The sequence below is a fragment of the Pongo pygmaeus genome, chromosome 6 (genome assembly GCF_028885625.2).
Source record: "Pongo pygmaeus isolate AG05252 chromosome 6, NHGRI_mPonPyg2-v2.0_pri, whole genome shotgun sequence".
NCBI lineage: Eukaryota > Metazoa > Chordata > Mammalia > Primates > Hominidae > Pongo > Pongo pygmaeus.
In genome coordinates, this window is record NC_072379.2 from 64,126,844 (window position 1) to 64,198,932 (window position 72,089).

At 42.9% G+C, this 72,089-nt stretch overlaps 1 long non-coding RNA gene across 1 annotated transcript; it reads right to left on the minus strand.

The window, feature by feature from the left end:
• Positions 1-33,030: 33,030 nt before the first annotated feature.
• Positions 33,031-43,730, minus strand: LOC129040399 (uncharacterized). The gene is made up of 4 exons (XR_008503611.1): positions 43,566-43,730; positions 41,851-42,037; positions 35,023-35,261; positions 33,031-34,951 (listed from the first exon to the last, which is right to left on the minus strand). It is a non-coding gene; the product is annotated as an uncharacterized LOC129040399 (long non-coding RNA).
• Between the last annotated feature and the right edge of the window lie 28,359 nt (positions 43,731-72,089).

Below are 72,089 nucleotides of genomic sequence, written 5' to 3' on the forward strand. Positions count from 1 at the left end.
AACACTTAGAAGTGTAAAAACATTATTCTAAATAATTCTTGGGTCAAAAGGAACTCAGAACTGAAATTAAGATTTATTTAGGTAAATTGATGGTAAGACTACTATATATTTAAAAGGGGGTACAGACAAAGGCATGTTAAAATAGTTCCCTCAGATGACTTTAAAATACCTTTTTAGAAAACAGGAGAATAAAATAAACATAATTACACATTTAACTCTAGAAGCTAGAAGAAGAGGATCAAAATTAGGCTGGGTGTGGTGGCTCATGCCTGTAATCCCAGCACTTTGGGAGGCTGAGGCAGGCAGATCACTTGAAGTCAGGAGTTCAAGACCAGCCGGGCCAACATAGTGAAACCCTGTCTCAACTAAAAATACAAAAATTAGTCAGGCATGATGGCACATGCCTGTAATCCCAGCTACTTGGGAGGCTGAGGCAGGAGAATCACTTGAACCTGGGAGGTTGAGGTTGCAGTGAGCCGAGATTGTGCCACTGCACTCCAGTCTGGGTGACAGAGCAAGACTCTGTCTCCAAAAAAACAAACAAAAAGATAAAATTAACTCAAAGAAATAGAACATGGTAATAAAGACAGAAAGAAAACTAAAGTGTAGAATTGATAAATAAAAGCTAGAGTAAAAGCTAGTGTTTATCCTTTATAAAATACACATGTCTGGGAATTTGTACATTAAAAAAAGTATAATACATTTTAGGAGTGAGGAAGTATAAATAAGGAAATATAAAAATATTTCTATGATTATACATAAGAGCCAGTATTTATTGAGAGCTTTCTATGTTTTGGGTACTACTGTTAGATGAATGTGTGGTTAAATAAACTATCCATGCAGTAGAACACTGTGCAAACATCAAATGGAAAGAGGTAAATCTACACAAACAACACTGAAAGTTGTCCATGACATATGAGCAAGTGAGACAGGCAGGTTACAAAATTGAATGCACATATGATCTCATTTAAAAAAATATCTATTTGTATTTCTATTAATATCTACATTTTAAAAATCTAGAATAGTCTAGGGATTGGGACTGAGTCAGAGAAGAGAACTTTTTTACTTTATCCATTTCTGCATTGTTTAATCTTTTTTTACAATGTGCATGAATTACTTTTAATAAGTGCATGATATTTCAAAGTAGCTACGACTTGAAATGTTCCCAACACAGAGATGATAAATACTCAAGGGATGGACACCCCCAAAACTCTGATTTGATCCATGTAACAAAATATCACATGTACCCCATAAATATGTAAAATATTATATGTCGGTTTTTTAAAAGGCAAAAAATATGTACATGGATGATAGTTTTAATGCCACTAAGTATGTTAAACATAGTTATCAGTTTCCAGGAGACTGCTGTTTGGAGAACATTATTTCACTTAGGGAGTGGTCAAAGCAAGGCCACTCTGACAGTTTTGATTCTGTTCCACACACTTCTCACTCATTCTTAAAGAGGACATGCTTTGTCGTGTGCATGGCATATTTTGTGGTGTGCTCTTCAAGCACGGTCATGACTAATGAATCTTGATAATGGTGCATGTCACAAGGAATGGAAACTTGAGGTGAATTTCAGAGTGCTTGAAGGGGTAAAGTTGAGATATGCAAGGACTGCAGGCTCTTGAGGGCTGTATCGGTGAAGTCCCAGTTGATCAAGACCTTTTGGTATCTGTACCAAAAGAGGGACTGAGGCTGTGGCTGTCTTTGTCCAGTAGGGTACAGGCAGTGGAAGAGGCAGCTTCAGAGCTACTCCATTGCAAAGCATCAGCCAGCCTGGCTTGGCACCCAGACCAGTTTTATAACTTAGCATGTTTTTATTTTTCTTTATACTTTCTTCATGTCTGAATATCTCTTGCTTCTGGCACAGCCATTATATTCATACATTTCTATTGAGAATTTTTAAAGGTGTTCTGATAATGACTTGCAATTCTCCCTGGCTGGTAGTGGCAACTTTTGAAGTTACCAGCGAGCTCTTCTTCCAAGGTTGGGAACGAAGTTTGTTGTTTACTTTCTCTCTCACTGACTGACTGATGGACAGAATAATTTTGAGCTTAAGAGGAACCATCAAGATTAAATCATTTAACAAAACTTATTGAGATCCCGTTATGCTCTGGATCTTATTTTCAGTGCTTTAGAGCTTACCTTCTTGGTGGAGAGCTTAATGTCAGTGTGAGCCAGGACTAGCTGGAGAACTTGTTAGCCACAGATTGCTGGGCCCTACTGGAGTTTCTGACTCAGTAGGTCTGAGCTGGGGTGCGAGGGTTTGCATTTCTAACAAATGCTCTAGAGAGCTGTTCTAGAGCAGCACTGTGCAATAGAAATGTAAGGTGTGCCACAAATGCAAACCGTGTATGTAATTTTAAGTTTTCTAGAAACCATACTAAGAAAGTAAGAAGAGGTGAAATCCATTTTAATGGCATGTTATTTGACCTAATACAAAGTATTATTTCAACATGTAGTCAACGTTACAAAAGTTAATGACTTATTTTACACCCTTTTTTGGAGGAGTAAGTCTTTGAAACCTGATATGAATTTTATACTCATAACACCTCTCAGTTGGGACTAGCTAAATTTCAAGTGCTCTATAGCCTCATGTGGCCAGTAGCCACTGTATTGAACAGTGCAGTTCTGGAGTATCATAGAATCTAGTATGTCTTAACCACTTTTCTTCCCCAGCATACCTGAGGGATAGGATATATTTCCAACCATAACAGTGACTCACTAAGACTACATTTTCTAGAAAATATATAGGCAGTCCAGCCCCTCATTTACTTGTATTAGGGGGCTGACGAAGGCCATGTGTGAAGACAGAGCAGGTATAACATACTTGACTCAGTAAGAATGCTGCATTTTGGGCAGAAGGGTCAATTCCAAGTAAAGCACAATGCTCTGTTCACATTTACCTAACATTGGAATCCTGTGGCTCCATAGGAGATGGGGCTTGGAGGAATAAGCAGAAAGAACTGTTTTACAGTACCTCAAAGACCATTAGAGCATCAACAGCATTCTTTTGAGACCTCCCTGATAGAGTGGACTCTGACTCCTCAGTAAGGAGGAGTTGCAGGTTCATTCTGCAACTTACTCCAGAACACTGTAAACCTTGACGTGGTAGGAGCTCCCTAGCTGTGTCAGGAGCAATGGTGCCCAGCAGATGCTTGGGGGAAGATGGCAGAGCACTGGCAAGACCTGAAAGAAGTGTCCTTATTCAGGGAGTACATGTGAGGCACCCTGGGAACTTCTAGAGACACTTCTACAATGGAACTTAGACAGGGGCTGAAGGTCATATTGATGTGTGGGACAGAGCTGGCAGCACCTGGTTGATTGTTGTTAGAGTGACCTCATTATGGGAATAAGTTCTATAGGGGTTCAGAAGAAGGATTAGGTAGAGATATCAGGAAAGGCTGCATAGAACAGGCTAAGCTTGAGGTAGCCCTAGCGGTTTTAGATGTGCAGAGATGGAGGAATTGGGGTGAGGGAACTTTAGGCAGAGGAAACAGCTGGAGAAGAGACCCAGGTGGATAAGAGGCATTTTGACAGGAACAGTGCATGTCTAAAGAAAACCAGAGCATGCCCAGGCTGCAAAAGATGAATAGAACCATACTGTCTTGGCTGTGGAACATTAGGCTTATGACTTGGTTTTTACTCCATAGGAAATGTAAACCCTTAAAAGTTTTTGAGCAGGGCTGTGTTATGAATAGATTGCTGTTGTAGGGGAAATAACTTGGCAGCTGCATGTAGGATAAAATATTTTGAAAAGAGATTACAGCCCAGAAGCAGCCTTGTCCAGAGGGTGGGGTAAGGAACTACCTGGACCTGGAACTAGGGTTGAGGGCAGAGGTAGAGGGAAGAATGGAGTAGAACTGATAGCACTTTACACAGGATGGTGGCAGGGATAGGAATAAAGAAGGGAAAGGGAAAGGTCAAAAGACAGATGTTGAAAAGGTAGTGGTCAGGGAAGCAAGGAAGGAAAGGAGTTGAGAGATTGGGGAGACAGAAGAGAAAAGGGTGAATGAGAGAGGAAAAGAAGAGAGGGAAGGAAGACACAAATGATACCAAAGATTTGAAGCCAGTGGAACTGTTACCTCTTTAGGACAATGCATTGATACTGAAGGTGAATGGCTAAATTCATTCTGACTGTGACCCTTTCCTGGTAGTTACTGGGAAAAGTGTGGGCAGCAGAATGAGTATCCCTCATAGCAGGGGTCCCCAACCCCCAGGCTACGGATTGGTACTTCCGCACGGTACTGGTCTGTGGCCTGTTTTGAGTGGCGGGCAAGTGAGTGAAGCTTCATCTGTATTTACAGCCACTCCCCATTGCTCACGTTACTGCCTGAGCTCCACCTCCACCTTCCACCTCCACCTCCACCTTCCACCTCAGCAGCAGCATAAGATTCTCAAAAGAGCGTGAACCCTACTGTAAACTGCACATGTGAGGGATCTAGGTTGTACACTTCTTATGAGAATCTAATGCCTGATCATCTGTCAGTATCTCCTATCACCCCCCAGATAGAACCATCTAGTTGCAGGAAAACAAGCTCAGGGGTTCCACTGATTCTACATTATGGTGAGTTGTATAATTATTTCATTATATATTACAATGTAATAATAATAGAAATAAAGTACACAATAAACGTAATGCACATGAGTCATCTTGAAACCATCCCCCCACTTCCCTGTCTGTGGAGAAATCATCTTCCATGAAACTGGTCTCTGGTGCCAAAAAGGCTGGAGACTGCTGCTTTATACAACAGTCCTACCATAAGAGAGTAACACATCTCTGTTGCTAGGAGACACATTCCACAGTCTTCTGCTGAGAAGGGGAGAGACAACTAGTTTCTAATCAAGTCAGCTAATATTCAGAAAAGATTTTAAATTTGATCCAAGGCAGATTCTGCCCAAATTTTAGGTTAAGACAGTAGTTCTCTAACTCTCTTCCCAGCCCCCCAGGGCAGTGACTCCACCTTTTCTTGCCAACAGCCGTCCCAGGGGGTCTTTGCAGTGTTGCTCGGGCACCACTGGAACGTGTCAAGGATGCAACTGTGGCAGGAGCTGGGCCATTTGTTTGATGCTGTCAGCCTCACTTAATACCACCATGGGACAGGCAACTGTATCACTCTCAAGTGACAGATTTGAAGCCCAGACTTAGAGAAATGGCTAGAAATGATTGCAAAACCATCTGCAGGACAAAATCCAAGCCCTTACTTCACATTGTTCAACCAAGAAAGAGGAGAAAATGTACCCTGGAGTAAAATTTAGGGGGGGAAACCATTTGTCCTTCATTTTGTCTACAGATCACGTTTTGACTATATTGTAATTTTTTTTTTGGTATGCTTTGTGGAAGGGAGACATTAAGGAGTTTGAAAAACTTATTAAAACCCTTGTGTTTGGTAAGAAATTTACCCTTTCATTTCCCCTGGAAGAAATCTAACAACTCTGGACTGTTGACAAACATTCCCTTTTGGTGTCCCAACTCTGCCTGAAGTCAAAATGAGGTCATCAAAATTTTCTAAGCAAATATGTAATCACTATAATTTGCATATTATTTGCATAACCAGAGATGCAGGGATTTTCTCCTCCTTCTGTGGGAGAAATCCAATCACAGAACTTTCTTAGATTTCATCTTATATCTAATTTCCTGCCTTAGACATATGAACATATTATAATCTGACCCATCCTCCCTCCCCATCTTCCAGCGTTTTTTAAATAAGTAAATTAAATTACTGTACTCAAACCTTCATCCTGCACAACAGCAGGAAATCCATTCTCTTCCAGACTCTTCCAGAGGACTCTAGAGAAAGTGATTTCCTACTACCTAGTAACAGCTCCTGAAGGCTTCTGCCTCTCTCCAGGCTACGCCCCAAGAATAACTACAGTTCCTCCTTCATTCTCTAAGGCGTTGCTAATATGACCTAAATTATAGTGGTTAATCAGTTTCCTAAAAGATGAGGATGGCAAAGGGAAATTACAAAGCACAAAGTAAAGCCCTCAGATATAAAGGTCCTCTTCAGCAATTCCATTTCATTGAGTCCTTTCTTCTTTTCTCCTCATGTTCTAGCTACTGGCTGGGACCCTGTGCCTCACTCAACCCCAGGCATTCTTTGCTTTTCTCCCAAACTCCCAGGTCCCAAATTCTGTGGAGAAAAATGAAAATACATAAGTTGAAGCAAACTAGCAAAAACTTCTCTTCCTCAGAAACCCAATCCATGACTCTCTGCTTAAGGAAGACCCCATTTTACTTTATTAAGATGACATTTACCTCCTTTTCTAACAACTTTCCCCATTTCAATGTAGCCTAGGCCTTATCTCAGACAGTCAAAAAGGCTTTTAAAGCCTTTCTAACAAAAGAGATGTTTTCCTCTAAAGACTGATCCACCATCCACCTAGCAAACCACAATCTGTAAGTAGATTTTTGTTCCCACAACAATATCATTCTGAAATATTTACTTTTCTGCTGCTTTGTCCTTACTTATATCCAATGGTACAGTTAAAAATAAAAATGTTTTCTGGGATTAAAGAATCTATGAAGAAGACAAGAGCCAACAAGGGAATTCCCTATAAATATTTAGCAAGCCTGAAGATATTCAAACTCTTTAAAACCATGTGAAGAAAAATGGTGTCATAGAAAATCCACATTTGGAGTTCAGGAAGTTGACAGACCTGCATTCAAATCGAAGTCCATCTAACCATTTTATTCTGTGTTATTGGGCAAGTCACTAATTTCTATAGAGCAGGAATAAACATACCTGCCTCACAGATTGTTGTAAAAAATGAGCAAACTTATATAATGCCCTTGGTATCTAGCAGGTGGCTCAATAAATATTTCTTCTCTTCCCACTCCTCAGGCTAGTGAACTGCTATTGTTAGCCCATATAAACTGGTGCCTTAATACTTTAGGGTAACCAAAGGAATAAGAAAATTGTTCATTAGGTGGGTTAGAAGCCACACCCATTGAATCACCTTTTCTTTTGTATTCTTGTCCCCATTAGTATCTCCCCACCCTACGTCTGTCTTTTCTACTCCCCACTCCCTCTCTCCTCACTGTCATTTATTCCTTGCTATAAAATGGGAAACTGGCCATTGGATGGAGCCAAAATGTAACTAGTGCTTGTTCTAATTAATGAATAATATTTTATCTTCCTTCTTTTTCTTCATCCAAATAATAATTTAAAAGTTGTCTTTCTACGAAACAAAGAAAATGAATAAGCAGGCTTCAAGTATATTGATCTCAGTTGATTTGGGGAGGCGGGGATGGAGGTCTGTTGGTTCTTGATAAGAAAGAGATTCCTTGGTTTAAGTCACTTTGTGTCTTCTTTTGATTTATTATTATTTACTATTTATTATTATTACATCCACACATCTTCAGACTGCAGAATGAACAAACAAGCAGAGAAAACCACAAGCATTCTGCAATTATCACCCCAGGTGTCCCAAACCTAGGAGTCATCCTTGATGCCTCTTCTTTCTTCCTATCCCACAGCAGTCCTTCAGCAAGTACTTTTGGGACTCCCTCCAAAATATATTCTGCATCTAGCCACTTTCCAGATCTCCACAGTAATCAGAATAGTGTTGCTAGACTTAGCAAATAAAAATACAGGACACCTAGTTAATACTGAATTTTGGATAAACAATGGGTAATGTTTGGTATATAAAATATTATTAAAAATATTTTTTATTCTCCTTATATTATTCATTGTTTATCTGACAAATTTAACTGGACATCCTGTATTTTATCTGGCAAGTCTAAACTAGAATAATCTCTTTAAAAATATAGATCAGGGCTGAGGTGGGATAATCACTTGAGCCCGGGAAGTTGAGGCTGCAGTGAGCCATGATTGTGGCACTGCACTCCAGCCTGGGCAACAGAGCCAGACCCTATCTCAAAAAAATGTATATCAGATCCCATCAATCCACCAATGACTTTCGATTGCCTTCTAAATAAAAGCCAAACTCCCTGCTCTGGCCTTTCAAGTCTTCCATGGACTGACCCTCATCTTCCTGTCTGGCCTGAGCCATACCACTCTCTTTTTCCTTGCCTCCCTCTTCACATTAGCCATCTTTTTGTTTGTAGGCCAGTCAAGTCTGTTGGATGTGCCTTTTTTTCAGCCTGCAATTTTCTTCCCCAGAGCTTTACCTGGCTGGCTGTGTAACCAAACTCAGGTCCAGGCCACTCGTCACTTGAAAGCCAAAAACTTAAGAGAAGAGCTTCGATGAGAGGAAAGTTATCTTTATTCGAGAAGCCAGCAACCTGGGGGAGGCAGTGAACTAGCGTTCAAAGACCACCTCACCGAGTTGCATCTCCAGATAAGGGATTTTTAAGGGAAATTAGGGGAAATGATGATCAAAACATTCTTGTGAAATGTGCGCTGTCTCAGGCAGGCCGTTCGTCATTGCTTTCCTGGTCAATGTGCTGCGGCTTCTGCAGATCCGTCACCTATTCTGATCAGGCTTGGCAGCCCGTTTCTAGAGTTGTTTGTTGCACACACTTCCTTTTATCTCTGTTGAAGGTCCTGTTTTCCTGAAGCTGTTTTTAGTAAATAATCTATAAATTCAAGCAAAGTAGTAATTATGTTTAAGTGAGCAAGCATTTCTGTAGCATGGAGTCAGTGCTGTTACAGCTTCTTTCTGTCGATCTGGTCTGAGCCCATTTGTCTCCTCCTTAGTGCAGATTGGTCAGCAGAGAAGGTCCCACTAAGGCCCCTCATCCATCTTTGTCACATCACTTTGTTATTTTCTGTATATCACACATCCCGGGCTGAGATTCTCTTGTCTATTGCCTCCTTTACTGAGCTCCATAAGTTCAGGAAATGTGTGGGACCTTTATCTTGTTACAGCCCTTGTATTTTAGAATAGAGTCTGGCATATAGTAGGTCCTCAGTAAGTACTTTTGAATGAAGACTCTAGTTGAGCAAAGAGGTGGCTTTTAACACTGCTTTGTGAATGCACGTCACCAGTTCAACTAGTGTCTCTATCAGAACAGGCAGACACATCAGCCCAGAGGGAATGACAGAAACCACATTATTGCTTGTTGAATTGTATTTCATACTTTTCTGACTCAATTTTCTGTACTGACAGGCTAAAAATAAAATTTACATGATCCACTATTATGTGAAAAACAATTACAAAATGGTATATGTCATATGACCCTTGTAATACTTATAACTATAAATATTTGTTGAATGAATCATGTTTTTCTAAAAATGCCTATATACAAATGTCTGGAAGATGGCCTGGAAAATAAACACACAAATGCAAAAAAGTAGATATTTCTGGGAATGAGATTATAAATAATACTTAAAAATTTTTTCATTTAATTATTTTTACTATGAGCATATAAGCATAATCACTTTTAGAATCAGAAAAATACAGGCCGCTATGCCTGGCTAATTTTTACTTCAATTTTTTAAAGAAAAAGATTTACCCATAAAAACTTTATATTTTAAGTGAAGTGTATCAAAGTATATAAACCGATGGTTCACAGAGAACTACAAATGGCTTTTAAACATATGAAAATAAGCCCATTCTCAGAGAAATACAAATTAAAACTACTCTGAAATACTGTTTTCACCCATTAAACAAAAAATCCAAAAGCTCAATAATACAATTTATTGGCAAGGTTTAGAGGAAAATAGCAACTTATATATTGCTGCTGGAAGTATGAAGTGATACAACCTATATAAAGGTCAATTTGGTAATACTTATCAAAATTTCTATCGCATAAACCAGTGGTTGGCAAACTATAGCCTGTGGGCTGCTGTCTGTCCTTGTATAGCCCATGAGGTAAGAATGGCTTGTGCATTTTTAAATGCTTGCAGCAAAAATCGAGAAATGAATACTATTTCATAACACATGAAAATGATATGAAATTCAAATTTTAGTCTCCATAAATAAAGTTTTATTGGAACACAGCCATGCTCATTCATTTACATGTTGTCTGTGGCTGCTTTTGCACTACTGTGGCAGAGTCGAGAGTTGAGACAGGGACCATATGGCCCACAAAACTAAAATATTTACTATCTGGACCTTTACAGAAAACATTTGCCGATCTACTTTTAGCAGAAATTGTTTGACCAGTAACTACACTTTGAGCAATTCGTTTTATGTACTTGGACAGGTGCAAAATGAAATACTCAGCATTATTTATAAAGCATATAATTATAATAAACAAAATGTCCATTGTAGGAAATTTAATAAATTATGGTATATCCGTACTATGGCATAGTAGTGGCTGTAAAAAAGGATAAAGATGTATTTTAGGTACTGATATAGAAAGATATCCAAGACTTATTGTTATGTGAAAAAACTGCACATATTGTCAAATTCTTCCATGTTGAACAACTTTGGGGTCACCGTTTCCATTGTATTCTATGCACATGGCACCCCTGGAGTTGTGCAACAGCAGCTGCCCTCATAATATGCCATTGCTGTGTAAATAGGAGGGGGAACACGTATTCATATATGCTGATATGTGTATACACAACCTTTCCTGTGTGAATGTTACATGAGATGCTACTAATAAAGCTTGCCTATTGGAGATGTGGGAGCTGGACTAAATAGAGACAGAAGTAGAAGGGAGGCTTTTGACTATATCTCTTTTTAGTAGCATTTTGATATTTCAACCATAGAATGACTGAATGTCGTAACTTTTTTATGGAGACAGTCTCATTCTGTCTCCCAGGCTGGAGTGCGTTGGCATATTCTTGGCTCATTGCAACCTCAGCCTCCTAGGTTCAAGCGATTCTCCTGCCTCAGCCTCCCGAGTAGCTGGGACTACAGGCTCCTGCCACCACGCCTGGCTAATTTTTATATTTTTAGTAGACATGGAGTTTCACCATGTTGCCCAGGTTGGTCTCGAACTCCTGAGCTCAGGCAATCTGCCTGCCTCAGCCTCCCAAAGTTCTAGGATTACAGGTGTGAGCCACTGTGCTTGGCCAAAAATTAAATACTCTTTTAAGGAATGAAAAATATGTATCTAATTCTTAGGAGAGTCTTGTCTGTTTATCTTATTCAGCGAAGGCAATTGTCAGCCCACCAGTGCTGTCCTGCCAGCTGCTCCCTCCTCTTTGCAACCTGCATTCTGATTCTCTGCTTTTTCATAAGCAGTTCACTCCCCAACTTCATGCACACCTCTCTACCCTGTCCTTCTCACCATCTGCTATGTGCCCCGTGCTCTGTGAAACTCCTGCTTTGCAGGGACGAGCTCACCTTAACGCTAACCTGTGCTTGTCCCTTACCTGCCTCTCTTGGCCCTATGGCTCTCAGTCTCCCTAAAGGCCCTGGGCCTCCTGCAGAATTTCCAGGCAGTCTTCACCTCCTCTCAGGCCCCCTTTTCGCCTCAGCAGTGAAGGGGGTTGGGCAGGATTGCCTCACCCTGCAGGGCCATTTCTAGGCCATTTCCCAAGACACAGGTGTCTTCCGTTCTCATTCATCTTTTGGATTCCATGTCATCTAGCCATGCCGTCCTCTTCAAATCAGCGATACTATAGCCTTGTGTCTGCTCATGGCCACCTCCACGTCATCATAGTGTTCTTTCTTCTCCCCATGCAGGTTATCCTCCATCACGCCACATCTTTTTCCTTCTCCTCTACAGTGCCCCTTAGGGGGATCTCCCACTTTTGGATTTCATACCTCAGGCTTCTCTCTGTCGGATCACAGCTCTGAGCTGTCTGCTCTCCCCTTTGCTCAAGTCCATTTTCCCCACTCTGATTACCACAGTAACCTGCCCAATGTCTCAATCCCCTCTGTCTGACCTACCACAAAGCCTGCCACACCAACCAGTAGCCCGTGTGGCATGTCTTCACCATCACCCCTCTATGCTGCTCATGGTGGAAGCTACAGAACAAACCTATTCTGGGGTCCTGCTGTCTTATTTCAACCCCTAACATGCTGTTAATTTTTTTTTTTTTTTTTTTTTTTTTTTTTGAGACAGGATCTATGGTATGGTTTGGCTGGGTCCCCACCCAAATCTCACCTTGAAATGTAATCACCCCACATGTCAAGGTGAAGGCCAGGTGGAGATAATTGAATCATGGGGGCAGTTTTCCCCATACTGTTCTCGTGGTAGTGAATAAGTCTCAAAATATCTGATGGTTTTATACATGGGAGTTCCCCTGCACAAGTTCTCTTACCTGCTGCCATGTAAGATGTGACTTTCCTCCTGATTCTTCTTCAGCCATGATTGTAGGGCCTCCCCAGTTATGTGGAACTGTGAGTCAATTAAACCTCTTTCCTTTATAAATTACCCAGTCTCAGGTATGTCTTTATTAGCAGCATGAGAACAGACTAATTCAGTCTTGCTCTGTCATCCAGGCTGGAGTGCAGTAGCACAAACATAGCTCACTGCAGCTTCCACCTCCCAGGCTCAAGTGATCCTTCTGCCTCAACGTTCCAAGTAGCGAGGATCATAGGCATGCAACACCATGCCCAGCTATTTTTTAAAAAGTTGTTATAGAGATGGGATCTGGCCACGTCGCCATCACCCAAATAGTCATTTTATCCCTACTTTCTCCTTCAACTCTAATGAAGTGGTTCTCAAACTTTGCCCTTTGGAATCACCTGCGGAGCTTTTAAAAATCCCAATGCACAGGTTGTACCCTTTACCAACTAAATCAGAATGTTCAAGGATGGGAACCAGACATCAGTATTTTGTGAAGCTCTTCAGCAAAGTTTGGAACCACCACTGTAGTGTTTCTGGTTCATGCTTATTCTTAGGGAGGACCTCAGTGTTGAGAATTGAGACCACCTGCATCGGTGAACAGAGCTTACCCCTCAGAACTAAGCACTATGACCATCTCTGTCAACATGACAACTATTCTTTCCAGGAAATTATTGTCTGTAAATCAGTGAGTAACTTCCCTATTTGTTTTTGGCTGGGCAAATAGTTTGCTCACCTGGGAAAACAGCTGTCTTCTCTGGACAATAGATTGTTTATCTTGGCAAACAGTTCGCTTGTCAAACCACTGTTTGCTTATCCAAAACGTGATTTTTCACCTTGCCCTGTCCACCAAGACTAAACAATCATGTCATGAATTTTGTTGATTCCCAATCAGATCCCCATTTAAAATATTCACCTTGAGAAATCCAAATCAAAACCACAATGAGATACCATATCATACCAGTCAGAATGGCAATTATTAAAAAGTCAAGAAACAACAGATGCTGGCGAGGCTGTGGAGACATAGGAACGCTTTTACATTGTTGATGGAAATGCAAATTAGTTCAACTATTGTGGAAGACAGTGTGGCGATTCCTCAAGGATCTAGAACCAGAAATACCATTTGACCCAGCAATCCCATTACTGGGTATATAGCAAAAGGAATATAAATCATTCTGTTATAAAGATACATGCACATACATGTTTATTGCAGCACTATTCACAATAACAAAGACATGGAACCAACCCAAATGCCCATAATGATAGACTGGATAAAGAAAATGTGATACATATACACCATGGAATACTATACAGCTACAAAAAGGAATGTGATATCATGTCCTTTGCAGAGACATGGATGAGACTGGAAGCCATCATCCTCAGCAAACTAACACAGGAACAGAAAACCAAACACCACATGTTCTCACTCATGAGTGGGAGTTGAACAATGAGAACACATGGACACAGGGAATGGAATAACACATACTGGGACCTGTCAGGGGTGAGTGAGGGGAGGGAGAGCATCAGGACAAGTGGCTAATGCATGTGGGGCTTAAAACCCAGGTGACAGGTTGATAGGTGCAGCAAACCACCATGGCACACGTGTGTAACAAACCAGCCTGTTCTGCACAGGTATTCCAGAACTTAAAGTAAAAAAATAAAAAATAGAAATATTTATAAGACATAGGAAAAAAAAAGATTTGCCTTAAACCACTTGAACCCAGACCCACAAATCCCTGTAAATATCTACCCCTTAGTTTTGCTTGGTTCTAAGGGTTTTCTGTGGTCATTTGGGGAGCTGGCATTTGACAGTGTAACTTCACTGACCTCATTTCACAACTTTAGGCTAGGATTCTGACCTCAGTCATATGAATCCCATCCTTTCCTAAAAATCTGGATCCCCTAGCCACTCTTCCCTTTGAAACATCCTCTCTCTTCTGATTCTTTTTCTCCTATCATCCTGTGTACTGAGATTTGCCCACATTGACATGATCTTCATTTGAACCTGGTGGCTCTTTTCACTACAGGGCAACATTCTTTCCTATCCAAATATTTGAATACATCAGGCACCACCACTGCCTCACCTTCCTGGGCAGCCACATCTCTCCTGGCTTTCTTCTCACTCATCACATGTCTAAACCTTTTCTCGTACATCTTTCTAATGACCTCTTTATTGCCATATTTAATAGACTTTCATCAGAGTTTGATGACTCTATCAGGATGTGGCACTGTTATTTCATCTCTCTCTCGCTTTTTTGTTTTTGTTTTTGTCTTCCATGACATGTCGCTTTTCTAGTGTCACTACCTCACTCTCATTCTCTCACTTTCTCTCTCTCCTTCCTACCTTTTCTCATTCCTCTTCCCTGCCCTACTTACCAATTGTGAGTACCCTCCAATACTGCAGTCTACTCACATACCCTCCTTGAAGGCATTTATTTTCATGGCTTCAACCCACACCTCGAGAACAACACCCACATCAGTAAATCAAGCACAGGAGATAGCAGACACTTCACAGACAAACACCCCTGGATTCATTTATCACGTAGCTGATGAGGATGAGCACATCGTTTCCAGGGAATGTCTCATAGGACTAGATGGAATTGCCAATGGAATCTGCATCTGGATGTGAGAAGGGTAGGACTACCCAACAGTGGCTCCATAACCTATAGCAGGGCCTGCCCCCGTGATACCTGGTACATTCCCATGACTGCCAATCCATCCCAATACTGCCTGCAGGACACCAACCTCAGATCTTTGGCTGACACTCAACATAACTGGAATAGAGTTTATAAAAAGAAATGGAAAGAAATGGGAAATGCCCTCTTTTTTTTTTTTTTTGAGATGGAGTCTTGCTTAGTCACCCAGGTTGGAGCACGGTGGCACAATCTCAGCTCACTGCAACCTCTGCCTCCCAGGTTCAAGCAATTCTCCCTGCCTCAGCCTCCTGAGTAGCTGGGATTACAGGCGCCTACCACCACACCTGGCTAATTTTTGTATTTTTTAGTAGAGACAGGGTTTCACCATGTTGACCAGGCTGGTCTTGAACTCCTGATCTCAAGTGATCCACCCCCCTTGGCCTCCCAAAGTGCTGGGATTACAGGTGTGAGCCACTGCACCTGGCCAAAATGCCCTCTTTTAAATTTTTGTTTTTAATTTTCGTGGGTACGTAGTAGATATATATATATATTTGTGGGATACATTAGATGTTTTGATACAGGCATGCAGTGTGTAAAATCACATCATGGAAAGGAAATGCCCTCTTGAGAAGAGAGAGGGCAACATGAGTGGTCGGGAAACATGAGTGATCTTTTGTTGTAGCAAGGACACAGTGACTTTCTTGCCCTGAGGTAGTCATATCATAGGAACTGAGTTAGAGATGGAAGAAGAATCCTCAGAGGACATGTTCATGAATTACCCCTGAAATAGTTTTGGAGACATTCATAACTGCCCTTGGGCAAGTCATATTGATGTTTCATCCACCCATCCAGTAATCATTGTTTAACAAATATGTTGACAGTAACTTTTTAGCAGGTACTATACTAAATGTTGGTGATACAACATCAATAAATGTGTCCCCTGCCTCCCAAGAGCTTGCACTCTGGCACTCACACAACCACATGCTAGACAAAGCAGAACCTAGAGTTAGACGGACCAGAGAGATAGAATCAGATGGATTTGCTGGCAGAATCGGCATCCGGATGTGAGCAGTGTAGAACTGCCCAACAGTGGATCCATAACCTGGAGTGGAGACTGTTCCATGATACCTGGTACAAAAAGGTATCGTTAGTTATAATAGCATTTAATGTTTCACAAAGTGTTTTCACATTCATTCTCTCATTTAACATTCATAACAGCCTAATAAGGCAGTCACATAAAATGGTGTTGACTCAGTTTTACAGAAGAGGGTATCAAGGCATAAAGAAGTCATGTGCAAAGTCATGTGTCCAGCATATGGCTGAGAACTGAGCAGGAACCCAGGTGACCAGGTGGAATGTTCTGCTTTTTCTATTACCTCAGGCTGACTTCCAACCTCGGGTTCCTCATCCGTATAAGGAAGGTGCTAGGCTGGTGGTTTTTCTTTTCTTTTCTTTTTTTTCCAATAGTTCCTTTAACTATAAAAATCTGACTCTATAACAAGTTCCTTTCTCCAGGGACTGTAGAGGGACAGATAAACCAAAAACTAACAACATTGTTCCCCTGCCTACTGCACAGGATTGTTGTAAAGATTACATTATACAATCCACTAATCCATTGAAAACACTTTGTGATTCTATAAACTAGATGCAATCTTAGGACTCTGTGTGCATTACTTTATTAAAGGCATTTCTCCAGGTTCTCAGTAGTTTTCCAAGTACCTGCCTCCCCCAGGAGACTACAAGGGCAGAATATGTTATACCTCATCATTAACAATCGTATTATCCACATGAATTGTTGAGAAAACAGTGAATAAAATGAGGCTTAGAAAGGGAGGTCACTAGATCCCTGTGCTGTGTTCTTTTTACCTCAATGCACATTTTTGTGTTTCTCAAAGTACCTAGCTCAGTACGTTGGTGGAAATTCATGGTGGAAGTTCAACAACTGTTTATAAGGTGGGGATGATGGTGGAGGAGAGGGAGAATGAGGAGGCAGGAGGAGGAAGAAAAAAGAGAAAAAAAGAAGGAAAAGCATCAAAATTCATAAAAATGCTTTTATCTCCATAGATGTGAGTGCCAAGACTTCATTTGTCTTGGCATCCTCATATTTTCTCAGTATCCCAAATAAGCATGCCAGTAGAGCAGGTCTGCCATGGGAGAGGGTGCCTAGGAGTTCTCATGTCAACATTGTGTTCCAGAAAATCACAGCAGCAGCGGCAGCGACAGCAATAGCTGCCCCCACATTCCTCTGGAAAGGCTGGAGCTTTGCTTTGTGTTGTTTTAGGCTTCCTTCCCCAGGAAGCATTATTGGAAGGAAACACTCCACCCCGACCCTCCCAGCTCCCAGTGCTGGCTTGTGGTCAGTAAAGTAAATGTAATTTGTACCTCTTAAGAAATGTGGGACAAGAGACTGCATGGAGCACTGCCAACGTGACAGTGGAGGTGCGTCAGTGGGCTCGGTGACAGGTGGCAGAGGCCAAGGGTCTGGGGAGTCACTTACAGTCACGGAGGCTTTCTCTCCCAGCCATTGTCCATTGATGGGAATGAGGTAGTGGGCAGCCAAGCCACACAACGGGAGCCTGGAGAAAGAAGTCTAGGGCAATTTGCATATGAATTTCTTTCTTTAAATAGCTACGCAATAAGTCAATATCCCTAGGAAGAATTTGCTTCTTGGCTACCTTATTCTTTTTTTTTTTTTTAAGCGAGTCTCTTAAAGACACTTATTTTGGCCTTGCATGCACTTAATCAGGCTTGTCTTATTCTTTTAATTCTGAAGTTCTACTGTTCAACAGTTCGGAAGGAACTGGCTTTGAATCTGGAAACAAGAGCAGGCACAAAGACAATGAGATAGATGGTGGGCTTGTTTTGCGGACGTGTGTTAGAGAGAGAGCACCACTCATGCATAGAAGCGAGGTTTGAAAGATTGGACATACAAAGTGGAGTCTAGGCCAGGCATGGTGGCTCACACCTGTAATCCCAGCTACTCTGGAAGCTGAGGCAAAAAGATTGCTTGAACCCGGGAGGCGGAAGTTGTAGTGAGCTGAGATTGCGCCACTGCACTCCAGCCTGGGCAACAGAGCAAGACTCCGTCTCAAGAAGAAAAGAATGATCCCAGCACTTTGGGAGGATGAGCAGGTGGATCATCTGAGGTCAGGAGTTGAAGACCAGCCTGGCCAACATAGTGAAACATCTCTACTAAAAATACAAAAATTAGCTGGGTGTGGTGGTTCGTTCTTGTAATTCCAGCTACTCGGGAGACTGAGACAGGAAAATTGCTTGAACCGGGAGGTGGAGGTTGCAGTGAGCTGAGATCATACCACTGTACTCCAGCCTGGGCAACAGAGTGAGACTCTGTCTAAAAAAAGAAAGAAAGAAAGAAAGAGAGAGAGAGAAGAAAGAAAGAAAAAATAAAATAAAGAGGTCTAGCTGGCAGCACCAGGGCCATCAGCCAATAGTGGGATTAGGGATGGCTACTACTGGAAAAAACTGCACACTGGGATTGCCTCTTGTCCAATATATGACATCTGCATTGATTCTAAATCCTCCCTACATGGAATTAGGCAATGGTGTGCTGGTAAGCTTGCTCTTTGAAAAGAAAGAGAGGAAGAAAAAAGATCCTGGTCTGTAATATTAGCCAATATTTCAGTGTAAATATTCTGACTGTGGCCAACTTCCAGCTACCAAGGTTGACCTGCTCAAAAGATTCCTGAATATTTAACAACCAGCTCTCTGGGGCTGGTACCCACAGCTCCAGCATACCACTGGCTAAGATACAGATTGCTACTCACCACTTCCAGCTTTGGCTTTGCCACCATTAGATGTATGCTCCGTAGCAAGCCCTTAATTTCCTCAAACTGCAGTTCTCGCTTGAAAAATGGGAGCTGAGATGATACAGTAACGCTGCTTAGAGTCTCTGCTGAGCCTACACCACTCTTCTCTGAGAACCGCATCCTTCCTGGTGCTCCCTACTGGTGCCATATTCTGCCTGATTTTTCAACTTCATTTTGGAGTTTGGCAGATATCCCAACTGCTTCCAATAAATGCCTTCTACACTCAGGCCAGTCTGAGTGGGATTTTGTAAGTTGCAACCAATAGCGCTCTAAGTAAGGCAGAAATTATTTCCAAGGCCTTTGTGAGTTCTGATATTGCACCAGTTGTTCTCAGAGTGTGGTCTGCCGACCAGCAGCATCAACTTCACCTGAGGACATGTTGGAAATGTCAGTTCTCAGGGAACCACCGTAGACCTATTAAGTCAGAAACTCTAGGGATGGGACCCAGCAACTTGTGTTTTTACAAGCTTTCCAGGTGATTCCCATGTGTACTCAAGCTTGAGAACTGCTGCATCACTGTTCTAAGGATGGTATGAGTTATTTGAGAAAGGCATTTTCAGACTGATCCAATTTTCTTTTCTGATTAATGAAGGCCAAAAGTTAATGTTTTACTGGTAAAAAAAAATTGATTTTTATAAATGAAACATATTACTATTACAACTTGAAAGACATCAATTTCGTTTTCTCCTTTTTTCCTATTTTAGTTTCAGTGGACAGAGACTGACATTTCAAAGACTAGCCTAAAAGATTATAAGGAGAAGAAAAGTGTAGAGAATGAAAATACTGCCAATAAATAAGCAGAAGTAAAAAATATGCACCAGATAATTTCAAGATAGTGAAGGCCAGAAAGAAATACAGAACAGGAAGCCCAGATGCTGTGTGGTTTTTGCATTGGAAAAGATTTCACAAAATGTGCCATTAACACATTGAAGTGACTAATCATTTCTGGCATTAGGAAACCATTTAAGAGTCCACTAATGATTGATTTACATAAGTACAGTAAAAAGTGAAACAGGAAACTTTGACTTAACTTCATCCTGACATATACCAAAGCATAGTTTTCACTGTAAGATTTGGAGAGATGTGGCTAGATAGCAATTTTCACTATAAAATAATCTTGAACAGACCATTCGAATGGATAGAGCTTGTTGGTAAGCTGGTTGTTTGAAACTAACACTTTTTTTCCTATGGAAAATCATGCCTTTGGAGAGCAGACTGCAGACTGGACGATGGAATCCTTAATGGAAGTAAACTGGAGGGCTGGTAATTGGTAATCGTGCAGGTGATTGGGAGGAGAGGGGCCCAGGAGAGGAGCTGCACTGGGTAGAGAGGGTAGAGAGAGAGAGAGAGAGAGAGAGTGTGTGGAGGAAGGGGAATCGGGGAAGGACAGAGTCCTCTAGTGGGAGGAATGCAGTCTGAAAGGGGCTCCCTTTCCAGAAATGTCAACAGTATGGGGTCTGAGGGTAGACGAAGGTTCTGCAGCTGAGTGACTGAGAAAAACAAACTATTTTTCACCATGCTTACACTCACACTTCACTTCTGGCTGCCAAATGTATAGGGGTTATTCTGTGTGGGAATAATTCTCCAGTTCTCTGCAGACACCAGCTGGATTTCCAATTCCAGGCTGCACTGATGAATACAGAGCGCAGACCCCACAAGACTGCCCCTACTCCAGTGCCAGTAGCAAGTCCCAGCTTGTGATCTGTACTCTGAATCAAGGGTTCCCATGACCCCCTTCTCAGGTTCAGTCATTTACTAGAACAGCTCACAGGGCTCAGGGAAACACTTAATGTTTACTGGTTTATTACAAAGGCTACAGATAAACAGTCAGATTAAGAGATACACAGGGTGAGGTCCGGAATGGTGCAGGGCACGGGAACTTCTGTCCCTGTGGAGCTGGAGTGTGTCAGCCTCCCAGCACATGGACGGATTCTTGTTCACAAACCCAGAAGCTCTTTGAGCCCTGTCCTATTGGGTTTTTATGGAGATTTCACTATGTAGGGCATGATTGATTTAAATCATTGGCTGTGGTGATTAACACAACTTTCAGCCCCTCCCTGAAGATGAGAGGCTGGTGCTGAAAGTTCTAACCCTCTAATTACATACTTGTCTCCCCTGGCAGCTAGCCTCCCTCCAAGGCTCTCCAGGAGGCCCCAGCCATTAGTCATCTCACCTTAGAGTACAAAAGATACCCTTCTGAGATTATATTAAGATTATATTATAATATTTCTTATTATAAATCACAATATCTCAATGACCAAATATGTATGTTATTAGTATGTTGGATAAACAAGTTGGGAACTGCCCTACTTGCAAACCGCTGCTGTGCCCACACTCCATTGTGGTATAGACCTCTGAAGCGAGTTTGAATAGCACAGTGGTTATGACTGTTGGCTTTGCTGTCAGATGGATGTTGGTTGGAATCCCAATTCCTCCAGGTACCTGCTGCGAGACTTTGGGCTAGTTACTAAAACATACTGTGTCTCAGTTTCTTCATCTATAAAATGGTGATGATAAGGTAACAATAAAAATTATATATGGCCCGTGCCACCAAATACGTATATAACTGTGCCACCACCACAGAGTTCCTAAACTTTTTAAATTTCCTGAATGATAGAGGTGCTAGGTACATTATTGTTCTAATATTTAGTCTGTGATCCTGATTCCTGACACAAAGCTTCTAATTCTTTGGAATTTTCTGGGTAATAGGAGCTTCTTTTGTTCAAATAAGGCAACTCTTGCTAGACTCCTAGAAGGGGGCTGGTCATCAGAAAGATTAAGCCATGATTAGAAGGTTGGAATTTTCAGCCCCATTTTCTATCCTCCAGGGAGGAAAGAGGGGATGGAGACTGAGTTACTAATTGGTCATTCCTACATAAAAATCCCTCAACTATGAGTTTCAGGGAGCTTCTGGGTTGGGAAGCATACACAGAAGCTGAGAGCATGGTGCATTTCAATTCCACAAGGACAGAAGCTCCTGCGCCTGGCCCCTTTTGGACCTCACCCTCTGTATTTCTTCATCTGGCTGTTCATCTATATCCTTTATCCTATTTTTTTTTTAACACAATAAACTGGTAATGGTAAGTTAGTGTTCCTCTGTGTTCTGTGACCCTTCCTAGCAAATGATCAAACCTGAGGAGGGTGTTGTGAGAACTCTGATTAATAGCCAGTCCATCAGAAGTACAGGTGACACCTAGGACTTGTGATTGGCATCTGAAATGGGGAACAGTCTTGTGGGATTAAGTCATTAACTGGTGAGGTCTATGCCAACTCTGATTAAAATCAGAATTGAATGGAATTGTAGGACATCCAATTGATGTCCACAGGAGAATTGAATGTGTGGGGAAAAAACCCACATACCTGGTCACAGAAGTGTGTTGAATGTGAACATACAGAAAAAGTTTATTTTTTCTATACAATAAAAATAACAGGGTTTACCTGACAAAGTTGTTTTGAGAATTCAGTGATATATTGCGTGTAAAACACTCATCACACTGAGCATTTAATATATGTTAGATATTGTCATTTGTAATTAATCATTGAGATGCCTTAGATGATTCTCATTCTTTCTGAAAAAGATAGTGATAGATCAGAGTTTAGTTAGAGAGTTCAATTAGCTAACACATGTATGAAGTATAAAGAAGACTTAGTTAATGGTTGTAAGAAATTGCATCTACTTCTTATGTTAACTGCTGGCCCACATCTCTGAATCTTCACAGAAGATCCTACCAATAAAAATTCATATTAGGAGCATGATTTATAGGCACTTTTATTTTTTATTTATTCCTATTATTTATAGGAGTTATAAAGAAAATAAACATAGGAAAAACTTCCATAATAACTTATGATGCAGAAAGAGGTATTTATTATTACAGTGCTTATTTCCTTCAGTATGACTGCTGTTTGAAGGAAATAGGAATTGAAAACAAACCCTGCTAGTAATATAGGGAAACTGCCTGGATATATTTAGCCAAGGGCCTAGCTCTTCTGACAGCCCCAAATGCTAAAAATATTCACGAGTGCGGTTTTTGCCTTCACTGTGCTGGGTAAATATACATATACACTGCCCTTTAGGGTTTTTGAAATGCTTTGAAGTACTTACAGAGTTACAGCTCTTTGACTCCAACACAGAGTCTTTGTGGTATGGGGGCAAAGCAATCTTGGTTAGCATGTGAAGCTAACCAAGGGATATGCATTTGAAGCACATCCCTGTGTGGAGCCTCTGGCTTCCATCAGAGACTTGGGGACAGGTTCTGTTGGTGCATCCATGTTTACTACAAACAACTTCATCCCTGTAACACACCCTTAAAGTCCAAGTATCTGCAGAGCAAAGGACCAACTTCAAAGGAACATGAATCCTTATACCAGATGGAGTTTGAGAGCTCTCCCATTCATTTCTCTGGGTCTGTCCTGGCTAGTTGTGCATCCTCAGTCACTGCATGAGTTCCCAGGAGGGCCAAGATGGTGGGTTCACACAAGGAGTAATAAATGGAGAAATTCGGGATATGACTGGGAGATTGGGCCAACAGAATTTGCTAATGGAGTGGATGTGACATTTGAGTAAAAGAAAAGATAAAGGATGACTCCAAGATTTTTGACCTGATCAAGCTGAAGTTTTTTCCTAAGGTGGCATACACAGAGTGAGGAGCAAGTTTTGTGAGGGGAAGTGAAGGACTTGGTCTGGCCACTCTTATAGTGTCCTATTGCTGCCTAAAAAACCACCCCAACAGTGAGTGACTTAAAGCTGCAATTTATTATCTTTCATCTTTCTGTAGGTTGACTGGGCTTAGCTGGGTGATTCTGTTTTTCTCTTGCAGTTACAGTGAGACATCTGGGGCTCACTTATATGGCTCTTGTTTCTACTGGCTCTCTGCTGGGAGCTGAGCAAGGGCCATCCACAGCAGTGCCAACATATGTCGCTTGGCCTTCTTACAGAGGAGTGGCTGAGTTCCAAGAGGGAGTGTCCCAAGCAGCTGCATTCCAAGAAAGTCAGGTGGAAGTTCCAAACATTCCTATGACCTAGCCTAACAAGTGCACAAAGCGACTTCTGCTGTGTTTTATTGGTCAAGCAAGTCACTACGGCCAGACCCTATTCAAAGAAAGGGGAGAAAGGCTTCACTGCCTGATGCGAGAAGCAGGGAGGGAAAGAGTTGTTAACAACCATCTTTGGACAACCTCTATCACTGATGTTGTAAATTTGAAATATGTCTTGATATTCAAGTCTGGAACTCAGGGAGAGATTGGGTCTGGGAAATGGGCAGGAAATTTTGTAATTGTGGGACCAGCCCAAACTGAGCCTACTTTGTTGATAACAAAAGTGTCGAGTTACCTTGTGGGTATAACAGAGCCAAAAAACTGCAAGTCATATAACCTGGGCATGTGCCATAGAAAAAGCTTTGACCTCTAACAACACGCAGAACCAATGATTCCTCCCCTCAGAACCAAGAGGACCGGACTATGACCAGAACATGAACACCAGAACGCACCAGAACGCTTTCAGAAGGAGGGGTCCGTTGGCCTGGAAGATCTGGGGCTAAAGTCTGCCTCAACATACCTTACCGTAAATGGCCAAATTTGAAGCCCTCCAATCAGACCAAACCAACATTCCCAAATCCTTTCCCTTGCCCTTCAGGCCGATAAACTTGCCCCAGACCCCAAATCAAGGAGACAGATTTGAATCCAACCCCTGTCTTTTTGCTGGCAGGTTTTGCAATAAAGCCTTTCTTTTCTCAAAAGCCAGTGCCATAGTTATTGGCCTCTGCACTCAGCAACCCCATTTGCTCCACAACGAGTTCCTCCTCAGAAATTTCTGTTTGGAGCATTAGATCTAATGTTCTTAAATTAGAAACAAATTGCCTTCCTGTGTGTGTGTGTTTTTTTTAAGTGATCGAGTTGGAATTATGTTATTCTGTTGGATATCTCTGTGGTAGCTGATAAATGAACTATGTATTTTAATCATACATAATATTTATCAATTGCTTAACACAATGCCTCATGTTAAGCAGCTACTATAGACAAGTGCTGATTATTGTTATTAGCTATATATATATGTTTTGTATGTTATTAGGTATATATATGTTTTATATGTTATCAGCTATATATCTATATATATATATATGTTTTACATTTCCTTATTCATGTTCTTTCTAAACCAGATAGATGTCCCATGCTGGGGCTCCATGATGCACTAACCTGGCTGTACTCACATTGGGTTGATTGTTCTTGAGGTTGTACATCAGTTCAGATGACCTGAATATTAACGTGTGCACCACTTCTCAACCTGGAGCCTTCTGGCATATCCCCAGAGCCCATTAAATCTATAAAAATTTAAAATATGTTTTCCTATTTATAATACTATTAAAGTAATAAAAATACTTTCTAGAATCCCTGCATTAGAGGAGTCTCTGATTACTAGGCTTTTAGTTTAACAAAACGTGACTAGAGTGACCCCATCTTAAAGCTCGTAGCTAGGCACTCACAAAGCACCTATAAAGTGAATGCTTATGGTCTGCAAATAGCCACATTGTAAGCTGACTGCTCTTATAATTGCAGAATATTATGGCCACACAGAACATCTCCCACCAGGCCTACAGAATGTCCAGATGTCCTGAGAGTACAGCCCACTTTTCTTAAATATAATGTTAATGGGCAGGCTTAGGTTGAAGAATTAATGGTCATTGATAGCACCAATAACCCCTACCTTCAGTGAGCACATCTGTACATTCTAAGTTTAATTATAGCTCTATAGTTTCTTATAAATAGAGACACTAACAAAAGACGGCATTTTTTCGTCCTGCTTTCTGAGGATGCGCTACTCAATAACAGAGTAGTTTCTAATAAACTTGCTTCTTTCATTGTGGTCTGAGATTCGCCCTGAATTCTTTTCTGTGCAAGATCCAAGAACCCTCTCCTGGCATCTAGATGGGGACCCCTTTTTCCGGCAACATCTTGACCACCTCCTTTTACTGAAGTCCCCCATACAGTTTTAGAGGGGCATTTGCATTGAACATATGGTCATGTTAATACCAAGGAAACCCACATTCTATTACAATACACATGCTGAGGTTTTGTGGTCATTGCACAGAGAAAGGCAGTGGGAGAATGAATGGCTAGGAACATCTCTACGTGAAGCCGTAGAGACTGCAGAGCTGGCTGGAGGTACAAATTCAGTCAGTGATTTTGTTATGAAATCCTGTCTTCATATACACAAATTAGCAATGATCAATTAGCAGTAAATGCTATAGTGAAAAACAAAGAATTTTCTTTTGTTAAACAACATTTTTAAATTTCAATATTGTATTTTGGAGTGTGCTAATTGGCCTTTCAAGATAATGGATCTATTGTTTTAAAACTTTGTTTTTTAAAAAGAAAAACAATAATTACAGTAACAATAATGGTTCCAGGGCCCGGTGTGGTGGCTCACACCTGTAATCCCAGCACTTTGGGAGGCTGAGGCGGGAGAATTGCTTGAGCCCAGCAGTTCAAAACCAGCCTGGGCAACAGAGTCAGACTGTCTCTATAAAAAATAAAAAAATTAGCCCAGCGTGGTGGCATGTCCCTGTGGTCCCAGCTACTCAGGAGGCTGAGATGGGAGAATCTCTTGAGCTGAGGAAATAGAGACTTCATTGAGCCCTGATTGTGCCACTGCACCCAGCCTGGGTGAAAGAGAGAGACCCTGTCTCAAAATAATAATAATAATAGTTCCAATGGCCAACATTCACAACAAGTAAAACTAAATACATCAGTTTATTTTCTACTATTAAACCAAACATCAACAAGTTAGTGGCAGCAAATAACATCAACAAGTTAGTGGCAGCAAATAACATCAACCATTACTCTGAATTAATATTGATAATTTTCATTGTGTTAGTTTTGTAGTTTAGTTTGTATTTAATTCGTACATTAGGTTTACTCTTAGATTTGCATAAGAGCTATGCATATACAGCATTTATACTTCATTTATCTTAAAGAAACATAATTAAAATGATTTGTCCACACTAATGATTTATAATATTTTTCCATTTAAAGGGTTACTTCATTACTCATGTTTAAGAAACAGTGACTTAATGAATAAGCTCCTATAAACCCAAGAAACATTCTCAACATCTGACTAGTAAGAGGGTTTAGAAAACCCACTATAGGGCCCATTTTTTCCTCCCAAAGATGTTGATAGACTTGGAAAATTCTGGATCTAGTTGGTTTTTGTTGTGGTTGTTTTGCTTTGCAGATATTTAAACAGATGTTTAATGGAGGAATTTGCTCATTGCGCTCCAATGAAACCAATCTACTTTCAATTTTAAGAATATGCCAAGCTCTTTCCCATCTCAGCAACTTTGTACTTACTGTGTCCTCTGCCTGGTCTGGAGCACTGATATGGTTTGGCTATATGTCCCCACCCAAATCTCATCTGGAATTGTACTCTCATAATTCCCACATGTTGTGGAAGGGACCCAGTGGGGGATAATTGAATAATGAGGGTGGTTTCCTCCATACTGTTCTTGTGGTAGTGAATAAATCTCATGAGATCTGATGGTATTATCAGGGCTGTCTGCTTTTATGTCTTCCTCATTCTCTCTTTGCATGCTGCCATCCATGTAAGACGGCACTTGCTCCTCCTTGCCTTCTGCCATGATTGTGAGGCTTCCCCAGCCACGTGGAATTGTAAGTCCAATTAAACCTCTTTCTTTTGTATGTCACCCAGTCTCAGGTATGTCTTTATCAGCAGCGTGAAAACAGACTAATACAAGCACCTTCCTCTGCTTTTTGCATGGCTGATTCTTTTTAATCCCTGGGTCTCTGCTTCAACATCCTTTCTTCACATGCCCTTCGGTAACCACCCCTGTCTAAAGGAGGTGGTTTGTTATTATCCCTCATCACCTTCTTTATTTCCCCCCAGACACTCGCAGGATCTCTTATTCTTTAAAATGTTCATTTTACTGATTCATTGCTTGCTTCCCTCATCAGGCTTTTCCTCGTGGTTTGATGAGGGGATGGGGGAGAAATAATGGTTCCTTAAGGCCCTGTTCTACTAGACAGTAGGCCAGATCATCAGCACCTTAGTCAGGATAAGATCTGTTCAAGTTGATATTCAATTAATAGACTCAGTGATCAAAAGAGTGACTTATTTTTACACCTCAGATTTTTCTCCATTCATTTTTAAATTCTGTTGAGTTATATAGTGAATAATTACCATTTTTATTAATTCTAACATGCATATTTCCTCCATCGTTTAGTATCTCTGAAATTGATCTTAACAATTGATATCATGTCCCATTTTATTTGGTGACTTTCCTTTAAAACAGTGCATAAAACTATGTGCATCTTACACACAGTGTGGATGGCATTTGGGAGTCCACCAAATAAGATAACTCTATTTCTTTAAGACAATTGACTAATATTAATTTGTCCAGTGAAGGAACTTAGAAACACCGTGCTAGGAGTCAGCCACTGTAGTAGCTTTTCTGCAAAAAATGGCCACCAACAAACCCTGTGTACCATGCAGCTCTTTCATCCAGGAAGTGGAGTCTTTCTTCTCTGCATGATTCTAGGTTGATCCTGAGATTTACTTTGGTCAGGTCAGTAGAATGTGGGAGAAGTGACACTGATTTCTGATCCTTGAGAGCATTTCCAGTTCCTTTGGTGAGCCAGCTACCTCAATGTAAATATGACTGCTGAATGATGAGAGACCACAGAGACAGAGTGAGAGCAAGAGTGAAGGGTGGGGTGGAGGAGTAGGGGGAAAGATAGAGAGAGAGAGAAAAGAGAGAGGTCCTTGGAAGAGAAGTGATGGTGCCGCCATCAGCCAGCACCAATGCCTAAGCCCATGAGTGAGGTCATCTTGGATCTTCCAGCCCCAGGCAACACGATGTGGAGCAGAGGTGAACCATCCCCACTGAGCCCTGTCTGAATTCCTGACCTACAGATTCATGAACAATAACATGGTTTTAGTTTTAAGCTACTAAATTTTAGGGTAGTTTGTTACACAGTAATAAATAACTGAGACATCAACAGAGTTAGAATTTAAGTCCTACTAACTGTTCTCTCGGTTTTCTCCAATTTGGAGCAAGCTCTCTCCCTCAAATAAAGAAATAAACTTTAATGATGTGAGCCTCAGAAAGAGTGCCAGTGTTTCTCCCAGATCAGATTTCCTGGCACTAACAAAACAATCATGAAATGCTATAAGACGTCACAGTTCAAAACCAGATTCCACTGGGGGATTATCACTTCCTCAAATCACCTTCCTACTTGCAGTTATTTCTGTTCAATGTGATGGTGCCTCATTGAGTATCTGGGGCTCCTAAAAGATATTTTGCTGCATAACTTAATGTAAAACCGTATAATCACCATGAAAGCACATCTAAAAGTGTCCAATGTTTCTAAATAAGAAATGATTGCCTAGCCATGGCAATTCCGTAAGAGAGCAACCTTTGAATGACAAATGTTGGCTCAAGACCATTGTAAGTAGAATGATCTGGATCTGATAAGTGTCAGAACTACTACGGCACAGGAGTGCCCCCCAAAGCAACACTCTGGAGAAATACTGAAGACATTTCCCCTGAGAGTTGGCACTTAGAATAGCCAGCCTGCTGACCAAGCAGGATATCCTCAGTGTGTGTGGTAGTTTCTCAATCGGAAGTATGAAAATCAGGAACATTGCAAAAGGGAGGGCAAGAGCTCTGAACGATTAATATCCTGTGAAGTGTGAGAGGGACACTTGAGCTTTTTACTTTGCAGTAACAACCTTGGAATGGAAAGCTATTTCGGTAGCCAAGTGTGGAAAGTGAACATTAACCAAATAAAACCATGGGGTCATAAAGCTAGGAATGTGCAGGAATTCATGAGTCTGGTTTTCCTCAGCATATTTGCTCTTTCAGAAGAAATTTTCCTCTATTGCTCCATGAAATATGAGTGTGTGTTTACATTTTAAAATAAACCACATTATATCATGAGGTCCTGTTATTCCTAATCCACAGCTCAATCCATGTATGTAATCCAATAACTATAATAACTTTAACATTTCTTTAAAAGTAAACACAGGACCTTTTCCTCTGTGTTTGCCCAATCTCCTTTATGGGACACTAAAATTGAGAACGGAATATCTTCTTTAGCCTTTGACTGACACATGAGGCCTTCTCTGGAGATAAGCTGGGGTTATAAAACCTTCCATGAGTGAGAGGCCGAATCCATCAGTCATCTCAGAAAACCTCACGGCCAGTTCTACTCCATATGAAATCTGTTGGGGCATCAGTCTACTGATGGATGCAATGAAGACATGGCTCAACACTGTTCTTACTGCGATTCAGTGGAGTTTCGTACTCGGCATTGGATGGCTGCATAACATCCAGGAGAGACATAAACATAAGAAGAAAACTTAGAAATGAAATCATTATCAAGAAAAAACAAACCACAAAGGAAAGGTGAGTGTGTATTGGAAAAGTTCAGCCCGACAGATACTGCCCTAGATTCAGTGATTTGCCAGGAGACAGAAAGAAATGTATCCTTTCCTATCAAGTGTTAAAAGCACAATATCATTTTGTCATTGTTGCAAAAACACAATGACACTCAGGAAGAAACCCCTTTCTGAAGCTACTGGGCTCTTCCCTGGACCCTGTCAGCAGCCCTGGAGGAAACAATGCCAGATATTATAGGCCATGCTTTACAAATTCTCACCTGAAGCTTGGAGATCACTATTAGTTTTTCTTCAAATACATCTAGAAAAAGTAGGTTTCTTTCAAGCAAAGAAAGTAGGGAAATTCACACCAAATCAAAGACCCAGAGTTGAGTTTTTTTGGGGCATGACCCTTCTGTCTTTTTTTTTTTTTTTTTTTGATGGAGTCTTGCTCTGTCTCCCAGGCTGCAGTGCAGTGGCACGATCTCGGCTCACTACAACTTCCATCTCCTGGGTTCAAGCGATTCTCCTGCCTCAGCTTCCTGAGTAGCTGGGATTACAGGCACCTGCCACCACTCCTGGCCAATTTTTTGTATCTTTAGTAGAGATGGGGTTTCACCATGTTGGCCAGGCTGGTCTCAAACTTCGGACCTCGGGTGATCCACCCGCCTCGGCCTCCCAAAGTGCCGGGATTACAGGTGTGAGCCACCGCACCCGGCCAACCTTCTGTCTTGACAGGAATAGGTTAAGGTAGCTTTGGGGGTAGGAGTGAGAGGTGTCCTTTTGATCTCTCAACAGTCCCCAACATTTCCCCTCATAGTACCTGAGTGTTTTCCCTTCTCTTTGTGACACTCCACTGAAGGACCATCAATGAAGCCTACTACTAAAGATGCAAATATCCCTGGAAAAGGAGATGGAGCGACAGGAACACTGATCCTACACCAGGGCTGAGCACAGAGGATAGAGACAAAGCAGGACCCAGGAAATGTGTATTGCAAGTTTGAAGGTTGAGCCTCTATAGAACAGTGATCTTGCTGGAACACTCAGGTGAGGAATGAGAGTCGATAGTGAGGCTGAGAAGGACAGCTGAGATGGGATGGGGAGGGGGTGGGGAATGTCGTCAGGGGAATCATAGACCTGAGTGAGATAGGACAAGCACAGGGAAAAGCAGCAGGCATTCAAGGAGAGGACCTTTATAGGTTGCAAAAGGTGCCCAAGGTTGTTGGAAGGGGAGCTTACAAAGGTGAATGTGGTGAATCTCTACCTGCAGGAGGAGATGAAGGGGTGCTTCTCTGTTCCCAGGGTCTGAGATTAGGCTGGAACCACTGGCCAGAAACTTAGTTTCATGGCAGGCTTCTTCAGCCTTTCTGGCATCTGCGGACTAATCGCACCAAACTCGGTCACCCTATTCATTAGGTAGTACGTCATATCCTGCAAACCACTAGATTATAAACACAATTTGTGGTCTGCTTTCAGGGTGAGACTGTCGCTATCTCAGGTAAGATGTTTAAGGGTCAGTCTTATGGCTACACCTAGAGCTTTGTCAGAGTCAAGCCCTCTGGGTTAGTTTAGGGAGCCACAGTTTGGTACCCAGAGTTGGGCTTGAAACAGTTGAGCAACAAGTCACTTTTCTTTATCTTCCTATGCATTTTCAGCAGTCATCATGATTCATATGACACAGTTCCTCGAAAGACCGAGAAAAAGTCACACAATACTTCCTATTTCCTGTGGTGCAGGGATACATATTTTCTTTCTTTTTGAAAAAGGCTGTCGCTGTGTCTACTAAGCTGGAATGCAGTGGTGCAATTACAGCTCACTTCAGCCTTGACCTCCTGGGCTCAAGGGATCCTCCCACCTCAGCCTCCTGAGTAGCTGGGACTACAGACACATTGCCACCACACTTGACTAATTTATTTACTGTAGAGATGAGGCGGGAGAGGGGTCTCACTATGTTGCCCAGGCTGGCCTCGAACTCCTTGGCTCAAGCAATCTGCCTGTCATGGCCTCCTAAAGTGCTGGGATTACTGGCGTGAGCCACTGTGCTCCAGCCTTCATATTATTTATAACTACAGTACATAGTTAAGAATGTCTGGGACTTCAGAGTTGGAAGCATTAAGAAATATTTCTGTGATTAAATATAGATACTGGGTAATAGTGTCTGTTTCTAATTTATTTTTTAAACTATTTTTTTTCACCGCAAACAAACTAAAAGATAGTGACTTTTAGGCCTGGTGCAGTGGTTCATGCCCGCAATCCCAGCACTTTGGGAGGCTGAGGCAGGCAAATCACTTGAGGCCAGGAGTTCAAGACCAGCCTGGCCAACATGGCAAAACCCTGTCTCTACTCAAAATACAAATATTAGCCAGGTGTGGTGGTGCGTGCCTGTAATCCCAGCTACTCGGATGGCTGACGCACAAGAATCGCTTGAACCCGGGAGGCAGAGGTTGCAGTGAGCCAAAGTCATCCCACTGTACTGACTTCTTAAATGTGGAGGTAGAAAGAGTTAAGACTTTGCATGTATCTACATGACACTAATCCATATCTAAAATTTCATATTATGGATTAAAATTCTGAAATTTGAGTTTCCGTTTAACGGTATAGTTAGAAAGAGAAATCCAATCAGGATATAACAAGATTATAAAACCACTATTAGTCCAACAATTCTCAAAATATGGCCAGGGGACCACTGGGGGGTCCCTAGGTTCTTTCTGAGAGATCGCAAATCCTGCCTTTTCCAACTGTATACCTAAGACTTGACTTTACTGTGTAAGACTGGATTTTCTTTTTATACTTCAGCCAAAGCAACATAAGTAACAGATTGAAGACAGAAGTAGATATGAGATTTTAGCCATCTTCTCTAAGACCAGACATTAAATAAATTTCTAAAAATATAACACAATGCCAATCTTATCATTACATTTTGTGGGGGTTGGGGGAAATATAGTTACTTTTCATGAAAACCATTATTAGTGTTAAAAAATAAAGAGTTTGTTATAGTTATTTTAAATGAATGAACAAATATTACAACCATTTCTTTTAATTTCTAATGTAGTAAATATTAATACATCTAAGTCACACAAACAAAAGCTCTTTAAGGTCCTCATGAAGTAAGTTTTAAGAGGGTAAAGGGGTCCTGATATTGAGATGTTTGAAAACTCCTGTGTGAATCCTGGTTCATTTTCCTCAAGCTAATTCTGTGGACTTTGTACCCATCCAAATCCCATTTCCTTAGCTTGAGTTTGTTACCACCTCCACCCTCTTCATTTTCCCTCCCAATAGTATGCTTATGTGCAAGGGTAATGTAAAAATAGGTAGCACGTTATACGGCATGGATACCCACCAATGCAAGCATTTGCACAACCGTAAGCAAAGATTCTGACTGAAAGCAAAAAGTTCAGTCCCCCTGTCTCTGAGCTTCTAGGTCTTTTCACTTGTAAATTCCATCTGCCTGTGGATATATGAGAATTCCCTCTGTCATCCAAAAGACTGTCCTGCTTACAGGTGAATCCTGGGGGGCTGGACATAGTACCTAGCACATCGGAGGGACTCAGCTGGAATCTGTGCATGAGTCTATATTTCTCTATCCTGAGTGCAAACTCTGCCTCACTCAGTAGTGTCCCTCACACCAGTGTGGAGGAACACAACATAGGGTTGCGTTATGGCGATGAAACTGAGAACAGTCACCAGCCACTTTCATCACCATCATCATCATTGCCCCAAGGAGATGAAGCTTCAAATGGTCTAATATTATGCAATGTCTTAAACACCTGGATGAGATTTGTTTAGGCTTAAGGAATGGGTGAAATGCCTCAGAGATCTATGTTAACCAAACCAGTTAAACCACCCTAACCACCCAGTTAAGACGTAGTTAGCACATTGCTTAGCGTGCACCAGAATGAGCTTGTCACCAGAAATGCATGGAATGTATTGAGATGCCGTATTTTGGTGAAATGAGATTATGAGAACTGGGAAAACCAGATTTAGGGGATTTCCAAAGGCCTGAGGCTAGGCTATGACCACCAGCTCTGCACGCTTGGAACTCTCCCTGAGCGAGCATGTGATTCCTTGGGCACTTATCCCTTCCTTCTTAACGTTATGGAATGAATTGTGCATCCACCCACCCTGAATTCAGATACTGAGGTCCTAGCCCTCAGTACTCAGAATGTGATCTTATTTGGAGGTAGGGTCTTTACAGAGGTAATCAAGTTAAAGTGAGGGGCGGGGAGCTAACCCAATAGGACTGATTTCCTTATTTTAAAATAGGGAAATTTGGACCCAGAGATACATTCAGAGAGAAGATGATGTGAAGGCACAGGAAGGATGCCCTGTGAACATCAGGACCAAGGCCTGCAAACCTAGGAGAGAGGTCTACAACAGGTCCTTCCCTCGCAGCCCTCAGATCAAACTAACCCTGCAAGTACCTTGATTTTGGACTTCCGGCTTCCAGAATTGAGCAAAAATAACTTTCTGTTGAAGCCGTCCAGTCTTGAAGCCACCTAGTCTGTGGTGCTTGGTTACCGCGGCCCTGGCAAACTTGCCTGAGGCTTTCCGAATTACAGCCCCGTTTTGTCACAGGGGAAGAATTCTAAGAAGTTCTTTATTTGGCCAAGTGAGGGATAGAAGAATAATGAGCATTTCCCTCGTCACCGCTCTGACAACTGCCTCAGCCACACACGGCTTAGGAGATTGGCTACTTCCTCCACCTTCAGCTTACAGGGGGCTTCAGTAATAAATGTGTAGAAGTGTTTGGTCTTCTCAATGCTGGGAATCCAGGGAGTATGGCCTGGCATACATGGAAACCAGTCCCCTAAAGACCTCATTGACACAGGCCTCATTTGGGGGTCTCCTTCTCAGGCACTTCCCCCTTGGCTCCTGAGGCCAGAACCTGACCCTGCTGTGTCTCTCTTCCATGCATCTTTTTGCCATCTCTGCTGTCTGGAATCTGCAACAATATGAGGGTGCTCAGGACTTCGATGTTGCTGCTGACCTCAGCATGCCCCAGTCCAAATCTACCGTTTCCCTCCTGGGCCCACATCCGCTTCTGCTCCCCACTTCCCCAATGTCTTCATTCTTTTCATCACATGCTGACCAAAGAGTCATCTTTAGGCACTCTCTGTGTCCCTTCTGCTACATCCACTCTGTTGCCACATCTCCTAAATTCTTCCGTCTGATTTCTTCTCACTCTTTCTTTCCACCCTGGGTCAGTCCATTGGGGCCCCATGTCAGGACACCGGATGACACTGTTTGGACACCTGGAAGGATCGGGTAAAGGATACAGAGAAGTCTAAGGAGGGATAGGGTGAGTCTGAGATGTGCTGTGGTTTAGGCACCAGGTAAAGCTAATTGGGGGGTGGGTGAGGAATGGGGTGAGGGTATCTATTGCATATATTTTATGGTAATAAAAGGAAGTTGAAAGTTCAGTTGCTTGTTTTGGGGAATTAAAAATGATCATGAATGTCAAAATGTGAGCAACTTTGCACAGAATGGCAGTATCAGAGTGTCATGGGTCATCGCAAAAGCCTTCTCCTTGTTGCCTGCATTTCCTTCCTCTAATATTGTACACACTACCACCATATTTAAATATGCAATTCTGGTTAAATGCACCATTTCCTTTATTCATATAGTCAACAAACATTTACTGAGCACACTTCTCATTATTGAAATTTAGTAGAAAATGAGACTGAGTCGATCCGTGTTATTTTCCTACCATTCCCTCCAAGAGCTCCCACTCCAAATCATTCTTTTAGGCTGACTCTTAGTCTTAGTCACCATATATGTGAGTGTGTGTGTGTGTGTGTGTGTGCATGTGGTGTGAACATATGGCAAATATATAACTAGGGCCCCAGATATAGATTTGTAACTCATTTATTATAATCAAAATGAAGATACTAAAGGGTACAGATGCTCAGTGGTTACTGTGGTGATGAGCACTCTGCGAATAGCCTTATTCCCCTTTGATGGCATTTTCATTCATAGGATGAAATGGAGAAAACGTGAGAACGTTTCCAAAAGTGCAGGAATTATCCCCTCTGTCATGCCATGCATTTGTTTTCATTTTTCAAATTTTAAGCTTGAGAACTTTTAAGCTGGATTTTTAAAGTTTATGCAAGGAGAACAAACTTAGTTGCTTGGTTTGCTGCTCTTCTAATTCCTTAGATTTGTAATATAAAGCAGCATCCCATTTTAATTTTGAAAGGCAAAGAGCTACGCTGTTGCCTCCATCCTTCTCCCAATTCCCCTTGTTTGATACTCCCCAGCACCAGAGATGCAGGCTGTTCCGCTCTCCTCTCATCCAAGTGCAGGGAAACGTTCTCTCAATTTCTCTCTCTCAACTAATAACCATAAGTTTTTGGAGAAGTCAGTCAGTTCAAAATATATGACATTTTAGGCCGGGTGTGGTGGCTCACATCTGTAATCCCAGCACTTTGGGAGGCTGAGGTGGGCAGATCACTTGAGGCCAGGAGTTCGAGACCAGGCTGGCCAAGATAGCAAAACCCTGTCTCTACTAAAAATACAAAAATTAGCCAGACGTGGTGGTGGGTGCCTGTAATCCCAGCTACTCAGGAGACTGAGGCATGAGAGTGGCTTGGAGTTGAGGGGGTGGAGGTTGCAGTGAGCTGAGATCATACCACTGGACTCCAGTCTGGGTGACAGAGTAATATTTTGTCTCAAAAAAAAAAAGATATAAAAAAATTAATCATACAGACCTCATAGAATGGTCAGAGATAAGTTATAAACTGCTGGGTATTTTCTGGATTTAAACTAACTAAGGCAAAAGTTTGGTTTATATTGGGCAAGCATAAAGATGAATATAATCTGTGACTGAGTGCTCGATTCATCACGCTCTGAGTCTCCTTTCCAAGACACCGTCGGCTGCGTAGACTTGGAGAGGGTCCAAGGGAGGAAGTTGGGGGCAAGGCAACCAGTGGGAAATGCCCAGTTTCATTCTAAAGTCTGCTGAAGGGGTACAACTGCTCTGTACTTCTTTGAAAGATTTTGGAGAAATACCTTGCACATGACAATTAGAGAAGTTCTGGTTATAGTAGCAGGAACTTATTTAGATTGTCCCTGGATCATGGGTAAGAGGGCACAAGAAAGAGAAGCCTCTGGTTAAGATATTTAGAAAGATGGGGTAGAATGATGGGCTCCTGGGTAGTTGGCTATTGTCCCATAAATCAGGGCCCCTCATCTTCTGGTCAAGCCCTGCAGCCTGATGGGCAGAGGGGCATGTGTCAGCTGTACTTGACACATGGTTTTAAAGCCAACACTTACTGAATGAGCAGTTAGCAGGTGCCAGGCCTAGAACTGTGAACTTTGCAATCATTGTCTGGTTTAGCCCTCTTAGGATCCAGAGACTCATCTTAGCCTCATTTGATAGAGGAGAACATAGAAACCCAGAAGAGTTAAAAATTGTTCCCAAAGTCACACCTTGGTCTCTCCGTCTCCCAGAGTTTCTTAGGTACCACCCCCACTACTTCAATGCTATTACTAATTTTGTTTTTTTTTTATGTTCCTCCAAAGCTTTCTGTACTGTACAAGATAAATGCAGAAACTTTCTTATGTGCCATTGATTCAAAATTCAACATGCATTTTTAAAGAATTATTAGGGACTAGGTTTGTACTAAACAGAGATGAAGACATACAGCCCCTGCATTGAAATAGCTCATCCTCATTTATTTATTTATTCGTCCATCCAGCAAACTTTTCCTGAGCACTTTCTATATCCCAGGTACTGTACTAGGTGCTGCGAATAAAAATCCAAATCAGACACTGTGTTTAACATTAATATTAATTAACATTAATAGTAATGATAATAGCAATACTACTAATAATAGCTAACACTTACTGAGCACTTACTGTATGCTCTCCACTGTTTTAAGCACTTTGTACTATCAACTCAATCAATCTTCACCACAAGCCTGTGAGCTGGGTACTATTATCATGATCTTGATTTTACAGATGAAGAAACTGAGGCACAGAGAGAGTAAGAGATTTGTGATGGGCCAGGAGTGGTGGCTCATGCCTGTAATCCCAGTACTTTGGGAGATCAAGGCGGGTGGATGGCTTGAGCTCTGGAGCTCAAGACCAGCTGGGGAAACACAGCAAGACCCCTTTTCTATCAAAAACAAAAACGAAAGCAATTTGCTGGGTGTGATGGCATACCTCTAGTCCCAGCTCCTTGGGAAGGTGAGATAGGAGGATACCTGAGCTGGGGGAGGTCAATCCTGCAGTGAGCCGTGATCACACCACTGCACTTCAGTATGGGTGACAGAATGAGACTCTGTCTCAAAAAAAGATTCAAACTGTTTGAATACTGTATGCACACCAGTGTGGGAAGTAGGTGCAACAACGACAAAATGTTTGCAAGGCAGTGAAATTGGAGACAATTGAGGTCAGTCCATGGTCATGAGGGCCAAGGAGAATCAGCGACCAAATATGCCTATCTCCAGGGTTCCGGTAGGGTCTCTTGTCCTCAAAGTGGGCGTGTGGCTCTTGGCAAGCTAGGTTAGGAGAGTTGCCTAAGTGTGATGAGCTGGATATTCAAGCTGGCAGAAATGAATTTCTTATACCCCTTTTCAGCTTCATTTCAAATATATGGGGCTGTTTCTACAACAATTGAACTCATGGACACATGGACGAGATGGCTTTTGTTGTGTTTGAAAAAGGGTCAGCAGCAAAAAGGCCAAGAACATATATTGGTGAAGGACGGTCTCTTAAATAAATGGTGCTGGAAAAACTGATATCCACATGCAGAAGAATGAAACTAGACCCCTGTCTCTCACCATATACACAAATCAAATCAAAGTGGATTAAAGACTTAAATTGAAGACCTGAAACTATGAAACTACTAGAAGAAAACATTGGAAAAACTCTCCAAGACGTTGGTCTGGGCACAGATTTCTTGAATAAGACTCAAATGCACAGGCAACTAAAGCAAGAAATGGACAAGTGGATTACAGCAAGCTAAAAACCTTCTGCAAAGCAAGGGAAACAATCAATGGAGTCAAGATATAACCTACAGAACGTAAGAAAATATTTGCAAACTATTCAATTGTCAAGGGATTAATAACTAGAATATCTAAGGAACTCAAACAACTCAATAACAACAAAAAATCCAATTTACGAATAGGCAAAAGATCTGAATAGACATATCTTGAAAGAAGACATGTAAATGGCCAAGAAGTATGTGAAAAATCCTTAACATCACTAATCATCAGGGAAATGCAAATCAAAACCACAATGAGATATCATCTTACACCAATTAAAATAGCAGTTATCAAAAAGACAGAAAGTAACAGATGCTGATGAGGATGAAGAGAAAGGGAACCCTTGTATAGTGTTGGTGGGAATGGAAATTAGTACAACCACTATGGAGAACAGTATGGAGGTTTCTCAAAAAACTAAAAACAGAGTTACTATATGATCCAGGAATCCCATTGCTGGGTATATATCCAAAAGAAGGGAAGTCAGTATATCAGAGATATGTGCATTCCCATGTTTATTGCAGCACTGTTCACAATAGCCAAGATATGGAATCAACCCACAAGTTCATCGATGGATGAATAGGCAAAGAAAATGTGGCAAATATATATAATGGAATATTATTCAGCCATAAAAAATGAAATCCTGTCATTGGCAGCAATGTCAGTGGAATTGGAGGACACTGTTAAGTGAAATAAGCCAGGCGCAGTGAGACAAATATCACATTATCGCTTATATTGTGGGAGCAAAAATCTTGATCTTATGGAGGTAGAGAGTAGAATGATGGTTATCAGGGGCTGGGAATGGTAGTGGGGAGGGGAGATAAGGAGAGATTAGTTAATGGGCACAAAAATATAGTTAGATGGAAGGAATAAGACCTGGTGTTTGGTGTCACAATAGGATGACTATAGTTAACAATAATTTATTGTATATTTCAAAATAACGAGAAGAGTGGCATTGGAATGCTCTTAAGACAAGCAAATGATAAATGCTTGGGGTTCTGGATACCTCAGCCATACACTGTATGGTTGTATCAGACTATCACATGTACCTCAGAAATCTGTACAACTATTTTGTATTCATGAAAATAAAAATTAAATTACTTCAAAAAAAAAAAAAAAAAAAAAAGGTCGGCAGGATGCTAGTGGCCTCCCCAGGAGGAATCCTGGGATGGTGTTTTCCCTTATTAAGATTTCACAGGGACAGGCACACCCCGAGTGAAAGCCACATCTATGCCTTACTCAGGGTCCAGGTGTCAGTCAGACAAAACAGCAAGGTGTTCGTGTAGTGTTCATTCATTCAGTAAATATTTATCAACTGCCTACTGTGTGCCTAGAAACTGTTCTAGTCCTTTGGGATACATAGTGAACAAAATGGAAAAAAAAAAAAACACTTTCTCTCATGGAGTTTACTTCTTGTGAGTGAGACAGGCAATAAATAATAATCATTATAAATAAGTAAATTACCAAGTATGTTAGAAGGTGATAACCTTCTATATAGAGTCATGAGTTCATATAGAAGGCAAGGAATTGAGAGTACAAGCTTGGGGATCTAGGGCTTCCTTACTCTGGGGTCTGATTCCTGGAGGTGACTAGGCAGGGCTCACCGGGCAGGTGATATTTGACCAAAGTCCTGAGGAGGTGGGAATAGCCAGCGCCAAGGTCCTAAGGTCGGGGGAGGTGCCTGGTGTGTCTGGGGAACAGCCAGGTGGCCAGCGTGGCTGGAGCAGTTAGAAGGAGGAGAGGAGTAGGAGATGAGGTCAGAGGGAAAGTGCCTGGTAGTGCCTTCTAGACCATTGTGGAGACTTTGGCTTTTACTTTGAGTGAAATGAGGAGAGCAATAGTAATGGAGGGATTGAGAAAGAGTCTCGTTCTGCATATATTTTGAAGCCAGCAGATGTCCCAATAGATGATAGGCTGGGTATTAGAGGAGGGGTACCAAGGTCAAAGACTACTCCATGGTGTTTGGCTGGAGCACCTGGGAGGATAGGGATGCTGTTCCCTGCATCTGAGACAGAATAAAGGTTCCTGTGGAAACGTTTGGGGGAAGACCCAGCCCTTCACATTAGACCTAGGAAGTTAGGGGAGGCTGTTGGACACGAAGATGGAGAGGACGCGTCGGGACTTGGAAATGTGGGTAGGGGTGCAGAAGAGAGGTCTGGGCAGGGTTCCTCAGAGGCAGGCGCTATGGAAAGCCAAGAGACTGAATGAAGTCACCAAGGGAGGAAGAGAAAGTAGAGGGTGGAGGACTGCACACTGGCCCTTCAGTGTGAAGATGCTGGGAAGGGGCAGCCGTGGAGACTGGGAAGCAGCAGCCACTGCTACAGGAGGAGAGAGCAGGGTGTGAGCAAGTGGAGAACAGGTGTAGACAGGCAGAGAAGAAACAGCTTGGTCTGTCTGCTGCCCACAGTCACAAGCACAGGCATACCCCAGGGGAAAGTTGCCTCTGTGCCTTACTCAGGCCAGATAAAACAGTTTTAAGGAAGAGAAACAGCTTCTTTTTTCCTGCCATGAGGAGAGGGGGAAAAAAAAAAAAAAAAGATTGCCTAAGCAATTTGCATAATTGGGCCTTATGAGAAAGACCCCTGTGAGTCCAGTACTGAAGGGAGTTGATTTTAGCCATAGCAATTAGTCATTCTCCCACTTCATGAGCTGTCTGTGCAGGCAGCATTTGTTTAACAAAATAATCACCATCTCCATTTCCTCCGAATCATCCTTGAATCTAAAGATCATTTGAAAAAATGCTAGGCCATGCTATGGTGCACTCCTAGGGGTGTCTTATTTCCATTTTCCTAATTTCAGAGGGAAAAAAATAGGTAGAGCCTTGATGCACAAATTTGAAAATAAAACCAACATTCACCTGTATGCACTGGCCCCTTCCTGTGCACCCTCCAGCCCTGTGGTCCTTAGAGCTGCTTCCTACAATATTCATGACTTAGAACAGCCCATTCTTAAAGCTGGTCCAACATTCTTCCATCGGCCTGTCCACACTCTCTGGTTTGCGCTGGATCCCCAAGGAAATGGGTTTGGCTGCCTCAGGCTGTGGTCTAGGGACAAAGGAAAACCAAAGTCTGAGTTCAGGGTAGATGTTGTCAAGAGACAGGAAACCACTCATGGCTTAATTCCAGGAGCCTGCAAGGTCAGGCAGTGGGTGAGTGCCTGTGAGCAGAGCCTGGAGAGATCTCTGAAGTAGCAGTGCCCTGGGGGTCTGAGCCTTGGAGGTGCTGAGTCTTTGGATGAGAGGGAACTGACAGAAGCTCCGGTCCATTCAGTCATTCAATATTCATTTACCCAATGACTCCCATGGCTCACGTCCTTTGCTTCTTCATGAATTAATAATGTTTATTTTATGATGTCGCAGAAACCAGACATAGCCTAAGCCTGAGAAGTCGGGATGGTAGATGGTATAGTGTCGGGGAAACCGCACTCACTGTTGAGTCAGGCTGGCTTGGGTTCAAATCCTGGCCTGGCCAATTTTACCTTAAAGGGTAGCTTAGCCTCTTTGGGTCCCTGTAGTTGCCTCCAAAGGGACCATTATGATGTGTTCCTTGAGCAGCTGTTGTGAAGATCACGATGATACGTGGAAAACACCTGATACAGTGCTTCTCACATAGTAAGGACTCCATATATTGTAATGGTTATCATTTTTTGTTTGTCGTAGCAAGGTGTGGGTGAACTAAGGAGCCTAAATGAGACTTCCCATGCAGAGGCTGAGAAAATGAAGGGTTACTGCTCTAGAAGAGAGGTGGGGAGGGTGCCACAGGCAGGCTACTGTTCGCAGTATTTTGCCTTGGGCAGACATTGATGCCCTGTCCCCACACTCCTTTCACTCCCGCTGGGAGATGGCTTCCAAGGTGTGGCTCCAGGCCAAGGCCAATTACTGGGGTTTGCCTGTGGGCTGTAACCTCTTTACCACAGTCACCCTGAGCAGAAAGCCAAGCGAGTAATTTCGGAGAGCTTGTGTGCTGACACCCTTTTTGATGAGGTGAAAGGATCTGACTCAAAGCTAGCCCTCGACAGTGAAAATTAAGAAGTGTTTCTAAGCCTGAGAGGCAGCTTTGAGCTGTGTCCTCAGTCAGGAACGCATTTGAAAAGAAGTTTGAAAGGCTCTGAACTCTTCTAGATGGTCCTGAATAGACACTCCCCACGGTCCACGTCCCGGGAGGGGATAGACACAGCTATGAGCAGCCTAGCTTGCCGAAGCAGCAGGGCTTCTGTGCCTGTGCACCTCTGTCATGCCTGGAATGTCCCCGGAAGAGGGAACTTGCCCTGCTCAGCTCCCTCCAGGGAAGTTACCTGCTTCTCTGTCTCCTGCCATCACCCGAAGCCCAGCTCTGCCCTGGCTTAGGAGACAGGAAGGGAGCCCAGTTCTCAGCTTCCTTCTCCAACTGCAATTCAGCCTGTCAGAGCTGGCAGTGAGAACCTGAGAAGTGTATTTTCTGCCTCTTCCAAAGGGGAAGCCCATGGTTTTAGTGCTCAGCAGAGATCCCCATAGACTAAAAAGTCTTAGCACCGATGGTGTTCACCCCCAGGTGCAGGATACTGAAAATAGATAATAACAAACAAGTACTCTACCTGACAGCAAGTGGGTAAGGGGTGACAGCCAGCGGAGCGTTGGTTTCCGATTCCTTCCTAATGTGGTCGCTGCTGGGCAGCTCTGCTGCTTGTTAGACAATCAGGGTTGCTGCCCTGTTAGTGTACGGTGGGGGGTGGGGAGCACAGCCATGGCGTGTATTTGCTGATAACTCAGCCCAACTCAGGTCCTTTTTAAATGACACTTCCTGATGCACAACCTTTTTCCCTGCAACACCTCTCCTTCAAAGACCCAGAAAACAAACACTGAGAATGAAGCCAGCCTGCTGCTTCCTGACCCTGGATGGATCCTTCCATATTCCAGTATCACAGTCACGTCTGCAAACATCCATTCTATTAAAGCAGTATGCAGTTGTAGGTCAGAATACAGAGCAGCAGATGTGTAGAACAAAGAAGTCTAGGGATCTAATATACAATATGAAGACTAAAAGAAAAAAAAAGCAGTATACATTATGTGAGACATACTTAGAAAAGCAGCAAACCCAGGAAAATGAAGTACGAGGCACACTGGTTTCACTTGATCAAATCAGCTTCTGAAGCTGTATTGTGAGGGGGCAGGGAAGGTTGGAACCCTCAAGCATTATTTGGGGGAGTTCACAGGTTTTAAATAATTCCATAAGACTGATAACACTTTAATGAGTCCCTAACCAAGAATGAGATTAGATAAAATTGTTGTGGATTCACTGAATAATCATGGAAAATAGGTAATTTCTATGAAAAAAAGCGAGCATGCTATGGGAGTAGATAAGGTAACGATGGACACAGCGATACTGTGTAAAGGCTCAGGTTTTTTCTTCTAGCATTTTGGACGCCTCACCTACATGTAACTGATAATAATCTGCTTCTTTGTACCAAGAACCACATGCAGCCTCTTCCATACATTAGCTCATTGATTACCAATAACAATCGTACACAGGATGTATTATTTTCCCCTTCTTCAGATGGCAGAACAGGATCAGAGAAGTTTAGAAACTGCCCTCAGTCACCCAGTAGGGAATGGAGCTCAACTGTGAACCCTGGAACTCCTGACTCCGAAATCTGCTCTTTTTGACTGGCTGACCACACAGCTTCCCAATGACAGCAGACAGGAGAGAGAGGAGGGAGGGAGGGAGGGAGGGAGGGAGGGAGAAAGAGAGAGAGAGAGAAAGAAGAAGAAGAAGGAGGAGGAGGAAGAGGAGAAGGAGCAAAAGGAGGAGGAAGAGGAGGAGGAGGGGGAGGAAGAGGAGGAGGAAGGGGAAAAGAGAACAGAAGAGAAGAGGGAAGAAAAACAGAAAGAGAGAACGAGTGCGCCCAAGCTGGAGCCAACAACTCTCCATACCCTTGGGTCTCCCTTCACAGGGCCTCTTCTTTCTCTGGCTCTGTGGTTCTCTATCTTAGGATGCATTCTCACAATCACCTGGAGGGCTGGTCACAGTCCAGATTGCTGAACTCCACCCCTAGATAGAGTTTCTGATCTCTTAAGTCTGGACTGGAGCCTGATAATTCGAATTTCTTAGCTGTTCCCAGATATTGCAGGTCTGGGGACTCCACTGAGGACCACAGCTAAGTATAAACCTGCCTTTCTTGGAGCACAGTACTAGTATTGCAGAGAAGCTATTTTAACATACTCATTCTTATGTATAAATTAACAACAAACAAACAAATACGGTTTTGTTTAACAATGAACCATCAAGCTTTCCTTTGTTGTAAAAGTAGAGATTTCACCTACTGCACAGGTTCAGTAAGCCCCGAGGCGGTGGGGGGCGGGGGGGACTCCACATACCAGCAACCATCTGCAGGAACCACGTTTTTTTCCTATGTGAAATGCCCTCTGAGAGCCGGCAAGTGACTAACATCCAGTCTGTCTCAGAACTCAACCTATTTGGAGAGTGGGCGTTCACAGCCAGCATGTGCTCAAGTTGGAACTCTCCCATGGATAAACTGTTATTAAAGCACTGCAGCGGCTGCAGGCTGAAGGACGTTTCTCTTCCAGGCCTGGCTGCCAGGATGTGAGGCCCGGGTGGAGGAATGCGGTTAGAATTCCGTGCGGTCAAGAATTCTTCCCTTGAGCCCTGTTAGGCTCTGCTTCTCCGATTTCCACTTTCCCCTCCATTCTTGCCAAAGCTGTTTACATCCTCTAACCAATGCTGTCTAATAGAAATATATTGTGAGCCACATATATAATTTAATATTTTTAGTAGTCACATTAAAAACATGAAAAGAAGCAGATATTTAAGAATATCTTTTATTTAACCTAATATATTTAAAAAATCATTTCAACATGTAATTAGTATAAAAAGCTAGGAATAAAATATTTTACATTATTTTTCCCTTACGGAATCTGCGGAATCTGGTGTTATTTAACACTGAGAGCACATCTCAGTGCGGAACAGCGATATTTCAAGTGCCCACTAGCCACGTGTGGCTGGCAGCTACCATATGGGAAAGTGTAGCTCTTTTTGCATTTTAACTGCTTTGCGAGTTCGGAACCTAGAAAGAACCACTATGTGAAAGGCAGAGACAGCCAAATATTCATAGCTAAGCACTGGTTTTATGTTTATTAAACATACAGATGCGGGTAGCCACAACAGGGCTGTGCCTCAGAATCAACTGGGACACCTGTTAAGAAGATAACTGCGGCCGGTGTGGTGGCTCATGCCTGTAATCCCAGCACTTTGGGAGGCCAAGTTGGGCAGATGACTTGAGATCAGGAGTTCGAGACCAGCTGGCCAACATGGTGAAACCTCGTCTCTACTAAAAATACAAAAATTAGTTGGGCGGGGTGGCGTGAGCCTGTAATCCCAGCTACTCAGGAGGCTGAAGCAAGAGAATCACTTGAACTTGAGAGGTGGAGGTTACGGTGAGCTGAGATTGCACCACTGCACTCCGGCCTGGGTGACAGGGCGAGACTCTGTCTCAAAAAAAAAAAAAAAGAAAAGAAGATAACTACCTGTACCTAATCGTGTATCTACTTAATCAGAATGGGCTATGAGAGAGGGAATCTGCATTTTTAATAAGCACCTCGGGTAATTTTGCCGCATCCAGCCAAGGACTTTCCACAGAAGAACATTTCTGAATCACCAGACAGAGAAGTATGAAATCCCATCCGTGGTGCCAGGCTAGAGGAGAGAGGCCGCACGGCATCCAGCTCCTCTTCCTGTCTGCCATGCAGTCTAGTTTTACTCATACTTGCAACCTGATTTGCATGGCTATGTGTTCTTAACAGAGAAACATTTTGATCATTTGTCAGGTTTAGGTTACCATCCAATTTATAGAATAAATGCAGTTCACTTGGCTTTCCCATCTTGCTTTGTGATTGAATTTAAAGTTTACGGGCCCCCTGTTTATATAGAGATTTGTATGCCAGTGCTGCCACCTTGTGCTGGAAGAGACTGTTGACACAGGTTGGAATAAACGTGGACTTGCCCTCTGCTGGTAAAGAGGTTAGAAACCCAGTGTATCCCCAGGGTTCTACCCCATTTGGGCCTGCACTGATCATAGCCATGGCTGACCCTTTTTTTTTTTTTTTTTTTTTTTTTTGAGGCAGGGTCTTGCTCTATCACGCAGGCTGGAGTGCAGTAGTGCAATCTCGGCCAACGGCAACCTCCTCCTCCCGGGTTCAAGCGATCCTCCTACTTCAGCCTCCCAAGTAACTGGGATTGTAAGTGTGCGTCACCACGCTCAGCTAATTTTTATATTTTTAGTAGAGACAAGGGTTTCACCATGTTGGCCAGGTTGGTCTTGAACTCCTGACCTCAAGAGATGCACTTGTCTTGACCTCCCAAAGTGCTGGGATTACAGGCATGAGCCACTATGCCCAGCCACAGCTGACATTCTAAAGCAGTGGTTCTCCAAATATCTTCCCTGGGGCAGCAGCAACAGCATCCCCTGGCAACTCATAGAAATGCAGATTCTTAAGCTCTGCTCCAGGCCTACTGAAATAGAAATCCTGAGGGCAGGTTCAGGATCTGTGTATTAACAAGTCCTCCAGATGATTCTAATACATGATAAAGTTTGAGAACCACTGCTGCAAACTAAAACAATGACTTTTGCTCTTTTCAGAGGCACAGATGCAATGAACCTCGTGGACAGTTGCCCTAAAACAAAGTAAAAGCACACGACGTGCCCAGACTTTTGTGACCACTTTTGGAGATTTTATAGACTACATGGGGTTGGACCCCTGCTCCCAATCCTGCCTTAATGGAGCTGGAGGGAAGGGGATGGGATGGGGGTAAAGAACAGGACATCCCCACATATATGCCATCAAGACAGCCTGGTTTAAGGCTCTTGGCGGTTACAAGAGCCACTGATAGCGTGTAAAATGGCTTTGTCCAGATTAGAAAAAGGTGCCTTTGAGTAAAGTTACCTTGAAACATCACACTATATCACACTATATCACTAATATAATCTCTAAAAATTATCCTTGTAACACTGAATGGATTATTAATGGAAAATTATTAATTATTTTTCAATGATTCATCTTACTATATATAGTATAGTATAGAAACTACTATAGATGTAAGCTGAAAGCTTAATAATACCATCTAGGTAAAGTAACAAGTATCAGGTGACATAAATTGTAAGATGGAGAGTAAATTTAGCAGTGTTCTAATACAAAGGGGATGGACTTTTTTTTAATATGCTCACCAATCATGATTATCAGTCAACTCCTCTGTGTTTGGAAGCACAAGTAAACTAAAGCACAATAAAAATAATATGATGTTAATGTACCATGCTCTAATCATTTGTAAGTTGAATAACAATCTGAACCTACCCCATCAGAAAGACACTTTACACTTATCTATCATAATATAGTAATTTTGTAAAGCAAGATATCTTATTGCTATCTGTTTAAAAATCATTATAATAAACATACAGACTGCCCACCTTTGGAGACAACAAAGAAGAACATATTTCAAAGCAGCGAAGATGTCTATGATGTGCGTAGCACTCCCTTTGAACAGCACCTTTGTGCAGTGCACAACTGAACAACTGTACTTGGTGGCCCTGGTGCTTTGCAGGCTACAGGTCTGTTGGTTGTGTCCTCATCAGAGATGAGCTTGTTGTTCTAGATTTCCCCTTATCATTAAGCCTAATAGGAAATTCAAATGAAGATAGTGAAATATGCAAATTGAAGATTTTGTAGTTCCTGTGACTCTCCTTATAGATATATTCTGAGTGTCAGCAAAGTCTCTAGAGACTTAATGGCTTGCAAATAATACGGTATCAGAAAAAGAATCCATTAGTGGAGTGAACGTGTGTGGCAGGGAGATCAAGCTTCCTTTTTATTTTATAAAATATAACTCTGAAGAAAACCTTTCATTAAGCCAAGATAGATCTAAAAGTATTTATTTCTAAGTCTTGAAAGCGCAGTGACAAAGTGAGAAAGTGGTGAGGAAGGGAGTCAAGGGTCCAGTTAGAGCTCAGTGCTGGTATCTATTGTGTGTTTATGTCAGGTCTTCTTTTTCAGGCATCCCAAAACAGTTTCCCAATGCTAGCCTGAATCTGCCTTTGATTGTAGGTGATTTAATCACCATCCCCAGACCCCAGCAATAGGCTGACCGAACAGGGAACTCACAGAGCCAGGATGCAGGAGAGCTAGGCCAAGCTTCATCCTCCCCTAATGGTTCCCTAGGTACATTCTTCGGGACTTAATATATTTTTTTCTCCTTACATATTATGCAGTAAAAGGCAACTTCTTCCAAAAGAGTAAGCTTTGTCCCTTGTGGGCTGAGGTCCAGCGACACTCACTTTCTGGGCACCATTGCTTCACCTCCAGACCACTCAACAAGGCCCTTCCAGCAGGGCTGGCGCAGTCCCTGCTGTTTTACTCAGTGCTCTGGGCATTCTTAGATCCTCCAGGGCACTCTAAATATCCCCTGCCTGGTCTTATCAGAGATGCCAATCATCTGCAAAGACCAACTCAAGTTCCGTGATTTTCTCTTCTCTCATCTCTCCTCCTTCCAACTCTTCAGAGTCACCTCTTACACCCTGCTCAGCAGTGTTAGGGGGCTCCTCTGGGGAGGTACATGTCTATCTCATTTTGTTTTCTGAGGGGCAGAAGAAATGACTTAGTTGCATCTTTACCTCTGAGAATCTCAAGGGAACACATCTTCCTCAGACAGCACAGGGCACAAGGACACCTTTCTTTGGATCTCTTTTGTGATGGGCTCAATTGTGTGTCCCCACATTCATATGCTGAAGGCCTAGCCCCCAGTACCTCAGAATGTGACGGTATTTGGAGACAGGGTCTTTACAGAGGTAATTAAGTTAAAATGAGGTCTGGGATGAGCCCCAGTCCACTATGAGTGGTGTCCATATAAGAGGAGATTGGGACACAGACAGGCATAGAGAGGGGATGCCATGTGAACATGAAGATGGCCATTGGCAAGCCAAGGAGAGAGGCTGCAGAAGAAACAAACTAACCAATACTTTGATTTGAATGTCAGCCTCCAGAATTGTGAGAAAACAAATTTCTATTGCCTAAGCCCTGAGTCTGGGATACTTGGTGGCAGCCTTCGCAAACGAATACACCTTTGTCCCTAGGATGAGCCTTGTTTTGACCTGTGCAGCCAGAGATCACTACTAATAAGAGGCTCCCATATGTGGAAAAGAAGACATAGCAAAATAGTAATTGTAGACTGTAGGTAGTTAATGCATGGGTATGTTCTTCAGAGTCCAGTCAGGAGACAGGAACCACACAGCTACCTGAACTGGGAAAGTTTTATTTTATTTTATTTTTAATTTTTTTATACTTTATTTTTTCTTGAGACAGAGTCTCGCTCTCTTGCCCAGGCTGGAGTGCAATGGCGCGATCTCAGCTCATGGCAACCTCTGCCTCACGGGTTCAAGTGATTCTCCTACCTAACAGCTGGGATTACAGGGGCCCCCCACCATGCCCAGCTATTTTTTTTTTTTTTTGGTATTTTTAGTAGAGACGGGGTTTCACTGTGTTGGCCAGGTTGGTCTGGAACTCCTGACCTCAGGTGATCCACCCGCCTTGGCCTCCCAAAGTGCTGGGATTACAGGCGTGAGCCACCACGGCCAGATGGGAAAGTTTAATATAGGGAATGATGACGAGTAACAAGGGACTAGATACTAACAGGTAGAGACTAAAGAACAGCAAATGCAGGGAGCAGCCTCCACCTACAGGGCTGAGACAGAGCACCAGGCAAGGAACAGACTTGGAAGGGAATCTCCATGGTGGGAGGGCAGGTGTGGCCCACTGGATGGTGGAGACGTTTGCCGAAGTGCCGCCGGCCAGTGCTAGTAAGCAGGGAGCTGTGTCCTGGGATGCTGGTGGAACTCAGTGGGAAGCTGCCCACAGGCTGCTGCTGCAAACTGCTGGGTGGACACCACTGGGTGTCCCTCATACTCCTGGCCAACACGTGTCCCAGGAGCAAATCTGGGAGAGCATTGCAGGACTAGGCACAGAAGCCCGTTGCTCCTCCAGTGTCCTCCAACAGCCTCTGTTGACCAAGCTTAGCATCGTGCCACCTGGCAAGGACACATGTTCACAGGGGACAGCTCCAGGATTACCAAATGTTGCCAAAAGGGGTGAATTTGGAGCTGAGAGACAATACATGGATAACTGGCACGAGGGGTGTTTGATGGACACATGCCTGACACAGTCAGCTCTGGCAAATGCTTTTTAAATGTCTCTGAGGAGGGGAAAGGAGGGCTTTATAGGAAGATATGCTGCCACCACATCCTTTTGTCATTTCAGGTTAGACAGTTTCAGCTTCAGATCCAACCATCTTGAGCATTCTCTGGGTTTCTCAGGAGGACTTTAGCCTTTATCACTAGAGTATTTGAAGGGCCCTTGCTGCACAGTGAACAAAGCTTGCCAGAATATTCCCTTGGCCCTCAAGGCCCCTAGGAAGGGTGAGGTCTACTAGGAGTGGAGGGTCAGGGTGGCATGAGATGTAGATGGGATGGGATAGTCCAGTCCACCTTTTCCTGACATGAGGTCCAAGGTTGGAGCTGTCCTAGGCTCCTTGCTCATGACAGATGGACTCATGGTGCCCCAGAGCCCAAGGAGGGTGGGACACAGACTCCCAGACTCCCAGAATGGCAGGGCTGAGAGAGCCCACAGGAGTAAGCACCTTCCTTTACACACACCCACGGAGGCCAGTGATGGACTAGAGGGACATATGATCTGAAGATTTCCTTGGAGTTTCTCATAATTAATTTAAGGTTCTGATGATGAGTCAAATATTGTTAGGGTTATGAAGAAATCAAAAGAAAAGGAGTGCTTCTGAAAATATCTTTAAATTTTCTCTTCCTGAGCAAAGTCAGTCTGCATCCAGCCTTTCCTGATGGCCCCCCATCCAGCTGATCCAATTCCGATGTTGTCTCCAGCTTCCTAAAAGTGTGACACAGCTCGTGCTAGTGTACAGCCCAGGGGCCACAAGGCACTTTCTCTCACTCCCCCTGGCTTCAAACGAGACTTCTCCTACCATTCCAGTCTTCAGTTCTTTGCCTTCACCACTATGAGACTTTCTAAATGTCCTAGATAATAGCTAAAAGCAGGGGATTTTCCCACTCAATTTGATCCAGTGAACCTAATTCCATGGCTGCGTAGTTGACCGAATAGTTGGCTGTGACCTCTCACTCACTGATATGGTTTGGCTGTTTGTTCCCACCCAAATCCCATCTCGTATTGTAATCCCGATGTGTCAGGGAGGGATCTGGTGGGAGGTGATTGGATCATGGGAGCAGTTCCCCCATGCTGTTCTCATGATAGTGAAGGGAGTTCTCATGAGATCTGATGGTTTATAAGCGGCAGTTTCCCTTGTGCCCGCTCCTCTCTCCTGCCACCTAGCAAAGAAGGTACTTGCTTCTCCTTCTCCTTCTCCTTCTGCCATGATTGTAAATTTCCTAGGCCTCTCCTGCCATGTGGAACTGTGCGTCAGTTAAACCTCCTTTCTTTATATCTTACCCAGTCTCCAGTATGTCTTTATAGCAGCGTGAAAACAGACGAATACACCCACCTTCTAAGCCGATTCTCAATCCACCTCATCTGCCTCTGGCTTGGGAACCTTATCTCCCTCAGAACCCAGAGCTCAGAGGCAGGGGGCCCATCAGCTGGGAGCTTAGCCATGTGGGTTGAGGTCATCTTAACCCATCCTGAGTCTAAGGAAATCTAAGACCTGGGACTGGTAGTGAAGATCAGATGCTCTCAGGAGGTCATCCTGCCTGTCTCGTTTTCCCCCTTCTCTGTGCTTTTCAGAGACATGGGGCTGAGGCTGGGTAGCTCCATCACCCCTCGGACTCAAACTTTGGTTCTCAAATTTTGGTGAACCTAAGAAACACAGTGGGAGCTTTGCAGCAATGCAGATTCCTGCACTTTTGGTGCTGTGATTTCCATGCCACACATCTGGGATGCGGCCTGGGAATGTCTGTTTCAAAACTTATTTGTCTAACAAACATAAACTGAATATGTACTCTATGCCAAGCAATGGTCTAGCCCTAAGCATATATCCAAGAACAAAACAAAAATTCTTCACCCTCATGAAGCTTCCATTCTAGTGTCAGGGAAGGGCAGGTAATAAACAGAATAAGGATATCAGGTTAAAAGGTGAAAAATGTTATGGGAAAAACTGAGCACAGTGATGGGGATTGGGAGCAGGTGCAATTTTCAATGAGGCCGTGAGAGTAGGCCTGACTGAGAAGGTGATCTTGAAACAAGGTCTCAAAGGAGCGGGGAGCAAGCCTCATGGATACCTGGGTAGAGGCTCTGCGGTAGGGAGGGGGATAGCTCATTCTAGGAGCAGCAAGGACACCAGAGTGACTGATTAGAGTGACCCAGGGAAAAGCTGTAGGAGATGTGGCCAGAGAGGAAACACTGGGCCATTTCCAAGTCTGGTGGCCTTGTTGGCACACCGGCATTAACTCTGAATGATTCAGAGCAGCTTTACCTGAGTTTGCCACCCTGAATCCAGTGCATCAGAGTCCTAGGGAGGGATATGTGTGAACCACATGTTTTAGCCTTCCCATGAGTAGCTTAACCCGGTCCCCATCCTGACACAATTTCTATTATGTTCAAGAGAATCACCAAGGCTACTGTGTTGAGGATAAACTATAATGGATCAAGGACGGCAATGAGGGGAACTTTAGGGGGCCATGGCGGTCACTCAGGGAGACAAATGGGAAGACTGGAGTGGTGGTGAAAGGAGATGAGGAAGACTGAGAATCTGCAGGTGGTTCTCCAGGGGATTCCAAGTTGCTGCACCTGTACACTGGCTTAGAGCTTGTGGAAGCAAACTTTTAGGGATGGGTGCTTCTGCCGGCTTTGACTAAGTTTCCCCTGCTGCATCCAGGGTGTCCTGGGGCAGAGTAGGGAGTGTGGGGATGAAGCAGCATATTTAGCCCTAGCAGAACCCAGGAGCTTACCCCATGCCCAGGCCACCCACATGCTTACAGCAGAGTATTGCTGGCAATTCCTGGTCATGCTGGTGCATTTCCTCTTGGAGCCAGAGATGTGGGTTCTCTGATGATTCTCCGAGTCCACGATTTACCCAGCCCAATGGGTACCTCATTAGCACCCATGTTCTTTTTGGGAAAAGGTAAAGTCAGGAACTGATTTAAAGATAACCAGACCCTCTGTTACAGGTTGAATTGGGTCTCCTCCAAATTCCCAATACCTCAGAATGTGACCTTATTTGGAATAGTCTTTGCAGATTTAATTAGTTAAGATGAGGTCACGCTGGAGTAGGGAGGGTCCCTACTCTGATATGACTGATGTCTTCATGTAAAGGGGAAATTTGGAGACAGCCATGCACACAGGGAGAACGCCATGCAAAACAGATAGGGCTGATGCATCTACACCAAGGAACACCAAAGATTGCTAGCAAACCATGAGAAGCCAAGACAGAGGCTTGGAACAGATATTCCCTCACAGCCCTCAAGGAAACAAACCTGCAGAGACTTTGATCTGAAACCCCTAACCTCTAGAACTGTGGGACCATAAATTTCTATTGGTTAAACCACCTGGTATGTGGTACTTTGTTGCTAGGCAGCCCTAGCAAACTAATACGCTCTCATTATCTGAGACCAGAAACTCCCCGCACCCCCCACCATCTCCCTGTACTGGTTCCAGATCTGCTGGCTCTTGCAGATGGCAGCCTACCCATCTGAATGAGAGCAGGATGTGGTAGAAGGCTCCAGACTCCGCATCGCTGCTTCAGTGAGAAGGCTGTTCTGTGTTACTTAGAATAGGACTGCTGTGCTCTGGTATTTTATCAACAGCATCTTTCAGGACCCTCTGGAGAACTCTGTGCTTACGCCCCCACTTTGATGTTTTTAGAGATGTGTTTAGCCTATCATTCATGCTTGGGTGGTTGGCTTTCTTCTTTCACTATGTACATATGATGAGCTATAAAAGTATGCATTTGGCATGATGAAATTAATTTGAGGTTTATCCATTTAAAGATATTTCCAGATGGGTCTCTGCAAGGCTGAGGCCACAATTAACTGACAACTGTCCGCTGGCTGTAAAAATATCCAATGCATTCAGAAGTTTTTGAGGGTATTGCTGGTATCCATTCTCACTTCTCTCTCAATAAGAACACTCCCTCTCATCTGTGTATTAGAACTTTGTTCTACGGTAGCAGCTGCTCAGCATCCTTGGGAGGCCTGAAAGGAAGGTTGCAGCCACAGAGCCTTCTGAGACTTGCCAACTGCTCAGCACCCTTTGTGCTTTTGAAGCAGTGTGGCGGGAACATTCTGCAGTGGGGGTTTCTCTAGACCCTGGACCTGATGGGGTAAAATCAAAAGTGATGGTCAGACATGTCCACTAGAGCAGCTAAGGTTAAAAAGACTGGAGATAGCAAGTGATGCAGAGAAACTGGAACTCTTCTACATTACTGGTGGGAATGTAAAAGGGTTAGCCCTTTTGGAAAACAGTCTGGCAGTACCTCATGAAGTTAACCAGACATTTACCACATCCCCCAGCATTCCCACTCCTTAGGTATTTACCAAAGAGAAATAAAAACCTATGTGCACAAAAATGTATAAAATTGTTCATAGCAACTTTATATGTAAAATTCAAAAACTGGAAACAACCCAAATGTCCACCAATTTGTGAATGAATAAACAACTTGTGGTATCTCCATACCCTGGAACAAGGTAGGAAGACACACAACAACGTGGCTGAATTTCAAAACATTATACTAAGTGAATGATGCCAGACTTAAAAAGACTGATTCCATTTGGAAAATTTTCTGGAAAAGGGAAACCTAGTAACAGAAAGCAGCCGATGAGTTGCCTGGGGCTGTGTAGTCACAGGAGATGTGAAGAACAATGAGGTAGGAGGGAACTTTTAGGATGATAGAACTGTTCCATGTTGTTTATGATGGCAGTTAAATGATTCAATACAATTACCAAAATTTCTCAAACTGTACACTTAACCTTGGTAAATTTTATTCTATGTCAATAATCCCATCAACAAAAAAAGAGGGGTGGAGGATAAAGTGTCAGCCGGCAAAAATAGCGACCAAAATCAGGCTATCAAACCAAGACTCCACCACAGTCCAGGGCTTGAATTCCAAGTGGCGGGAACCCAGTCTCTTCCAGCCTCTCCCGCTGCTGAAAGTGGGAATTCAGCCCACACGCCCCGCTTTTGCCAACCCAGCAGTGCAGATGCGCCTTCCTCTGGCCAAAGCTGCTACCTGCAAATGTGCTGGCGGGGGCCTGGCGCTCTGAAGGTGGCTGCCACCTGTGTCACTGCCATTTCCCTGGGGCTGCGGCACTGGGCCTCACCGCCCACTTCTGGGCGGTGTTTTGGGGGGTGGGGTGGAGATTTCCTTCTCCTATGCCCCACCCAGGTGCCTTGCTGAGTGTTGTACCTACGCTCAGGTGCCAAGCACCGCTGCCCATCGCACAGGTACCTCTCCGATGCCCTCTCTCCTCGCCCCGCTGGAGGGCTAGGGACTAAAGTAGGCTGGGGGGCAACCAGAAGCTTCTCAGGGTTTCGCTCGGGCTCTGTTTGCCACCCACCCCCGCCATCACCACCACTACCTTCCTCCCGACACTAGTCTTGCCCGCCCCTAGCCCTTGCAACGTCCTGCAGATGCAGCGCCATCGCCCCTCTCCATCCCCCACTCAGAGGCCAGCACAGTTTATTTTCCTTCCCTTGCCCAGGGAAGGATCAGCCGCTGTTCTGTCCCTTCTCCCAGGCTGGCTTGCGGATTCCCGCCCCCACGGCAGCAGGCGAGTCCGCTCCTTCGCCCCAGCCCCTTTTGCTCGCTTTCTCCCACTTCCCACCGCTGACGCCTCCTCCGGAAACCCCTCGCTATCCCAGGATGAGAAATGGACGGGCTACAGCCGTGCATATTTTCCTGCAGGAAAATACATTTTCCTCACCCCACGGCCACCACGGCACCACCTGGGAAAGGGGCCTGACGGTCGAGATAGTTTGAGGCTGTGCTTGGTCCCAGGCTCCACAAGGGGGGGCATTCGATAGACATATTCGGGCAGTGCCAGATTCAACCACCTCTTTTACGAATTTTGAATTTGAGACATCATTATTTTATTTTTTTAAGGCAAACATAGGCAGGTGGTACACTGAAGCAGTTTAAACGGGTATTCAACATAGGCCAGTCTCACTCCTTGCCCACTGCCCAGAAAAATCATTCTCAACCTCGCATTTCCTTCCAGCCATTTCCCAAGCATGAATAAGTTTGTCTACGTAAGAAAATGAGACCACTCTATCAGTCTTCCCTTTGTTCCTTTAAGATACTGTGTCTTGGGAAATCTTTCTACATCAATACAGAGAGGGTTACCGCATGCCTTTAGAGCAAAGGCTCTCTAAGTGTGGTGGCCAGGCCAACTACACCAGCATCTCCAGGGAACTTGTTGGAGATGCGCATTCTTAAGCCCCATTCCAGACCAGTTGAATCAGAAACTGGTGTGAGGCTTGTTGGTCCGTGTTTTAACAAGCACCCCATGCTCAGATTTGGGGTGGGGTGAGGAAAAGATTTGCTCCATTTCTTATTTCATTGTTTTGATGTGCCATAATTTATTTAGCTCCTTTTTTTTTCTGTCTTTCTTTTTTTTTAATTTTTTTATTTTTTGAGACAGAGTCTTGCTCTGTCGCCCAGGCTTGAGTGCAGTGGTGCGATCTCAGCTCACTGCAAGCTCCGCCTCCCGGGTTCACGCCATCCTCCTGCCTCAGTCTCCAGAGTAGCTGGGACTACAGGCACCGGCTACCATGCCCGGCTAATTTTTTTGTATTTTTAGTAGAGACGGGGTTTCACTGTTTTAGCCAGGAAGGTCTCGATCTCCCGACCTCGTGATCCGCTCACCTCGGCCTCCCAAAGTGCTGGGATTACAGGCATGAGCCACTGCACCCGGCCTATTTAGCTCTTTAAAAAAGAGTTTTGAATTGTGTTTTAAGTAATGAATCTGACAGTCACACTATTTAAAGATTATTTTATTTACATAAACTAATAAAAGGAGAAAGTCAAAATGAAGAACCATTTTTAACTCCAAGAAAAATTTCACAGGTTTCATGTGGACTTGTTTATTATTACAAGACCCATGAGGTCATATTTAGTGATTAAGTGTATTCAGGTTGATGAGCCATTAAATCTCTTATGCAAACACAGTTTTCAAGAGAAAAAATGAGATCCTTTAAAACAGGCATATGTGCAGTTTCCAATAACAAACATACATGTCCTCAAAGTTATAGGTCAACAGTCTATTAGATAATTGTGAAAACAAACCTTTACATATTAGGAAAGCTTTTGGCTCTTTTTAGTAAACTGATTTTGACAGAAAATTAGCTTCATCTGCACAAGGTACAGAAAAAAGTATAGATTTATTTTAATGTTGCGGTAATTGGTTGGTAAATATTCTCTAACTTTTCCCTTTAATCTTTTTAAACAATGGATCATGGCTAACCAGAAGCCCTACTCACTAAAAGCACTTGTATCCACAATTTTTCATTCAAAGCTGTCATAATACCATTGAAACTTGTGGTCCATAGTTTCAAACTGTAATTTTAACCAAGAATGAATCAAAGTATTCTGGCTTACACTTTTCTACTTCGCTCAGTCCTCTAAATAATGGGCATTTAGACTACTTGCAGTTTTTTGCCTAACGAAGTCATTGCTTCAGTGGTCTCTTTCTACACATGTACAATTGTTGTGGAGGATAGGTTCTTAGAAGCGAACTATTGTGTCAAAGGTTATGTGCATTTTACATTTTATGAGTATTGCCAAATTTTTAAAAAGAGGTTGTTGCACTTTACATGATATATTTTAATGTATATTTTCCACATCCTTGCTAACATCTTGTGTTTTTTTAATTTTAAAAACTTTAAAATATTTTGCTTAAGTGCAAGGCAAAGGAGAGTGGTTTCCTATTGTCATCATTTCATTTCTTTAATTATGAGCCATATAGGTGTCTTTTCCCATTTATGCTTCTTTCCCAATCTTCTATGGTACAGGAGGTTTGTTTGTTTGTTTTTTACTAATTTGCAAGTGCTCTTTATATGTTAAGTAAATGAGTCCTCTGACATCTGTGTTGCAAATGACTTTTTTCTTAGTTGTTTTATCTTTTCACTTAATTTTTTCATTCAAAAAACTTTAACTTGTGTATAGTCAAAATGGTCAACCTTTGTCTTCATGGCTTCTGGTTTTTGATGATACTTTGAAAACATTTCCTTTCTCTAAGGTATAGAAAAATTCATTCATATTTTCTCCTGGAACTGGGAGGCTATATGACATAGTGATTAAGTGTATGGGCTTTGGAGTTAGGCTGCCTGTGTTTAAATCACACGTGCTGTGTGATCTTGGCTAACTTAACTTCTCTGGACTCAGATGCGTCATTTGTACCTATCATACATGGATATTGCAAGGTAATGCCTGACATAGGGTAAGTGCTCAATTAATGTTATTGTTATTTTTAATCCAGTGCCCCTATGACTTTACTTAAGTTTTTATTCATTAGGAGTTAGTTTTCATGCAAAGAGTAAGCCAGGGATCTAGCAATTGTTTCCCAAATTAAACAGTGAAAAAGAAGAGGCAACATTATTATTATTTGTAGATGTCACTGTACTCCAAATGAAAAAAACTAAAAAACAAAAACTAAAAAAAAATAAGAGATGGTGGCAATGTGGCTTATTACAATAATTAATAAATTTTCTACTACAAAAAGTAGAAAACTAATGGAAGAAGTGTCTTCCCAATGTCATTTGTTGATTAATCTCTTTTCTCACTGATTTGGAATGCCAGCTTTATCAGACACTAAATTCACATTTGTATTTGAGCCTGTTTATTAACTTTATATTTTTTATTGGCTTAACAATTTCTTATTAAACATTGAACCGTTCAATTATTTAGCTTTATAATTCATTTTAATATGTAGTAGGGTTAGTTCTTTGCATTATTCTTTTGTTTCATAATTTCCTGTCTATTATTACATGTATATTTTTCCATATGAACTTAGGATTTTAGTTAAATTATAAACTAATAGGGACGAATTGACATCTTTACATTATTTGTTTCTTATCTAAGAACAAGATATTTTCCTTAGGCCAGTATTCTTTTATACTGCAGAGGAAACAAATTTTTCTTTATTAAAGGTCTGCACATTTCATATTAGTTTTTGTTCTTGTGGCTGTTGTCTATTGGTTCTTTTCTTTCATTAGTTTTCTGTCTACTTTTTATATGTAGGAAAACGATTAATTATTGTAATTTAGCCACTTTGCTTAATTCTCTTAATTGTTGGTAGTTTCCCAGTTGATTCTTTTGAAGTTCAATGAGATCTACAAATAATAATGCTGCTTCCTCCTTTCCAATGTTTAAACCTTATTTTGTTTCTTTTGTCTAACTGTATTAATAGAGCCTCCAGAATAATGTTAAATCATGGTAGTGATGGGGGCATTCCATATGGGCTTCTGAATTTATATATCTAGGATTTTGCCATTCAATATGGTGCTGGATTTGGTTTGAGAGATTTCTTTAAATTGTGGGCATTCCCTGGTGGCCTTTCAAGTCTCTATTTCCCTTTTCTGTTGCCAATAGTCCCCAAATCTTGCTTTGGGAGTGACTGTCATTTCTTATTCTCAGTCCTGTGGTTCTGGTAAGAGGGGCCCCACTTGTACCTGTGGAGAAATAAGTCTTCCCTAGATTCCTCAGTACTCCTATCTAGAAGCTGTAGCCTCCTGAGACACAGAAATGTGTATAATATAAAGATAGAGAATGTTTGCCTTCTCCTAGCAATGTTTTACTTTTCATATACTGTGAGGATTAGGTCCGTAGCCATTTGTCTGATTACTTGCTCTGATCAAAAGGGATAATAAAACTTTTCTTATCTCCCTAGGAAGGGCAAATGGTTACAGTCCAGACTATTCCCCTAGGTTAGCCACAAAGAGTGGAGTACTAGCTCCCTAGGGATGCGCTGTTGCTTTTGATTTACAATTTTGGCAAAGAAGTCAGTTCCGGAAGAGTTCATTTGGCCCTTCCTGTTATAATAGCCCTTACTCCACAGATCAGGGAACCAGTGTGGACATTCTGCCAGTTGCAAAGTTTATTCTTTCTACACACCCTGAAATTGAGGGTATAATCGCAGTGAGGGTCCATGTTGGACCCAATATAAGAGGGACTTGGGCAAGGACGATTCAGCACTTGATCTGCAGGAGCTCCCATACTGCAAAGTGGTCTCTGAAGACTCATGTAAATTAAGAGACAGTACCTAATAACTCCTGGGAGATTTGTATATTCCCCTGTCCCACATCACAGTTATCAGGGTAAATGGCCACTGTTTGCTCTGGGAAAACTTTGGGAGAAAATTCTTATCATACGCTATGACTACTTTGCAGGGTCTTCATTCTAGGGTTCCAGGTCTGTGAAAGAGGTTATGCATCTCCCTAGGATGACTTGATTTAGACTTCTGCCCATGAATTATTTTTTTTCTCCTATACATGTCAAGCAACCAGCTGCTTAGTAGGCTACCTGCTTATTCCATTTCTAAGGACACCATAATCAGTCATAACCACAAATTCCTGCAGCACCATTCTGTTCTTGAGGCTTAGTGTAGTAATTATGGCCACCATGTTGCTATTGGGGAAGTGGTGCCACCTGGGCTCTACCACACCAGAATTGTGTTATTCTCCTTAAGATCAGGGAACCTATTCCATCCAGAGCTTTCCAAAGAACTCTGTGCAATTGGCCCATCTCCAATATGTTTTTCAAAGCTTTTGTGTGTGGAGATTACTCCAGGATCCTCCAGTGGGGTCAGTTGAATGGGGATGGTTGGGGAGGGGGCTGAGCAGGTTGCACATAATAGATTCATTCTACTGTTCCTATTTCTCTAAGCCTTTGCGGGAGGTTCTGGGAATGCACTCTAGCTGTAGGCTACTGTGGTAGGCAGAATAGGAGCTGATGGAATTAAGACTGCTAATCAGCGGAGTTATCCAGGTGGTTCCAATGTAACAACAAGACTCCTTAAATGAAGAAGCAGGAGGCAGGAGAGCTAGAATCAAAGAGCTGTCATCAGAAGAAAGACTCAACTGGCCATTGCTGACCCTGAAGATGAAGGAAGGGGACTCAAGCCAAGGAATGTGGGCAACGTCTAGATGCTAGAAAAAGTAAGAAAACAGGTATTTCTCTAGAGCCTCCAGAAAGGAATGCAGTCCTGCTGGCACCTTCATTCTAGCTAAGTGAGACCCATTTTGGACTTCTGACCTCCAGAACTGTAAGATAATAAGTATATGTTGTTTTAAGCCATTTAGTTTGTGGTAACTTGTCACAGCGGCAATAGAAAACCAATACAGCCATCGAGCCCAGGTTTCAAATTAAACATCACTCCCAGGTTTTAGAGCCAATGTTAGATCCTGAATCTCAGATGATATGCTCATGAAAATAAATTTAGCCTTATGAAGCCTTATAGTCAGGGCTATGCTGGTGTTTAACAAGCAGCTCTCCAGGGGTAAAAAAAAGAATAAAGCCCTAGTTTACAGTACTTTCTTTTTTATGTTGTTCATTTTATTTTTAAAATTTTAAAATTTGTATTTTATTTCAATAGGTTTTTGGGGGAACAGGTGGTGTTTGGTTATATGGATAAGTTCTTTAGTGGTAATTTCTGAGATTTTGATGCACCCATCACTTAGGCAGTGTACACTGTAACCAGTGCGTAGTCTTTTATCCCTTGCCACACCCTACCCTTTCCCCTGAGTCCCCAAATTCCAATGTATCATTCTTATGCCTTTCTGTCTCATAGCTTAGCTCCCACTTATGAGTGAGTTACTTCACTTAGAATAATAGTCTCCAATTCCATCCAGGTTGTCTGACTCACAGCATTTTCTGACTTTAGTTGGCAAATGCTCTCACCACCACTCACTTCAAGCTGTAGACATCTAGCTGAACATGAGTTGAGACCAGAGGCACAGTAGCTACCACTGTGTAGTATTTCCACTATATAGATCCAAGAGGTACATAACCTCAAAAATAGAATAGTGAAAGTAGTGATAATAACTAACAGTGAGTTTGGAGTATTTATTACCTTTATTTTCAGTATACCTACTTACAAGTGTATGCGACTTAAGTTTTAATAAGGGCTATTTTTAACAACTATCTTGCAACATTTCTAAATATTTAATAATCGGCTGTCATGAGCCAGTCCAACCATCTCCAGCACACCACTGCTAATATCTCATCCTCTTCTGTTCGTCACCCTGAGAATGCATTCTCATGTGCTCCTGGACCCCTTCCACACAGATGGATGAGGTCAGAGCAGGCCTGGTGTTTTTTATCTGGGCTACATTGGGATCTAATTCTTGTGGAAGGCCCGGTAGTAGAATGAATTCTGAAAAGAACTGGCACCTCCTTATGAGCAGCTGCCTGGTGGGCAGTCATGGAAAAGTTTTATGCGGATGTAGGTAGTTTCCTGGGATGGGAGAGGAGCTGCCTTTGAAGACAAGGCAGATTTCAGAGGAATTTGGGGATTCAGAATTCCCAGCTTCATTCCTGTCTGCTCAGAGTCCCACCCCTTTCTCAACAGCACTTACTTTAGTGTGGTCATTCTCAAAATCTAGACTGTCAGAATCCCCTGGAGGAATTGCTAAAACACGAGTGCAGAACCCCACCCTAAAATTCTGAATCGGTAGACTGAGAACTTGAATTTCTAACAAGTCCCCAGCGGACATTGTCACTGCTGGTGTGACAACTGCTGTTTGAAACTGTCTTAGTTTGAGAAACCCAGTGGGCTTTCTTATTTGCAGCTGCAATTCTGCAACCCTGAGAACCAGGTGTTGGGCTTGGTTCCCAGCCACATCTGCCTGAGGTTACAGAAGGCGCAGGATTCCCTCAGAGCTGCTTTAAAGGCTGCCACCTTTCCAGTGATGTCCTCGGTTAGACATTCATGGCCTTCAATTTCCTTTTTCCCTAAAGCCAGTCTACCTACCACCTTCATAGTTACTATTGCAGTTTGCATTTGAAGCATAACCAACTGCTCTCAAACATAATAGCTTAAGACAATCACTTTATTTGTCCACAGAATTCTGTGGGTCAGCTGGTCACCTTTCCCCTCTTTTTTTCCTTGCTCAGGCCAGGATCAGGGTGGAGAAATAAACTCCACCTCTTTGTGGGAAGATATGCAACATACTGTGCTCATTTTTTTTTTTTTTTTTTTGATGTATCACAATCACTATTGTCGCTATAGCAAAGAAGGGCCATAGTCACTTGGTTTCCCTTTTTTTTTTTTTTGAGACGCAGTCTCACTTTGTCACCAGGCTGGAGTGCAGTGGCACGATCTCAGCTCACAGCAACCTCCGCCACCGGGGTTCAAGTGATTCTCCTGCCTCAGCCTCCTGAGTAGCTGGGACTACAGGTGCCCGCCACTACACCCAACTAAGTTTTGTATTTTTAGTACAGACAGGGTTTCACCATGTTGGCCAGGATGGTCTTGATCTCCTGACCTTGTGATCTGCCTGCCTCGGCTGCTGGTTTCCCAATATTTTACACTCTGTCTGGACTTTATCCCATGCAGCCACTGCTAAGTCATTTGGTTAGTCCTGATGCTGCTGCGTGCCGTAAGTTACCTGTATTCTGTTTCCCTCAAAAAAGGAGGTTATCTATGATGTCATCAAATATGAGTGCAAAGTAATCTTACAATTGCATTTTGAGGCTGCTTCTTGGACCACCTCTTAAACTAATTACTAAATGAGTCTTGACAGGCAAAAGATGGCTTACTCAAAGTGGGTACTTTGAGGGGTGTTTACTAAAGAGACTGTTTGCCAAGGTGTAGGCAGAATTCAAGCAAATCAGTCATGTTTAGTTCAGTATCTTGGAGTTAGCCCTTCCAGGGAGACTGTTACAACCTAAGCCTGGGAGGTCAAGGAGGCAAGGATTTCTGGAATCTCGATAGGGTAGCTGTATGAGGACAGTTGCCTGGCAGTAGCTGAAGCCTGCTGTAGATGATACAGTCAACTCCTGGTAATCCAATAGGACAGAGCCAGAGGGCACTCTCCTCCCATTGGTGCCTCCTCTTAGCCCATCCTAGTTGGTAGCAAAAGGCCATTGATGTGTCCCTTCCAGATCAACCTTCCAAGGCATAGAGCAAGGTGGTTGTAGGGTCACATAGACTGGGCTTATTCTGGGTAGGTCTGGCCAATCTGTCCCTGCCTGGGAAAAGTCATACTCCTTGTGATAACACTGTGCAATGGCCACCCTTTCAAATGTATAGGACACATTCACATGCACGAGCTCACCGAGGGGCATGTCAACTCTGAGGAGGTTGGTGATGGTCCCATTTTATAGACAAGGTGATTGGGTAACTAAGTTGCTGAGATTCTTTGAGCTCTAAAGTCCCACAGCTGGTATGTGGGATTAGAACCCACTTGTGTTCTTCTGGTGTGTCACAGATGTTTCCAGTTGAGGCTACAATGTAAGTAGACTGCAGCCGTAATTAGTGCCATATTAGTGCCCTAGGACAGCCACAGCAAAGTACCGCACACTGTGGCTTAGAACAACAGAAATCTGTCTTCATTCTAGAGGCTGGAAGTGTGGAATCAAGGCATTGGCAGGGTTGGTCCTTTTGAGGGCTGTGAGGGAGAGCCTGTTCCAGGTCTGTCTCCTGGCTTCTAGTGATTGCTGACAATCTTCAGCATTCCTAGATGCAGCCCCAGTCTCTGCCTTCATGGTCACATGCTGTTCACCTGGGTGCCTGTCCGTCTCTGTGTCCAAAATTCTCCTTTTTATAAGGAAAGCAGTCCTGTGGGCTTGGGGCACACGCTGATGACTTCACGTGAACTTGATCATCTGCAAAGACCCTATCTCCCAGTAAGATCGTGGTCACAGGTACTTGGGCTTATGACTTCAACATCTTTTTGGAGGACTGAATTCAACCCATAATGGTGCCCAATTATCAGACATATCAACTATATTTCTTGAGGGTCTTATACCTTTTTCTATTGCTAAGGAGAGTCCATTTAATATAGTACTGTTTAAGTATGGTGCTTTGACCGTATTATGTTCTCTGAAAACTCATGATACATGAATGTTATAACTACTAGTTACATTATTAGCTAGGACAGTGTCTTCCTTATTTGTACCAGGTAAATGAGGAATCCCAAAACAACCAATAGGAGGACAGACCCTGGGTCTTATGTTCTTTTGTGAAATCACGTGTAGGCGATGCTGCCTCTATGGCGAGAACTCGGGTTTCTGGTTTCTCCCTGCCTGGTTTGAATCTGTTCTGAACAGCAGGTGTCGCTGTTGCCTGCTCTGTGACTGTTCATTCCCAATAAAAAGCCTTGGATAGAAGAGAACTTATCCAAGGGTACTGCATCCAGTCTTTGCAACTCCGAGTCATTTTTATGGCTTCTTCAACAATTTGATCTACGTGGGGACTTGTCCGTGGCAAGATGTAAGACCTTCCTGGCTTATTTCTAAGAGGCTTCTCAGCCTCCACCTTCACATGCACTGGCTCAAAGGCTAGAAAACTGAGGGCTACATGACTCGGGGGTAAGGGACAAGGTCTGTGCAGTTCAGGTCTGCAATTGCATATGTCCCCTGACTGCTTCTGCCCTGCTGGGTGCCAGTCAGCAGTGGTTTCCTCTCAAGGGGCTGTTGGAATTATCATCTGTAGTGATGTGGCTCCTATGAAAACATGCAGAACCTACCAAGAACTTTTGTTTCCATCTTCCCTTTTGTTAGGGCTGAGGTGTTTGTTTTAAATTCCCCACTGGGTCTGCATTTCAAAGTTGACTTTTTCACTTTGAAAGAAGACCACAGTGCAACACAGCATGGGTGAGGATGAGGGTGGGGTCCACTTATTCAAGCCCTCCCGATTCCCACTGTCCCTGGGCACTCAGCCTCGAGGGTGACTAGGTAGGGCAAGAGCACTCGCCTTCTTCTGGCCCACAGAATGACAGATGGGAGGGAGGTATGTTGTTAAAGGTTGTGGCTTAGATGATAATGCCCTTCCTCTTCTCCTTCCCCAAACACAGAATGCAGGGCTCCCGCAGGAAATCTGGGAAGGTATCCTCTGCCACACTGTGGGAAGGATAGGCGGGGCAGGGAAGAAGAGGAAACAGCATGTGCCCAGGCTAGCAGGTCCTGGAGGCCATGTGGATGGGGCAGTTGCTCCTTGGAGGGGGTGGAGTCACGGGCCAGGAGAGAAGGGACTTGGAGGACTGGGACAATAGCCTGGCCACCTGTTTCAGATGTGGTTGGAGGTATGTGCAGCCACAGCGGTTTCTGGGGCGGCATGTGGGGAAGAGTCACTTTTCAGATTCTCAACCTCACAAATGGGTTAGGATGCCAGTCACCCTTTATTATGGTGTGGATGGGGTTTTCTGGGGGCAGTCCTGATTTCAGTTATTCAGAGATACAGATACTAACATAATTTGCTCAGTTTTATATTTTACTTGTATTCTTTTCTGTTTTGGAAAGGCAATATAGTAAATCTATGTGTGGATTTTTTTTTCTTTTTTTTTTTCTTTTTGAGACGGAGTTTTGCTCTTGTTGCCTAGGCTGGAGTGCAGTGGTGCGATCTTGGTTCATCGTAACCTCCGCCTCCCAGGTTCAAGTGATTTCCCCTGCCTCAGCCTCCAGAGTGCCTGGGATTACAGGCATGCACCACCATGCCTGGCTAATTTTATAATTTTAGTAGAGACAGGGTTTCTCCATGTTGGTCAGGCTGGTCTTGAACTCCTGACCTCAGGTGATCCACTCCCCCCCAACCCTCGACGTCCTAAAGTGCTGGAATTACAGGCATGAGCCACTGTACCCGGCATGTGTTTTAATTTCTATGCCTTTGCAAGACATTTTTTTTCAAACAAATACTCATGTAACTGAAACCTTTTATCTAACTATCAAGTCCTGGTTTTTGTCATTAGGGTTAGACCTGTGATCATAGTGACATTTTAGAAAACTCTCCAGTGAATCAGATGTAAATTTCTCAGAGCAGAGATCATGTCTTCATTTTTATGTTTTTATTGTTTAGAAACAGGGTCTTGGTCTGTCACCCAGGCTGGAGTGCAGTGGTGCAATCACAGCTCATTGCAGCCCCAAACGCCTGGGCTCAAGCGATCCTTCTGCCTTGGTCTCCTAAAGTGCTGGGATTTCAGGCATGAGCCACTGCACCTGGCTGTGTCCTCATTTTTATACCCACATGGCTGAGGAAGAAATAATGGTGACTCTGTAAATAAATGGTAATTTCTTGTTACCAAGAAGACTTTTCACCCTTTGTTTCCTTCCTTCCTCTATCTATGTGAAAAGACAAACCAATATTTGTTAGGATGTCTCTTAACATTTATAGTGACAGCTTTGGGGTGGGGAGTACAGCTTTACGGACACCTTCCTGGGGAAAGCACTGAGTGAGCTGAGAAGGCTGAGCCAGGAGTCCGAGAGTGTGGGATGTCGTCATCCCCAGGGCAGGCTGAGTGAAGGCCCTGAAACAGGGTCCACCAGGAAGGGCTAGTGGCCAGTGTGGCTAGAAAGGAAGGGAGGGAGCCCCTGAAGGGCTTGCATGATAGGGAGTGAGGGCAGTTGACATGTGGTTTAGCAGGATGACCCCTTGGCATGGTGAAAGGTGGACAGGAAGGGATGTGGAGATTGCTTGAGGTAGAGGGACAAGCACAGGAGAAGATGAGAACTGGTCAGGACCAGAGGGGCTTCTCTGAAAACAAGTATCACTTCAGGAGGGAAGAATCAAGCTGTACACTGCAGAAAAGTGGGTGGATGAGGCCTGGAGAAGGGAGCATTTAGGAATCCCTCTGAGAGGGTTGGCATAGGAGGAAGATTAAGGCAACAAAGCCAGGCTGGTTCAGAGGGGGTGCAAACGAGGATGAAGTAGAAGCAAAGGCCTCAGGGCCTTGTTTGCAATAAATCTCTTAAACTGTGTTCTGCCTCTGGCTTTGGTCCTTTCATGAAAGGCCAGGAAGGTTTATTTGGCCTTCCAGACACAGAAGTATACCCCACAGTGCCAATGGAATATCTGGTCCTTTCTAGTCAGTTTCCTTCAGTGGCTGTTAGAAATTAGTGTTCTGTGAACACAAGCGACTTTCTCTCTAAACCACCTCTAAGGCACTGCCTCTAAGCCATGACTGTACACTGAAATCACCTGGGGAGCTTCAAAAAGCAATGATGTGTGTCCTAGCCCCTGGGATTCTGCTGTAATTGGTCTGAGGTGCAGAATGAGCATTGGGATTTTTATAAGCTCTCCAGGTAATCTTAATGTGCAACCGAGGTTGAGAACCATTGAGTGTGGCAGGCTTACGTATGCCAGGCAGTACACTAATAGCTGTGTATGTGTATTGTCTCATTCAGGCCTCTTAACCAGTGATTCTTAAAGTGGAACCCCCAAACCAGCAGCATCAGCATCCTCTGGAAACCTGTTAGAAATGCAGTTCTTGGGTTCCTTTTGAATCAAACTCTGGGTTGGGCTCAGCAGTCTATTTTAACAAGGGGAAGGCAGAGGCAGACTCATCTCCAGTTGAGAATCACTGACTTGAAGGAATTTCTCATGGTGGAATTCACGCAAACTATGTAGAGAAATATACAGGCATACCTTGGAAATATTGCTAGTTTGTTTCCAGGCTATTGGAATAAAGTGAGTTGCATGATTTTTTTGTTTCCCAGTGCATATAAAAGTTATGTTTAGCTATTTGGGAGGCCAAGGTGAGAGAATCATTTGAAGTCAGGAGTTTGAGGCTGCAGTGAGCTATGATTATGCTACTGTACTCTAGCCTCAGCAACAGAGTGAGAACCTATCTCTAAAAAAAAAAAAAAAAGTTGTTCATACTATACTATAGTCTATTAAGTGTACAATAACATCATGTCTAAAAAATGTACTTAATTTAAAATACTTTATTGCTAAAAAAAATGCTGATAATCATCTGAGCCTTCAGTGAGTCATCTTTTTGCTGGTGGAGGTCTTGCTTCAATGTTGATGGTTGCTGACAGATTAGGATGGAGGTTGCTAAAGGCTAGGTGGCTGTGGCAATTTCTTAAAATAAGACAATAATGAAGTTTGCCACATCAATGGGCTCTTCCTTTCAGGAAAGATTTCTCTGTGACATGTGATGCTGTTTGATAGCATTTTACCCACAGTAGAATTTCTTTAAGAATTGGAATCAATCCTCTCAAACCCTGCTGCTGCTTCATCAGCTACGTTTATGCAATATTCTAAATCCTTTGTCATTTTAACCATCTTCACAGCATCTTCTCCAGGAATAGATTTCATCTCAAGAAACTACTTTCTTTGATCATCTATGAAAAGCAACTCCTCACTTGTTCAAGTTTTATCATGAAATTGCAGCAATTCAGTCACAGCTTCAGGCTGTACTCAGAATTCTAGTTCTCTTGCTGTTATTTCTACACATCTGCATTGACTTCTTCCACTGAAGTCTTGAACCCCTCAAAGTCATCCATGAGGACTGGAATCAACTTCTTCCAAACTCCTATGAATGTTGATAATGTTGATTTCTTCCCACAAATCACAAATGTTTTTAATGGCATCTAAAATGGTAAATCCTTCCAGAAGATTCTCAATTTACTTTGCCCAGATCCATTAAGAGGAATCATTACCTATGGCATCTCTGGCCTTATAAAATATTCTTCAAAAAATAAGACTTGAAAGTTGAAATGACTCCTTGATTTATGGGCTGCAGAATGAATATGGTATTAGCAGGTGTGAAAAACAAAACATTTCTCTCCTTGCATCTCCATCTGAGCTCTTGGGTGACCAGGTGCATTGTCAATGAGGGTAATATTTTGAAAGACATCTTTATTATGAGCAGTAGGTCTCAACAGTGGGCTTAAAATGTTCAGTAAACCATGCTGTAAACAGATGTGTTGTTATCCAGGTTTTGTGCCATTTCTAGAACACAGGCTGAGTAGATTTAGCATAATACTGAAGGACCCCAGGATTTTCAGAATGATAAATGTGCATTGGCTTCCACTTACAGTCACCAGCTGCATTAAACCCTAACAAAAGAGTCAGCCTGTCCTTTGTAGCTTTGGAGGCAGGCATGAACTTCTCCTAGATGGCATCTTCCAAGAGGGCTATTTTTGTCTACATTGAAATTCTGCTTAGTGTAGCCACCTGTTTCAATGGTCCTAGCTAGATATTCTGAGTAACTCACTACAGCTTCTTCATCAGTACTTGCTGCTTCACCTTGCACTTCTACGTTATGGAGATGGCATTTTTTGTTAAACCTCATGAACCAACCTGGTAGCTGCCAACTTTTCTGCAGCTTCCTCACCTCTCTCAGCTTTCATAGAACTGAAGAGCCTTAGGGCCTTGCTCTGGATTAGGCTTTGGCTTAAGAGAATGTGGTGGCTAGTTTGATCTAACAAACTTTGAGCGATCTTTGTTACTATTGTAACTGTTTGGGGACACCATGAATCACACCTGTATGAGACAGTGAAATTAATAAATGTGTGTTCTGACTGCTCCACCCACCAGCCATTTCGTATCTCTCTGCCTCTCCTTGGGCCTCCCTATTCCAAGATCCAACACTGAAATTAGGCCAGTTAGTAACCCTACAATGGTCTCTCAGCCTTTAAGTGGAAGACAGAGTTGTGGTGTCCCAAAACAATTACAGTAGTAACATCAAAGATCATTGATGACAGATCACCATCACAGATATAATAATGATAATGACAAATTTTGAAATATTGAATCAGCAAAATGTGACAGGACATGAAGTGAGCACATGTTGTTGGGAAAATGACACTAATAGACTTGCTTGACAGAGGCTTGCCACAAACATCCAATTTGTTAAAAAACAAAACCAAAAACAAAATGCAATATTTGTAGCAGAAAATGAGGAATGCCTGTGTTGGGGACAGAAAGGCCAGCTCAGTGCCTCTTGAGTCATGCCCATAGGCAACTTCCACATGTTTCCTGCTTTTGTAATCTGAGTAAAAATGAATGTGTGCCTGTACCCCTCATCCATATGTGGAATAACGATCTGTTAAACATAGCAAAACAAAACACTGGCGATTTTTTTTTCTTTTCTAAGATGACTTTTTCTCCCAGATGACAGAATGAGTAGGGTTAATTTTGTCCTTT